This window comes from Pseudochaenichthys georgianus, chromosome 20, assembly GCF_902827115.2.
Source record: "Pseudochaenichthys georgianus chromosome 20, fPseGeo1.2, whole genome shotgun sequence".
NCBI classification, from domain to species: Eukaryota; Metazoa; Chordata; class Actinopteri; order Perciformes; family Channichthyidae; genus Pseudochaenichthys; species Pseudochaenichthys georgianus.
The window spans coordinates 1,682,997-1,754,886 of record NC_047522.1 but is presented as its reverse complement, the minus strand read 5'-3'; the positions used below and the strand labels follow the sequence as shown (position 1 = coordinate 1,754,886).

At 42.2% G+C, this 71,890-nt stretch overlaps 4 protein-coding genes and 2 long non-coding RNA genes across 6 annotated transcripts; 2 read left to right on the top strand and 4 right to left on the bottom strand.

The window, feature by feature from the left end:
- Positions 1-20,170: 20,170 nt before the first annotated feature.
- LOC139435906 (uncharacterized) lies at positions 20,171-21,898 on the bottom strand. The gene is made up of 3 exons (XR_011645118.1): positions 21,614-21,898; positions 21,338-21,431; positions 20,171-20,439 (listed from the first exon to the last, which is right to left on the bottom strand). It is a non-coding gene; the product is annotated as an uncharacterized lncRNA (long non-coding RNA).
- A 3,089-nt stretch (positions 21,899-24,987) lies between these two features.
- Positions 24,988-26,054, bottom strand: LOC117465830 (uncharacterized). The gene is made up of 3 exons (XR_004554217.2): positions 25,632-26,054; positions 25,159-25,223; positions 24,988-25,053 (listed from the first exon to the last, which is right to left on the bottom strand). It is a non-coding gene; the product is annotated as an uncharacterized lncRNA (long non-coding RNA).
- Positions 26,055-28,764: 2,710 nt separating this feature from the next.
- Positions 28,765-37,186, top strand: LOC117465845 (uncharacterized). The gene is made up of 6 exons (XM_034108894.2): positions 28,765-29,300; positions 31,157-31,204; positions 32,142-32,252; positions 33,329-33,424; positions 36,583-36,663; positions 36,741-37,186. The coding sequence occupies exons 1-6, from the start codon at positions 29,187-29,189 to the stop codon at positions 36,774-36,776; spliced, it is 486 nt and encodes a 161-aa protein (XP_033964785.1). The 5' UTR covers positions 28,765-29,186; the 3' UTR covers positions 36,777-37,186.
- A 7,958-nt stretch (positions 37,187-45,144) lies between these two features.
- Positions 45,145-45,916, bottom strand: LOC117465944 (sperm-associated antigen 16 protein-like). Its single transcript, XM_034109055.1, has one exon. The coding sequence runs from the start codon at positions 45,907-45,909 to the stop codon at positions 45,190-45,192; it is 720 nt and encodes a 239-aa protein (XP_033964946.1). The 5' UTR covers positions 45,910-45,916; the 3' UTR covers positions 45,145-45,189.
- A 520-nt stretch (positions 45,917-46,436) lies between these two features.
- On the top strand, positions 46,437-48,698 carry ndufb4 (NADH:ubiquinone oxidoreductase subunit B4). Its single transcript, XM_034108800.1, has 3 exons — positions 46,437-46,649; positions 47,439-47,582; positions 48,547-48,698. The coding sequence occupies exons 1-3, from the start codon at positions 46,473-46,475 to the stop codon at positions 48,607-48,609; spliced, it is 384 nt and encodes a 127-aa protein (XP_033964691.1). The 5' UTR covers positions 46,437-46,472; the 3' UTR covers positions 48,610-48,698.
- Positions 48,699-50,073: 1,375 nt separating this feature from the next.
- Positions 50,074-62,469, bottom strand: hgd (homogentisate 1,2-dioxygenase). The gene is made up of 14 exons (XM_034108771.2): positions 62,354-62,469; positions 61,371-61,442; positions 61,197-61,285; positions 59,216-59,321; positions 58,555-58,614; positions 58,388-58,479; positions 58,261-58,295; positions 58,072-58,151; positions 57,791-57,890; positions 56,651-56,775; positions 54,946-55,050; positions 54,681-54,807; positions 53,587-53,768; positions 50,074-50,403 (listed from the first exon to the last, which is right to left on the bottom strand). The coding sequence occupies exons 1-14, from the start codon at positions 62,366-62,368 to the stop codon at positions 50,260-50,262; spliced, it is 1,332 nt and encodes a 443-aa protein (XP_033964662.1). The 5' UTR covers positions 62,369-62,469; the 3' UTR covers positions 50,074-50,259.
- Positions 62,470-71,890: the final 9,421 nt, after the last annotated feature.

Below are 71,890 nucleotides of genomic sequence, written 5' to 3'. Positions count from 1 at the left end.
ATCATGGACCCACAGCTGCTAGTTTTAGATCATTCTGTAAAAATCCAAAAGAAGTGCAAAGTAGAGCGTCTCAGCCCGTTGTCCATCTGTCCAGAAACTAACATCAGCACTTCTCTCTCCTAATGTATAGCAGAGATTAATGCACCATTACTGAAGGACCATTATGGTATGGCCACAAGGGAAGGCAATTATTCAAGCCTTCTTTTTATAGTGAGTGGTGTCAAGGACGGGGATGGAGCATCATTTATGTGAGTGAGTGTCTGCCTCTGAAGCCTCCGTGACGCACACACAGCCCATCCATTTCCACACACACACACACACACACACACACACACACACACACACACACACACACACACACACACACACACACACACACACACACACACACACACACACACACACACACACACACACACACACACACACACACACACACACACACACACACACACACACACACACACACACACACACACACACACACACACACACACACACACACACACACACACACACACACACACACACACACACACACACACACACACACACACACACACACACACACACACACACACACACACACACACACACACAGCAGCATGTTGTCGGCTGTTGTCGAGCTGCACACATTCGTCTCTTTTACCAACAGCTATTAGACTTCAGAGAGCAGGTATCTTGCTCTGACCAGGATACATTCACTCTGGATTATTATATTCCTGTTGATCATAGACGTGTGTGTGCATGTGTCTGAAGCACAGACAATCTATCAAACAATATCAACAAAAAAGCAACATTATCCTCAGTTTAGAGCTGGAACTATTCATCTACTATTTCATTCGTCAAACAGATTTAAAAAAACTTTATTGATAATCAATTAACCATTAGAGCCAAGACACGAATGAAAACAGTCTATATAAAGTGCAATTAGCAAATGCACTGGCATGAGTCAACTATGAGGTGTAAACACACACAGGAAACATATTTAAAAATATGTATTCAGTTTAAATTAAAAACATGTTTCGACACATTAAAAAAATAGTTGAATAATCCATTTATCAAATCAACAGAAAGATGATCGGCCTGAAAGACAGTTCACAGCCTCTCAAATGACCTCTTGATACATGTTTAGATGTACTCTGTCATGTAGTGCTGATGACGTTAACACCTTTCTCGTGTTGAAACCGTCAAGGATAAATAACCCTATTCATAATCACAATATTCAGTGTTAGACTCGAGGTGACTCGGCTGCAACAACTTACTTTTCCCCACGAGGATCTGGTGTTTCAGATTAGGATATTTCCAGAGCTGCAGCAGGGAATTACGAGGATTTAAATGATTTTCTTCGCAGCTCATTATTCCATCAGCTGTAACCTTCGTTAACGAGTTGAAGCACGGCCAACAATTGAAAGACAATTCAAAGAAATGGGCGCAACAATGAAGTGTACTACTGTCACTGGATTACAAGAGAGGGGGCTTCAGTGGGACAATAGGTGGCACCGAGTCATCTCACAGGAACCCAAAGGCCATGTGTATCAATCTGAAACGCCACACTGGTATTAAATCACTCGAAGAACAACATCCCGTCCAACATGGTGCTGCAGCCGTCTGTCACCTCGGAGAGAGGATGGGGGGGCACTGAGAGGGGCAGCCAGGCGCTAAATGAACTGCTTGTTTTTAGACACGCTCCATTGGATCAGCGTTTCTTCACGGCCAGAGGGAAGGAGACTTCAATGAACGGACAGTTTGGACTCAAGGTGGTCTGACTTGTGAGGCATGCATGGGAAATATGAGCAGGAGATGTCCTCAACTGGGCTTGGAAATATCTCCTTTAAATCAGAGCTTTGTTTTTCTGTGTGATGGCCTTTCTTTGTCTCTCATCCACATGACAGCACAGACATTGGTGTTCAAGGTGTCTGTGCCCTCAGGATTCATCCAGTAGCTCTCAGATATATCACAAGAAGTCATAAAAGAGAAAGAGTAGTGGAATATAGGCTTATACTGCACTCCAAACTAATTTCCTTCAACTGCTCCACCGTCTGAATAGCTTTAAAGAAGCAGGGCACATAGTGTGCACTGGCCAGGCATGAATTGAAGAACACCAAATCAACATTCATACTGAGCATCCTGAAGGGAGAGCAGTGTACAGTAAGTGGGTACAAGAGCCATGAGTATCTTCAAATGAATAAGAACTACTTCGGAAAGACTTGCAGAGATTTGGACGAAATTGCCTTTAAAGAGAAATATTATAAAATACAAAAGATAATTCTGCATTGAAATCACTTTTTATATATGCGGTAAAACCTCCCCATCAGTTGCAGAGGCTGGAGGAAAACTACGAAATGTGGTCTATACTAAAGCTGCAACTAATAACGCTGCAGATTACAATCTTGATTCATTGTTTGGCCGATACAATGTCCAAATATTGTTAAAAAAAATGCTCATCCCAAATTGTTTAAAGGTGGGGTAGGTAAGTTTCAGAAAGCGGCTCGAGATACACTTTTTGTTATATTCCATGGAATGCTCTTAACATCCCGATAGCAATGAATATCTGAAGTGCTTTGACAAAAAACAAATTTCATCTGTAGAAGCCGTGATACTGTAAAAAGTACAACCAATCCGTTTAGCCGGGCCTTTGGATGGCCTACCTGCCTGTCAGCCTTCCATCGGGGCACAAACTTATCTCGTGCCCTCATTGGTCGTGTGCGTGTTCGTGTGTGTTGGAGGAGGGGCTCTGTAAGGAAGTGGCAGATTTTCTCCGGTTGTGTATTTTCAAATTCTAGCGATCTCGAGCCGGTTTCTCAAACTTACCTACCCCACCTCTAAGTCCAGTGATGCCTTTAAATATCTTGCTTTGCGAGTCAAAAAACCCAAAGATATTCACTTATAGGATATAAAGAAGGAATGATAGATTGGGCAAATTTAACAAGAAATGTATTAACTCTCTAAATAGTTCGTTAAACCACACAGACAGAGTTTAAAAAGGCAATAAAGGGTGATAAAAATACAATCCACGTGTCTCAACTCAACTACACACTGAAGTTTAGCACCAACTATTCCATTTAAAAATTACTCCAAACACTTTTCTAAGCCATGTGGATATGTACCGCCACTTTAAATACAACTTGGTCAATGTCAAAACAAACATGTGGGCTTTTTAACTTGCTATGACATATCTGGTGAGGACACACCAAATAAACACTCTCTGCTTGTGTACTTCACACACACACATTCAAATGTCTCTGGAGGCTCAGACAGAGGCAGAGCCCTCCATCATCTGCCAGAGTCTGACATCCACCTGCTGGGACACATCCATCACTACCTGCCCAATTACCACCTTATGCAGAGAGAGAGGAGACTGGCGACATGAGAGAAGCTGCCACTGAGCTGTGAAGACACACACACACACACACACATTCACACACATTCCCTGAGGTGTTACAATCTAAACAGATGTTAGTTGAAGCTTCGTCTGACTCACTGTGGATGTGACACCATGTGCAAAACGATCTAAGAATGGGCTGTAGTTCTGTTTTTCCTTCAATGAACAGCTGACTGATTCATCCAGTTTGTGGGTGAATACATGTCCTGGTGTCTCCCCAAAGACCTTCCGAAGAAAACTGTCAACAGGTGACAATCATGACAAAACACGGGTTCAGCTCTGCACACTCGGAAGGCTGCTTAATGAGGCTTTTCAGCTTGCATTCCTTCGGTTTAAAGCTTTGTTTCTGCAACCATGGCTCTGACTTTATGCTAAACAACCCCTGCTAATCAAAGCGATGTCCCTTTCCAAAAAGATGAGTCACTTCCTGCACCTGCTTTTAGTTTCTTCTCGCACTGTCGAGCTGTGAGGCTAATCTACCTGGTGATATCACATCCTGCAACAACAACAAACCTACTTTGATGCATTTCATTCACGTTGCATGACAACATGTGTGTGTGAGATCCTGCAGTGATACACGTCAGACACACAGGGACAGAGGAGCAGGCATCGAAAAGGTGATCAAGGAAATGTGAGAGAAATGTCCTATCTGAATCTGTCTCATGTTTCAATCATTAATCCACAGTATTCGCAGTGAGTTGATGTGCAGAATCACTTACACAGGATCAGTGGGTACCGGATGGCCGCCAGTTACAGTCTCTTTCGCGTTATCCCAGATAATGCCCAAAAGACGCGGAGGGATGCGCCGCAGCACGTGTAAACTTCCGCGGCACCTGTGCGTCTGTCTCCCGGATACTTTTTGTGCTGCCTGCCCCTCGGCTGCTCGGCTTATTGTTTTTCTTTTTTTCACCCACAGCAGCAGCAGCAGCAGCAGACGCAGGCACCGCTGAATGGGTGATCACGCGGTTTGTATTACACGGTGGAAGGAGGGAGGGCGCACGGAAAGCGAGGTGAGGGATTGGCACCCAGCTCCTCTTCCTGTGTTCATGGTGACACAGAGAGACGCAGGGGATGGCTGGACATCAGAGACAGTTGAGTGTGTCTTCGTGCGTGGCTGATTTGATATCAAATCCCTTTTTTTTTTGTCCTGGCACCTGTGCAGCCTGGGCTCCCAATTTGTCACCGAGGAGGAGGAGGAAGGGGGGCGGGACTGTGTTGGCTGGCTCCATTCACAAAGCCAGTCACTGTGCAATTAACCTCGAATAGAGATGAAAACATCCCAATTAATCTCTCTGATTCTCATTTCTCTGTCTGATATCAAACTGCTTAAATACATCACTATTTCAGGGCAGAAATATCACAAATACATTAAAGGGGACATAAAGTGCACATTTTAAGGCACATCATTATATGTTAGGCTTCTACTAGAACATGTTACATGCTTATAAATTGTAATACATTATTTTTCACATTCTGTCAGTCTGAATATACCGGTGTTCACCCTCAGTTTGAAACACTCTGTTTTGGCGCCTGTCTCTTTAAGACACCATCCTGGAAAGCTCTGCTCTGATTGGCTTTTGAGATGCGCCTTTGCAAAGGTAGTTCTCTGGGTGGAGATATTCAGATGGGGGCGGGATCTTGTTCTAATGAGCCTCCATTTTAATGGCTTGTTGAATAACATGTTTTCAAAATATACAGATAAGTGGAGTCCTGCCACTTCTCGTGCAGCACCATCTGACCTTATCCACTTGAGACAAATACTATTAGAATTTAACAGCTATTTCGCGGGTCAAAAAAGTTGCTGTGTTTCATCAAAATGTATCAACAAAAATGTCTTCAAAAGTTTGCTCATTATTTAGCATCTTGGCTAGCTGGATAAACGTGTAAAGTAGATCATCGCTACGTTAGCTAAATCACTCTGGCTAGCAGGCAGAGGAAACAAACTACAACTTCGTCTTAAGGCCCTGACACACCAAGCAGTCACCAGAGGACTAGCCGACACTGAAGTCGGCTGTTGCCTGGCCGTGTTCTCCTGCGTTTTGGCCATGTGTCGCACGGGAACACACCGCACCGACTTCAGTGCGTGAGTGGCAATAACTCTCCTTACCAGCAGGCGGCGGTAGTGTGTATTCGTCATTCAAAAGAGGCAACAACCGGAAGACAGAGAAGAAGAAGAGTATCTTTTCTCCGTAATATCATACAGAGCTGGCCTCTCCTGGATCAAGGTGATGAGCAGGTCTTCGTTTGCATCATTCCAGATCGCCATGATGAGATGAAAATGAATAGCAGTCTGTGTGTGCCTTCTTAAATCGTTTGTTTACGTCCCTCACTTCCGCTTCGCTTCTCATGCACTGATTCACTAGCTGAACAGCCAATCAGAGTGATTATTTGGTCCGACTGCCAGACCCGATGCATGGCCGATTCAACATGTTGAATCGGCCTCTGACGGCCTCTGACTCCCAAAATCGGGTTGGTGTGTCAGGGCCTTTACTTCAGTAAAGTCTGACTTACTTACAAATCAAACCAAATACAGAAATACTAATGCTTGTATTGCTTGTTGACTTTCGTAAAAAAATGTAACGTCCAATTGGGGATCTTCTACCCAGTTCTCTATCTATCGCCGTGATAGCATTCCCCTGCAGATCCACTCGAGAGCCCCCGGCCTTCCTGAGTTGTGTTCTCGCTGAGCTTCAGAGCTCACAGGAGCCCGGCTGTTTTCTTTATTAGTGCACAGTCTTCTGGAAATAATGCTGACAGTGGTGCATCGCAGGAACACCTTCTGGGCTGTGCTCAACAAGGTGCATTTTAACAAGATACATTGCAATAATACTTTATTGAGATTATAAATCAAGCTGCACTGATGCTTTCTTTGTCCTCAGTCTAATTAAGGCTGCACTTTACAACAGCGACCGCCAGGAAAACTTTTCCAACTCATGCATTCTAATTATTAGCCTCCCAAAAACACGTCCATGAGTCACTGTGTGCTGAAAACCTCAAGTCACACCCTTGATCTACATAGAGTCCAGAATAAGTCGCAAAGCTGCTGCAGTGCTGAGTGTGTAATCTCAGGTATTCAGTTGCAGTGCTCACAGAGAGAGTACACAGCCCAGAGAGCACACCGCTCAAATGCTGAGTACAAGTCGTGCACGACAAAGTTTGGCACAAAGATGAATTGCATCAATATTTCATTGTAACATTTGCCCTCCCTCCACAAACCCCTCTTCATCCCCGGTCTGAATAAAAGAACATATTTCTTATTTATGCTCAGACACACTGCTTGCATTATTAAAATTCTGCAAAAGCTACAAGGTTACTTCAGGATCCTTTGTCACTTTCTCACGTATCTTGTGTCTACCCCTCAATGCCCTTGCTTATAGACACGTTCACATTTGATCTGTATTATTTCATGGTATATGCTGCCTGGAGAAAGCCTCTTTAGTAACGTCTCCTTCCCAATCCTTAGGGCGGTGGTGGCGAAGGTCACCAGTTCAAGTCCCGGAAAGACCAAGTGCTACCGAGGTGTCCCTGAGCAAGGCACCGTTCCCCACACTGCTCCCCGGGCGCCGTTCAAAATGGCAGCCCACTGCTCCCAACACTAGGATGGGTTAAATGCAGAGAACAAATTTCCCCACGGGGATTATATCAAAATCAAAAAATCAAATCGTACACATCTGAGATAATGTCCATTACCGTTAGCCTATAAAGTGAACCTAGTGTAGAAATGTATGCTCTCGTTAAAAGGTTCCAGGCGGGGATTATTCAAATCTTTATCTTGAGCAAATATGACTGCGCAGCGGATGTTCAGCGGTGCACTTTAGAAGGAGTGTGCTTATTATGGTTCAGCGCTCATTGCTTGGAGATTTAAATAACACATGTCTGGCTGTTGTGCTTGCTTAGTCTGCTGGATGTAGTTAAAGTGGTGCAAACAAACCCGTTGAAATTGAAACCACACGGGCGGCAGCATGAACAAAGACAAGGTTTACAACACGTGAGAAGTGGACATGTCACAGAAACACTTAGGTCACTAAGTAGCCCCTGTGTGGAGTGGGGGGGGTCAGCAATCCTCTGGTCACAAGCACACTTCTGCAACCTTAAGACGACTGCTGGTCATAGATGTTTGAGTAAAGCTCATTAAAGGCTTCATGCTGCAGCGTGATGATGTTTGCGCTTGAAGCTGCTGAGTCACTTCTGGTCTGACAGTTCATCTGCAGATCTGAGGAGAATAACATTTCTGTCCCACGTTTCCCATTTCCGAACCAGAAGGCTTCATCCAATGTGAACACGTCAGCCTGGGGGATTGGGATTGTAACCTGAGAGCATGTGTATGTTCACTCTAATGATCCCACCCGGCTCCCAGGTGGAGGCAGAGGGAATTTCTTTTCATGCCGTTATCGGTGTGAAAATGCAATCAGCAGGTCACGCCTTATCACGCGTCGACAGTGTGCGATAGATTCTCCGAGCATGGGGACCCTCAAAGCCCGCCGGGGGAGTTATGATTGCTGAATTGAAATATTTAGAGTGACTAAGGAGAGCAAAGCATTGTGGTCCGTGTCAATGCTGGTGTTTCCGTAGTTAGCAGGTGGATTATAGCCACACAGCCTTTTCCCGGCACACGATATGATCTCGTCCCTCAATCTAATGTCAGCCTTTGAAATGAAAACCAATGAATCATAACCGCATGTGAGCAGCCATGAGAGATGATTGATGGATGTTTTGTCCGGGACGAGTGATTCCTGTAATCTCAAAGAGGCAGACAATACTACTGGACGAGGTAATGACAAGCATAAGCAACGCTCTGCCAGCAGGGGTCCTCCAAAAGGAGACGGTTTGCTCTGTGGAATATCGTCCTAACTGAAGCATTTATAGATACAAACCGTGGTTTCGTTATATTGACAAAAACATGCCAGATCCTGCTTGATATTAAAAATGTGCGACTGTATACCATCCACGTTATAACACGTACTAAATAAAATGATACTGATTTGGTGGTTATTTGTAGGATAATACCTAAATATTAGCTTCTTCTTCTTCCTCCTGTGTTGCCAGTGTATTTGAGACCCAGTGTGTTCCTGAGTTTGCACAGAGGTGATATTCCTGTAATAAAGTCACGCTGACGTTGCTGTGTTCGGGGAGCAGCAGGTGTGTCATGCACTGAGAAGAAAAGAGGCTTTTGCACCTGCAACACTCAGCATTCAGTCACCATCAGTGATCCATGAGACACACACACACACACACACACACACACACACACACACACACACACACACACTAAATAATCCGTTGCACACATAGGTCCATGTCAAAACAGCTGGAGCATTAGTTTACATTTTACATGACCTAGGTGTTAGGGGTTAGGGGTTAGGCGTTAGGGGTTAGGATTGATTGTGCGTAAATGAGTGTACCGTTATCTAAAAGTCTCTCAACACGGATGATAATATCCATCAGCAGGAAAAGACTCGAGTAGGATTATACGTACCCTGTAAACTCAACATGGCTATAAATCAGATGTGAACAAGCCCATAAAGCATATCCAGTTCTTTCTCAATCAATGGAAAACAATTAATAAAACACATGATTTGTGGTAATTACGATGGAATAATGAAAGGCCCGAGATGCACACGCCTCAGGGTCAGAGTATTGATTTGGAATCTCCTGCTTTTAAGCACAATAACGTGCCAGTTAAATCCTCTGCTGTCTGAATGAATGCCAACATGAGCTACAGATTCCTCCCCTCTGCTGATGCCAACATTTCCCATGTTTGTCAGTGATGAGGTGGAGGTGCCGCCTCTGCCCACTCAGCACGACTAATTGCCCATAAGTGGCCATCCCAGTGTCGGAAACAAACCATCACCAAAAACAAACAAACAAAACGAGTGACTTCACGCATCTGTTAACCACAGCGTGGAAGGAGTGCCGTTGAACAGGGAGAGAGTAACAAAAGCAGCTTTACATTTGACACATTTTCTCTCCGAAATCCCCGCGGGTGGAAAAGACTTCAGCAGAGGAAAGGAGTCATGAAGCCATTTCCCCTGTTCCAGCCAATAAAAAGAGCCGCTTGTCCTCTGGGTTGGGTGATGAGTGAAAGCAGGAGCTGCGGGAAATCGCACTCGTAATGGAAAGCAACCGCTTTAGCTCCTCGTTATGCTGCGCACGAACCCGAAGGTGGTTCTGGATGGAGCCAGTTTGCTCAGGTGCTGCAAAATGCCTTCAGAGCAGATGTTCATTAAGACTGAACGACAAAGCGATGCATGAACATGGCAGGTTGTGGAAAGTGGCAGGACAACAGGAGGTCACATATTCCTGAGGGAACGCTGGGCTGTGGCTTCAAAGCTTCTCAGAGTAGGAATGTGTTCAGTCCAGATCCCATTGACTGTGTTTTTATGCACCGTGGTAAGCTTTTCTAAATCGGCAGTCACACTTTAAGAAGTCCCTTGTAGTCCTCCAGTAGCCCATCACTAATTCCTTTCCCCTCCAGTGTTTAGAAACCACAACATATTGACAGTCTGGTCAATCTCCTTCCAGGCTATATTAGTCACACAGCACAGAAGCCCGCTAACCTCCCTCCCTCCTTCCCTGTGTGTATTTCACCACTGTGGATGAGTGAGAGTACATTTGCCAGGCAGCTGCTCCATTTCCCAGTTTGCTTGCCAAAGCTTTCTGCAGCCAAGTTTAGCCACAGCTGTTTACAGAAGAGGTGTTTTTGCTGCTAGCCACCCAGATTCAGCCGTTCTTGGAAACCCAAACAGTGATCCTCTCAGGAGCAGACGAGTGCACCGGGGTATCTGAGGATGAATAAATGATGTCTTCTACTCAGTTCAAAGACATCGTGTGCATAAATGCATTAGCTAGCACCAGTTTGATGATGCAGCAGATTAAAGCTGCACTCATCAATGTTTTTCTAATCAACAAATGACTATGCAATGTGAAAGTGTTTTGATAAGTCATTAGAGAATTATCAATTCTGCATTTTAGCATACAGTGGGGCAAAAAAGTATTTAGTCAGCCACCAATTGTGCAAGTTCTCCCACTTAAAAAGATGAGAGGGGCCTGTAATTGTCATCCTAGGTATACTTCAACGATGAGAGACAGATGAGAATACATTTTTTTTTAAAGAATTTATTTGCAAATGATGGTGGAAAATAAGTATTTGGTCAATAACAAAAGTTCATCTCAATACTTTGTTATATACCCTTTGTTGGCAATGACAGAGGTCAAACGTTTTCTGTAAGTCTTCACAAGGTTTTCACACACTGGTGTTTTGGCCCATTCCTCCATGCAGATCTCCTCTAGAGCAGTGATGTTTTGGGGCTGTCGCTGGGCAACACAGACTTTCAACTCCCTCCAAAGATTTTCTATGGGGTTGAGATCTGGAGACTGGCTAGGCCACTCCAGGACCTTGAAATGCTTCTTACAAAGCCACTCCTTCGTTGCCCGGGCGGTGTGTTTGGGATCATTGTCATGCTGAAAGACCCAGCCACGTTTCATCTTCAATGCCCTTGCTGATGGAAGGAGGTTGTCACTCAAAATCTCACGATACATGGCCCCATTCACTCTTTCCTTTACACGGATCAGTCGTCCTGGTCCCTTTGCAGAGAAACAGCCCCAAAGCATGATGGTTCCACCCCCATGTTTCACAGCAGGTGTTCTTTGGACTCAGCATTCTTTCTCCTCCAAACACGTCTAGTTGAGTTTTTACCAAAAAGTTCTATTTTGGTTTCATCTGACCATATGACATTCTCCCAATCCTCTTCTGGATCATCTAAATGCTCTCTAGCAAACTTCAGACGGGCCTGGACATGTACTGGCTTAAGCAGGGGGACACGTCTGGCACTGCAGGGTTTGAGTCCCTGGCGGCGTAGTGTGTTACTGATGGTAGCCTTTGTTGCTTTGGTCCCAGCTCTCTGCAGGTCATGGACTCGGTCCCCCCGTGTGGTTCTGGGATCTTTGCTCATCGTTCTTGTGATCACTTTGACCCCACGGGGTGAGATCTAGCGTGGAGCCCCAGATCGAGGGAGATTATCAGTGGTCTTGTATGTCTTCCATTTTCTAATAATTGCTCCCACAGTTGATTTCTTCACACCAAGCTGCTTACCTATTGCAGATTCAGTCTTCCCAGCCTGGTGCAGGTCTACCATTGTGTTTCTGGTGTCCTTTGACAGCTCTTTGGTCTTGGCCATAGTGGAGTTTGGAGTGTGACTGTTTGAGGTTGTGGACAGGTGTCTTTTATACTGATAACGAGTTCAAACAGGTGCCATTAATACAGTTAACGAGTGGAGGGCAGAGGAGGCTCTTAAAGAAGAAGTTACAGGTCTGTGAGAGCCAGACATCTTGTTTGTTTGGAGGAGACCAAATACTTATTTTACCAATTCATTCATTACAAATCCTACAATGTGATTTCCTGGATTCTTTCCCCCCATTCTGTCTCTCATAGTTGAAGTGTACCTAGGATGGAAATTACAGGCCTCTCTCATCCTTTTAAGTGGAAGAACTTGCACAATTGGTGGCTGACTAAATACTTTTTTGCCCCACTGTATATTAGAATGTTTTCATCAGATATATGAGTAGGAAGGGACCTGCTACACCTACTAGGTTCAGAAGGCTGTAATTGTCTATTTAGATGGCTGATCTCGCAGTGATTCTCAAATGGGGGTGCGCGGACCCCTAGGGGTACGTTGGGGTGCTGCAGGGGGTACGTGAGATTCAAAAGAAAAAAGTTAATTCAAAAAACACCATGCATGATTATAAAAATAATCTTAGTACAATAAGTTAAATAGAAAACACAACTATAAAATATTCCTAGAACCACCAAGGGGGTCCTCATATAAACATGTCAAATGTGTGTATTGTATATTATAGTTTTTGCATAATCAATTTATTCATTGGTTTGTCAAACATATATTACTTCAACTTTTTTCGTTCTCATGCATATTAGTTTGCTGTAATTCATGCATGAAGGAGTTAATACATCACACACTGATGGAACATCACTATATTATAATTATTTATAGGCTTTTTCTATCAAAAATGTTCGGGGTCAGTCAGGGGGTACTTGGCGGAGAAAATGTTTCAAAGGGGGTACATTACTGAAAAAGGTTTGAGAAGCACTGTCCTGCAGTATAGGGTGTCAAACTCAAGGCCCGGGGGCCAAATCCGGCCCGCGACTTCATTTTATGCGGCCCCACAAGAGCTTGCAAAGAACGGTTACAGGCTGATTTACAGAAGCACACAAACTACATGTCCCACAATGCATCTCTCATTTGACTTTTTTCTCAGAATTAGACTTTTTTATTTCAAGATTTCATTTTTTTTCTTTTTAAATCACTTTGTGACATGCTCACTGAAGAGACTTGCAATTATTTCCCCTAGACTTCTGCTTTCAGACGTAGTTAATTATGAAGTTATTACCCTGTCCGATAATAATCCAATGCAGAGGCAATAACATTATTTTATATATAACATATTTATATATGCATTTTTATATAGTCTTAAAGTTACAACCGGCCCTTTAAGTGCAACCATAATGCTGATGTGGCCCGTGGTGAAATTGAGTTTGACACCCCTGCACCAATACAAGACAACACCGACTTTAAGAGGCCGTAGTTGTTATTATTATGAAGGGAGCTAAAGAGTAAGTCAGGTGATTTAGTATCAGAATGGATGGGTCAAAAATACAGGATTTAAACCCAAGAGAAAGCCATATGTATCACCTGTGAAAGGATCTTTTCCTGAACCTGACCTGAACGTTTGGTTTCCTTAACTTGAAACAAGTTTTGTAACAATTCATAACGCCAGCGTTTCACAGAGCGTGATGTCTCAGTGTGTTGCCCCGTCTTATCATTATAAGAGTAGTCAAAACATTTAGGATGAGTTATCTCTCTCATTAGTCAGGCCCTCGAATTTACCATTTCAGTTCAGTCTCAAAGGTCTCGTCATTGTAAGCCACAGCACCAGAAGATCCAACAATGAGAGGCATACAAAAGAAATGACACCTTCTTTAGAGTCTTTCTCTAACTGTGTCCTTCTCTGACACAGATTTAGCTTTTGGATAACAAGAGACTTTTAATGATTTTTACCACTTTGAAATGCAGCTAATTTCGCTCTTCTTGGGAGAGAGTTGTTTCGGATTATCAAGGACTCTGAAGATTTTAGTATGCGGACAAAGTAGGCGAGAAAAGACAAAGTCCTCTCAATCAGCAGACAGACATCTCACATGTGATGCAGATCAAAAAGACCTCTAAAAAGGGCTTTTTTATCCGGTCAGATTATATCACTTTAGTTTGAATTCATCCCACAGATGTCAGGTGCTATCTGCAACACATCCAGAGAACAAAGTGCTTCTTTATGGATCTATATTAACCTAATATACATTACATGATATGTTACTTGTTAGACGCTTTTATCCAAAGCGACTTATATACATTCAGTACTGTGGACAATCCCCACAGGAGAACATTTGAGGTACAGTGTCTCGCCCAGGGACACAACGACATGCTGACTGCAGAGGGACTCGAACTTGCTATCCCCTGATTCGAAGTCCAGCACACACTCCACTGAGCCACAGCCTCCTACAAAGATATACTTCCCTATTATCATGCCTGTGTGTCAGCAGCGGCGTCAGATGCACTCGCTTCTCTCTCCTCTCGTCTGAAGCCTTCAACCCTCGGTGGCATTGTTTGAATCAGACTCCTTGCTGCCATGGTAACGGTGCAGAGAGAGAATGGGACGAATGGGAAATGGTGAGAGGGCACGACCCGAAGAGCATCTGACATGGACAACAGAAGAGAGCGCTGATCAGAACCAGACAAAGGTTCAATGAGCGCTTTAGCATTGCACAAATTGTAGTTTGATCATGCAGGTATCTTTTAAAAATAATCTTTCACAGCTTCGTAATCAACATCCCCCGACACCTGCGGAGAGCCATTGATTTACTTCCATTTACACATTTCCTTTTGCTCATTTTCTGTATGTTCTGTATGCTTTCATCCCTTCTGCAGAGCAGTAGAACCCAACATTCAGAGATAGGCAAAAAAAAAGTGCAAAAAAGTATCTATTTCTGTGTTTTACTACATTTTTGATAATTACAAGTTCAGTGTCATTAGTTTAGTTGTTCAATAAGGTCTTATAACTTGGGATCAGCAACTACATTATTTTTTCCAAGGGCCAAAATGAATCCAAGAGAGAAGAGACACATTCGGGGGCCAGCGATTTGTATATATATAGCCCAGAATGTTGAAGTTGTTGACGGGGGGTGCTAGTGGAGCACGCTCATGTAATGGCACATTTCCACTGCAGCGGGGTAGCCCCGTTAAGCGTCCTCGCTAGGCCTCGGGCTGCCTCGCTGGCCGCCCGAGGCCGTGGCGCATTTCCATCACAGTTTAGGACCTGGGGTAGCAACGCAGTGTACGTGGGGCGATCGGCTTTTTTTCCACATTTCGAGTTGTTCCGTCGAGCTCCCGCTGGATTGGACCAGCCACGGTGACAGATGAATCAATTGATTATCTACAGACTACATGTTCTCTTCCTGCAAGCTTTGATGTCTGAATTGATTAGTTATGGTAACAAGATTAATCTAAACGACAGCATTTAAAGCCATATTTCATGTTTTCTGGTGTGGGAAAATGGAGGCTCTGTGTTAGCCTCTAGAAATAAGATTAAAGGCAAACACTGTTAGTATCTGATGATATATTTAAGACTCACTTTGAGTGTGCTAACGCTCAAACACCCAAGGACACATTAACAGAAAGTGAAACGTAAGAGGCCAGACAATAATACCTCTGTGTTCAATGACAAGATCACAAAGTGCTGAGCCGTTTTCCTCTGCCTCGTCCTTGGCTCCCGCCGCTGTTTCCACATGAGAGGACTGAAAACATCGCTGCTTTTCTCACACCTTTCAGAGCTGGTAGCAAAGCATCCGCACGAAGAGGAAGAGAACAACGTGCTGGGGAGGAGTATTGATTTGTAATCTAAACTAACTATTTAACCAAGTCATTTCTTAGCTAGATTCATTATATGAAGTATACACACACACACACACACACACACACACACACACACACACACACACACACACACACACACACACACACACACACACACACACACACACACACACACACACACACACACACACACACACACACACACACACACACACACACACACACACACACACACACACACACACACACACACACACACACACACACACACACACACACACATTTGCATACAATAATAACCCAGAGGCATGATTGGGAGTGCTATTTGGAGCATGACTGAGTTCAGATGGATGTCTCAATATGACAAATTCCACCTTGATGCACAACGAGGCTAATTGACTGTCATTGGTTCATTTCATCTGAAAGCAATCCTCGCCGGAGGTCTGCGCTCTGCGATGCCCTTCTCAATTGTTTTAGAGTTCAGATGCAAAATACATATGTAGATCAGAGGTGGAACCAGTACTCAGATTGGATACTAAATTGTAAAAATACCCTGTTACAAGTATTCAAAATCTTACTGTAGTAAAAGTACACAAGTATTAGCATCAAACTCTATTTAAAGGCTCTCTCCCACACTCCCCCTGCCTGAAACGCCTCCACTGGACTCCTTTGTTTACTTGGAAAGAAATGAGCTTAATATGTCCTCTTTAAGTACCAAAAGTGAAATCACTCGTTAAACGTAATGGCCCATTTCATAATCAGATGTATACATTCCTGTATCAAGTTAATTGGTGCATTAGTGTGTAAATCACAGCTGGTTTTGCTTAAACTAATCTGAAAGACTTTATATACTGCTGCTGGATATTTCAACATATAAGTATGTCCATATGTTGTGTTATATTGTGTTTTAGCTAATGATGTGAGTCTGGAAAGTAACCAAAGCTGTCAGGTAGATCTAGTGGAGTACAATATCAGCTTCTAAAGTAGTAGAACAGGGGTGTCAAACTCAAGGCCCGGGGGCCAAATCCGGCCCGCGACTTCATTTGATGTGGCCCGCAAGAGCTTGCAAAGAATATAATACGTTATTATACGGTTACATGCCACTTTACTCACGGCATGTCCCACAATGCATCGCGCACGGTGACATGCGCACTGAAGAGAGAATTATTTGCCCTGGACTTCTGCTTTCAGACGTAGTTAATTACTAAGTTATTACCCTATCCGATAATATTCCAATTCAGAGGCAATAATGTAATATAATACATTATTTTGTATATGTTATATATTTATATAGTTACAACCATAATGCTAATGTGGCCCGCAATGAATTTGAGTTCGACACCCCAGTATAAAATGTTATAGTATAAAATAAAAAGTACCTCAAAACGTTACAATACAGTACAATGTTCTTCATTTTACTCCACCACTGATGTAGAGCTCTAAAAGGCTAGCTGCTGTTTTCTATGTACAGCACGAGTGTCTTTAAAGCCCTGCGCTGAGACCCAATGTAATCCTTTTTTATGGGTGAGAACACATGGCTTTCTCCAAATCAAAGATTGATTTTCTTGTTTTATTTTTAGATTGGTTTCTTACCGTGTGTTCAAACTGAATGCAAAACAGATTCTCAAGGCGGCATGACTAACAAAGTGAATAGAAAGACACAAATTCCCCCGTGGTTGCGCTAATTGACGAAAAACTCATATCTATGGCTCAATATTAAGCTAGAAACCAACTATCGTATTCGACATTTCCACTGCATGTGACTCAAACTATCTTCCCGCATGGATACCAGTCGTATGAGGAGGCCTCTCTGTAATTTGGGTGAACCAACCCTTTAAGAAATGGGGCTGGAAGAGAGTCAATGTTTCAATGACATAATCCAAAACATCCATTACTCTGCTAATCCAGATGCTGTCACAGTTCCTGTTTTCTCTCATGTGTCACGCATACACAAACACATTTCTACACAGCAAATTTGAAATCTAAAATTCAACACCCATGTAGTTAATTTTAACACTATGAAAGAGTTTATATTGAAACCACCAGCAAAGTGTTAAATTAACACTTTCCAAAGTGTTGACAATATAACACTATCACAGTGTTACTATACCAACACTAAGAGTGTAAGATGTGAACACCAACACTGAACACCAACGCCAATAACAACACTAACAGTGTTGGCTGCATCTTCAATTCAACACTGTCCTGGTGTAGAGTAACACTACAGTAGTGATACATCTTCTCCCATCTAACACCTTTAAGAGTTAAACATGTACACTGATAGTGTTGAATGCACATTATACTGGTGTTGCATTTTGCATTAGCCTCAACACCTCTGGGAGTTCAAAATGAACACTAATCTAGTGTCAATGTTGGGTATTGGTATTATGATGTACAACAAACTGGTGTTAAAAGTTACAATGACCAATAAATCATTCCAGATAACATATATGCCAAGTGCTTTATTTGAATGGTGGCATGTCTCTTAAGACTGACAAATGTTCACAATGCACAAATTCTCACAATATGCAATTCAACAAATAAAAAAATAACCCTCTTTGACAGGGGATGTCCGAAAAGGTTGTTTGTTGCCTGCCGTGCCAGGCAACAAACAACCTTTTTGGACCTCACACACCCATGGGGTGGGGGGATAAATACAAATTACAGCACATAGCTGTCTAAGACAATATAACAAAGGGTGTCATTGGTACTTGCAGACATTTGCAGATAAAAAGGCTTACCGCTTTGGGGCGGTGGTGGCGAAGTCGATAGGGACTTGGCTTGGCAATTGGAAGGTCACCAGTTCAAGTCCCGGCAAGACCAAGTGCTACCGAGGTGTCCCTGAGCAAGGCACCGTTCCCTACACTGCTCCCCGGGCGCTGTTCAAAATGGCTGCCCACTGCTCCTAACACTAGGATGGGTCAAATGCAGAGAAACAATTTCCCCACGGGGATTAATAAAGTATATCAAAAAAAAAAAAAAAAAGAAATTGCAGTGCATCAGGTTTGATGACTGAAAGTGTTCTCCTGCTTAACAACATTAAAGGCATGAAAACGCTCAACAAATAAACTTTCCATGTCTCTTAAGACTGACAAATTCTCACAATATGCAATTCAACCAACATTCAATATTGTTCAACAGCAAAAATGTATATGTACAAAAATAAAAAATAACCCTCTATGGCAGTGGAGGTCCGTGGAGGTCCGAAAAGGTCATTTGTTGCCTGCCGTGCCAGGCAACAAATGACCTTTTTGATCCATGTCAGAATCACCAACATGTAAAATGTCTTCCCTGAGAATAACAGCTTGTTGGACTGGTGATCAAGGATTATTGCTTGAAACGACCCCATCCTTATCATGGTATTTCTTCAAGTGTTTTTTAAAACCTAAAAAACTTTTGAACTGCAATGAGCAGCCATCCTGAGCGCATATCAAATAAAAATGTTTTCCTGGATACAAGCCATGAACAAGCTTAATGTGCCGAGTTAAGGATCCAGGCGTATCGAGCAATAATCTGCATATGTAACACTTATACATTACACACAAACTTAGTTCTCAGTTCCTTGACCTTGGGGCTCTCACTGGTGGTGTCAACGTCTATGTTATAGACAGTTGTTTGCAGAAATGTGTACATGCTTTTGAGTGCTGGATCATAGCTAGTGCCTAAGACAAAGTGAAGCTTAAAAAGTTCATCAATTGCTGCTAAGGAAGTGGTAGCCTCACAGGGGATGAGCTTCTTGTCAATCAGAATGAAGAAGTTGCCGACAGCCTCCTTGCTGGTCCCTGAAGCAAGAAGATATGGCTGGCTCGTGTCCATATGGCTCTGAAGGTGCTCATCCAGACTCCTACAGGACTGAAGGACAAGGCAAGCAACATTTTAATTTTACATGGCTAATTATGCGCATGTGTGTGTTTTTAGGAATAGTTTATATTTGCACTAGCCTAGTCCTACTTTATCATAGTGACAGCTCTCTGTAGTAGTTCTGGTGGCTAGATCTAACATTCTTAAACCTGCCACATACCTTGTGAAATACGACCAGATGGTCAATGGCCTGAGCTACACTGATCTTCTGGGTTTTCTTCCTTCCCGCAGGCTGGGGTGACAGGAGGTGCAGAAGGAGGAGGATGGATGCCATATCACTGTCCCACTCTGTAAGAAAAGAGAACAATGATCAACTTCTTTTTTTTTTTTTTTACCAATCTGTATAATGTCCAACAGTTCATAGTGCATGTACAAGCAAAATACAAGACATGAAGTCTCACAACACAATAAAGTATGGAAAAAGTGAAGTGGCCTGAATACTTTCCAAACCCACTGTACCCTGGCATTCTCCAACTGTGTGGTCATACACTCCCTCCAGCCTCACATAGACCATTTACAATAGGCAATATGACATGATATGACAATGCAGTTCCTAAAACCATACCTGGTGATTCCAGTGATGGTTCATCAGCCCTTTGGTTCTTGGCAGACAACAACAAGCGCTTCAGCAAGGGTGTGGAAGTCAGCATTTCTGCCTGTTGGATGACCTTTGCTTTGAAGGAGGTTGGCCACTTTTCCAGTAGTTTGGATGGAGTTTCTGACCCAAAGAGGAGACTGAAGTCTTGGAGAATCTAAAACACATATACAGCACAAACGCAAGAACCACCATCAGGTTTTCAATTTACTACCAATGCCAATTTCACAGATTTAGATCATCTCCATTTAACTGAAGGTTGCTTAAAACATCTATCAAAATAACATTCATAATAAGCAAAAGTAGGAGTAATAAAATATTACCAATCCTTTAGTGTCCAGCAGGCGCGGGAATACTGAAAGGATAGTGGAGGATCTCTCAGGATCGTGGACAAGGCGCCGTCTATATTCCAGTGTGTCTCTCATCTTCTTCATGATGACTTCTCTGTTGTTTGTATGATTCATCACAGATATGAGTTCTTGAAATCTCTGCTCATCTGGATGATCATCACAGTGGCCTATCTCTCTCCTTAGCATGGGGCCTCCATTCTCTTCTATTCTGGAATCCGTGGACCTCACAGGAAGTCGCGTTGCTCTCTGAACGGACTTCAGTCGCCACGCTAGAAACCCACCGCCTTTCTGCCCGTCATAAAAATGCTCCTGACCGAAAAAAACAAAATTGACAATTCACCCATTGACAAACATTCACATAACCAATGGCGGCAGCTGCCATGCAAGGTGCAGGCCTGCTCATTGGGAGCAATTTGGGGTTCAGTGTCTTGCCTAAGGACACTTTGACATGTGGACAGGAGGAGACGGGATTTGAACCACCAACCCTGCAGTCATTGGACTATGCGCTACCTCCTGAGCCACAGCCGCCCAAATGAATTAAACTACCCTACAGTATGTATACAACTACAGGAATTCTTAAATGCAGTAGCATGTTATAGAAATCCCACAGCATTCAAGGAACCATGTAAGCCAGGGGTGTCAATCTCAATTTCATCGCGGGCCACATCAGCATTATGGTTGCACTCAAAGGGCAGGTTGTAACTTTAAGACTATATAAAATGATGTATTATATATTACATTATTGCCTCTGCATTGGATTATTATCAGATAGGGTAATAACTTCAGAATTAACTACGTCTGAATGTAGAAGTTAAGGCAAATAATTGCAAATCTCTTCAATGAGAATGTCACAAAATAATTTTAAAAGAAAAACCAAATTCTGGAAAAAAAGTCAAAATCAAAAAAAGAAGTGACATTTAAAAAAAAGGGAGGTGAAATAAAAAAAGAAACATTTAAAAAAAAAGTCAAACTCTGAAAAAAAAAGTCAAATTTGAGATGCATTATGGGACATGTAGTTTATGGGCAACGTGCTTCTGTAAATAATCATGTAACCATATAATAAACATATCATTCTTTGCAAGCTCTTTGCTGGGGCCACAGAAAATGAAGTCACGGGCCGGATTTGGCCACCCGAGCCTTGAGTTTGATACCCCTGATGTAAGCCATCTAAAACAGTCTACTTTGATCATAATCAAGAATAACTCACATAGCCTGTCTTCCCATGTGGATCTTGGAGCGAGGGAAACAGGGTAACAATCCCCAGTGCATACTTCTCTTTGGTCAGTCGCTGAGGGATTCTCCTGTAGAGAAAAAACAGTGATTTTCAACATTTAATTCATTTAAGTCTAAGAGACTCAGTTTAAGAACATATAAACCTAATGAACTCAATTTATGTAGAAATACAATTGCACCAACTTCATCCACACTTAGCCTATACATACATGACACTTTCATGCAAAGCTATAACAAATTAGAATCTTACCCCTCACTCTGCACCATGTCTGCAACTAGAATGTTCACCATCACTTTTCTTGTGGCAGGACTAATTGTTCCTTTTTCCTCATACTCCTTCATCACATCACTTCCTCCTGGTTTGGTCAGCAGAACCTGTTTTATCAGCTTAAAACAAAACGCAACAAAAATGACACCCGTTAAGTAAGCAGTAGGGATGCTCCGATCGCCAATTTCGGGGCCGATCGCCGGAATCAGTATCGGCCGATACCGATCGCGTGGGCGGGGCCTAAATGGAAGATTTAAACATCACTTTAAATCTTCCATTTAAAGTGATGTTTAAAACTCAGTTAATGGGCTCATTCACTGGAGCTTCCACAAACAACAACCAACTTAATTATTACATTCAAATGATGTACATTATTCAAATTTACATTCACTTTGGAGAATATTGATAACACGGGAGAAATGAGCGGAATCTCTCTCTCTCTCCCTCTCCCTCTCTCTCCCTCTCTCCCTCTCTCTCTCTCCCTCTCTCCCTCTCTCTCTCCCTCTCTCTCTCTCTCTCTCTCCCTCCTGACAGCCTGTCAGTATCTCATGCAGCTCACTGATCTAGTAATGAGTGACCCGACAGTGAAGAATAAATATATTTATAATAACTAGTTTAGCTTGTTCCAGAAGTAGATAAAATAGCTAAGTGTGTTAGGTCTAACTCTTGTGTGTTTCGCTCCGCTTACCGGTCCGGCGGGCGGAGCTGCAGGATTTCTGCTTCACGTTGCATTCCGCTATTTTACTGTCTTTTTCAGACACCTTAAAATAATGCCAGACCGGTGAAGCCATGTTGGCGAGCTTGTTTTGCCGCACACAGAGAAAAGTGTCATGTATTTTACGTCATGCGATCGGCTCTCACGATCGGCATGTTTAGAGAGCACCGATCGATCGGTAGAGAGTGAGTATCGGCCGATATCGATCGGTGACCGATCGATGGGAGCATCCCTAGTAAGCAGTATAGGTTTATGAGCAATCTACTGGTACAGACACACGGATGGACAGACGTCACTAAAATGTAAAACAATGGTGTACATGACATATTGAATATGCACTCACATCTTTGGCTTGTGGACCCTGCAAAGCCTCCTCCTCTTTTCTGAAGCGTTTCAGAGTGCCACTGTAGAAATCGATTTCACTGCTGCTTTTCGAAGTGACTGAAATAGTATCTGTGCCTGAAGCGGGGGATGAGGATGGCTCTGGAAAATAATGTCATCACACAAGAGATATTAAATATGAATATTGAAATTATATGGTCTTCCTTTGTCATGTCTTTATGTAATCTACTGGTGAAGTGTTCTCAAAAATACAACAGACCCACTGAAAACCTCCATTGCAAGTATGAGTCCCAAAGTCCTTGTCCACAAGAGCGCACTCTACTTGGGACCAATACTTAAGACAGCAATGGTGTTTTTTAGTCTAGCAAAAGCTTAAGAACAAGGCTTTCAACAAGAACCCCAAGTAAGTACAAAATTATGTATTTTCACCAAATCAGTGGAGTACGCACATTTGATTCCTATAAACAATACTTTACCTTTTAAGATAGTATTGTTTATAGCAATGAAATGTGTGGTGTGCTTGACACTTGCATGGGGATAATTAGCATGCAATACAATTGAGAAATGTAAAATCGACCCTTTTCTCAGCAGCCATGTTGACATGCAGCGTAAACAGAGATGTAATTTAGGATGTAGGCAGGCCAGGGCCCTGCTAATATGCCGTCTCACTGGAATGGCCGTGACACACTAAATAGATCGGGCCAAAATTCATTTGATCTATTACACCTGTGTTTACCCTGCTATGACGTCAACATAGCTGCTGAGAAAAGCGTTTATTGTCGTCACTCACCACCACTGTCATTCAGTTCATCTTTGATGACAAAGCATATTCCACTGGTAGTGAGTAGATCTGGAAATGCGTAGTCGTCCACTTCTGTGCCAGTCTCATCCTCCACTGATGTCTCATCCTCCAGTCTCATCCTCCAACCTCTCTTTCACTAAAAGGATTGAAGACCAAATATAAGCAGAAGCTACACACACACACACACACACACACACACACACACACACACACACACACACACACACACACACACACACACACACACACACACACACACACACACACACACACACACACACACACACACACACACACACACACACACACACACACACACACACACCACACACACACACACACACACACACACACACACACACACACACACACACACACACACACACACACACACACACACACAAGGGGGGGGGGACTGCCTCAACAGTGCATCATGTCCATCTAATGTAACAGTAGGTTAATGAGGGTGGATCGCAAAATTCCCCTCTGTGGGACTAATAAAGGTATTCCGATTCTGAAGTGGTTTACTTGCCTTCAGTGATGAAGATGTCAAAACAAGCTTCTGGAATTTTGATGTACTTCTTTTGGTTTCGGTATTGCACTTTGACTATCATCTTCAGCTGAAGAGAAGAGCAAGAGCCCTATATGGGTCAAATGGAGAAACACAACATTTGTTATTCCACAAGTTATTATGATGCATCACAACTTCCGCTTCTTAAGCAAGCAAATACTCCAATTGTGTAAGGGTGGCATAATATAAATTGGAACTGTCTTTAGATAAAGAAATTCTACTTTATGCTCCGTTCTTTTATTTTTGTATCTTTAAGCTGAGGCTTCTATCTGTGCATGACAAACGTTTCGGGACCAAATTAAGCACAGTGTTGGTGTGTTGCAACCCAGTCTCACTGCATTTCGTGTTATAGTAAAAAAAGACACGATTTCCCCATTTTTTTCGTGTCACACAGAACGACTTTAAAAGCAATGTAAATAATAACAAATTAGAAGGAAAAAGAGATTTTAAAAACAAATACAGATTTCAGTATTCTGACACAGAACAATATTTAGAAGCAATGCATTTGTATTGGTAATATGTTTCGTGCCTGCGCCAAATTACAAGGAAAAAAAGATGACAACAAATACAGATTTCAGTATTCTGAGCCATTTCTTTTCCTCCGACATTATACCATTTAAAATAAAAGGGTTAGGCTAAGGGTAAGATATTGAGTAAGAACATGTTTTTATGAACCACACAGCTTCTGGTTTTCCAAGAAAATAAAAATCGTTCTGTGTGCCACAAAACAAATGCGAAAATCGTGTTTGTGAACACAAATCAATAGATTAAATGTATGCCGTGAGACTGGGTTGCAAATATTCTTAGAAATATAGTTAACATTATTAGCTACCACAAACAACTACAATTATTTTCAAGGGAAATTAACTAATGTTAGCTAACTGGGGAACAAATTCAATTAAATGTAACGTTATCTAGATAACTCACTGCATGCAGTCTGTTGTCGAGGCCACACAAGATGGCTGCTTCCGCACGGAGCAGAAGAACACGTGCTAGAAAGGAAAAGGAGCCAATTAGCCAACAACTGTATTACTGTACTACATACACTTAAATAATTTCACTTGGGGAACAAATTCAATGAAACGTAGATAACTTACAGTCACACGGTCTGTCGAGACCACACGGTCGAAACCCGCGGCGACTGATGGCTGCTTAGGTGACACTGAGATAGTGATAGAAAGGAAATTGGAAAAATAAAAGTTGTTAGCGAAGTCGGCTAACTATACCGATAAGGACCAACACCAGAACCTCTTAGCTAGCTAGCTGTCGAACTAACGTTAGACATGTGCAATACGTTGGTGTTTGTAATGACATAATAGTATGTAACATAGCTAATGTTATCTAAGTTGACATCTGTGTGTAATTCGACAGCTAGCCAGCTAGCTAACTGGCTAGCTAACTGGGTAGCATTTAGCAAGCAGGTGCACGGCCAGTACAGACAAATATTCTTAGCAAGCTAGTAAACATTATTAGCTACCACACACACAACTGTAACATTATTTTTAAATTAAGTAATGTTGGATAACTGGGGAACAAATTAAATGTAACGTTATTTATCTAGATAACTTACCGTCACTCACTGACTGCAGTCTGTCGAGGGCGAGGCCAAGCGATCACACTTGCTGCAAGACGGACTGATGCTAGAAAAGTAAAAGGCGGCAATTATCGAACAACATTTTTACGGACACTAGAGCTTGTTAGCTCGCTGTCGAACTAACGATAGACATGTGCAATACATTAGTATTCGTAATGATTACATATTATGTTACATATCTAACGTTAATTCGACATCCATATCTAATTCGACAGTTAGTTTAGCAAGCAAGCATTGACTGTATGGTCTGTGCACCTGCACCTGGTCATGACAGTCAAATAGTAATAGTTAGCAAGCTAGTAATGAAAACAATACATTTACAATTACGCTACCTACCACACACAACTGTATTTTCAAGCTAAATTAATGTAAGCTATCTGGGGAACAAATTATGAAACGTAGCGATAACTTACCGTCACGGACTGCAGTCTCTCGAGACTGAAGGTTGCATCAAAATGATGGCGGAGATCTAAATAATTTCACGCACATCACGTAAAAGTACCCGGATTGAGAGAACACACTATCCGTCGTTAAATATGTTTAACACCATGATCCAACCCTGTACTATATAGTGTGTTAACAACAGGCGGTGTTAATCATGTTAAATGTAACACCAAAACCACAACACTTTACCCCGAAAAGCTCTAACACCAGGATTTTCACACTGGCGAATTTGCTGTGTACAAGTATTCATGTGACACAAATGACCTGTCTTCTCCGCTCTGGTCAGAGCAGACAGTTGTTTGGTTTCTCCACAAGGTCAGATCCACCCTGCGACACATTGACGCGCGCTCAAAGCAGGGCCGCTGATGATTGGCACTTCCTGGTATGGAGAGAGGCACGAATACTGAGAGTGGCTCTGCATAGCAATTTGAAAACAGTGAACTCCCTGACATGCATTAAAAAAAGTGACTTGAAACTTGAAAGTGTGGATAGCAGGGGTTTTGGGGTATGAAATAACTCTGCCTCGCTGTGCCTCTTCACACGGCGGTTTGTGAGACTTTAATGCAAACTGTTAACCTTGGTTACAGGATTTCAACATGTCTTACAAGAAGTCATCTGATGTTTTCCTAAACCACAGCCTCCAGAGGACTGACACTAAAACATATAGCTTGGGCAGTAAATCCAGTGAAATGTCAGACATGTTTTTCCACTCGTAGAGTCAGGGGTTGGCTCGCAAGAATGATCAGATAACAAATTATAAGCAACTATAATTAAAGTAGATTACATTAGGAAAATGTGCAATTAGATTATGGCTATATTGTCAAGGGTTGATTAGACTTTGGATTTTGTCTTTAAAATATAGATAAAATTAGTTATTTCTTTCAAGTCACCAGATTTCTTAAAAGGGCCCTATTATGCTTTTTGGGGGTTTCCCTTTTCTGTAGTGCATGTCAATGGTCTGCAAAGGCTGCAATACCTGTTTCCTCCAGACACATTTTGGGAAGCGACGTGGAGCGTTGCTGGCGTTGCTCGCTTCAAAAGTTGAGCAATGTTCAACTTTCGGCGCCTCGGCAGAAGCGTCAGCCAATGAAATCCCGTTTATGCAAATCTGCCAGTACAAGCGCTAGCCAATCAAACCGCGTGTATGCTGGGAGAGACTACGCAGGTCATTTCCTCATATTAAAAAAAATAGAGGGAAAATTCATTATAGCGGTAGTGAATCACCCGGTGCTGAATGATCAGTCTCTGTTCATCTACCGGGATACAGACCGGAGGAGCGAGGCATGGAGGGAGGTGGCAGAGACAGTGGGTGAAACTGGTAGGTTTTCGCCTGTTTGGGGAGTTTATATCCAGTTGACTTCGTTTTAACATTGCTTTGTATGTCGGGGGCGGGAGATTCATGTGATTGGTTGTTGGTCGAGCTTCAGACACGCCCGCCGCCAAGCTTCAACGCACGCCGCCGTGTGGACGCTGCGTTAGACTACTTTATTTACTTCCGAAACATATAGTGACATCACTTTGTCACACCCACGCTTCTATTGGCAAGAGCTCAAACGCATTACGGCTAAGGGACGGGACATCTGTAAGCAGTTGACTCATCACAACAGAATAGAAAATTCAATATGGCCCCTTGAAGAATCCAAAAGTATTACCTTGTGTTTCAAATCTAACTCAACTCTGCTCGTAGACATTTCTGATTGTCGGCCAAGTACAGCAGCTGTTCTAAAGTCATTCTTCACTGTCTCCTCCTGACTAAACATCGCCTCCATGCTCCATCACTTCCCACCATGAGCTCGCTGCTGTCCAGTCAGAGGTCTAACTGAAGCTCCAGGGAGAAGATTTCAACAGCAGCTCCTACACGGCGTCTAGCATGCATCACAAGAAAAACAGGAGGTGAGATTGGGAGCTGCGTGGAGATGAATAACCATCCTTCATTGTCCACACTCACGCTGTGACTCACTGGGAAATTGTCAGAGACTTTTCCGGGGCTTTTACAAGATTTCTCAAGTGCTGTTGAGTAAGAAGCATCATCCTTCACGAGCTCGCTGCAGGACAGGGAAGTGGTGCAGGGGCTTGTCTTGGACAGGAAATTTAATTTCCACAATTTCCACCGCAGTGCATGTTTCCACCAGGAGACGATCCCCTGTGACCCGCAGCCTGAGGCCCGAAGACATTAGACTAGATTCTGTCCTCCCACTCACTGTTTCCACCCTGTAATACACCTTGAAACAGGGTGCCTATTCATCTGCAACATGCCCCATCAGGAGGTTCCTGCTTTATGGTGTGCTGTTTTAAAAGGCCATATAATCTCCCACTGAGGTACAGTAAACCAGCTCAACAGGAACTCCAGATAATGTGCGCAACTTAAAGAGAAAGTGAAGTTTACATTTCACGTGTTTTCCTTCTGAAATGATGAGTAGTTTCTCTAATAGAGTCATAAAGCTTTTTATCCACATCTGACATTCCCTTGCCAGCATTCCGTCAACAGAAACCTGCGAGATGGATTGCCAGTGTTGAAAGCGGCTGTGTGTCACTGAGAAAGCCTGCTGAGGGGTAATTACAGTCATTCAGAAAGCCTTATTGAAGTGTTTGGATCAGAGCACCACTGTATAAACAGCTGCTGTACGTATACATTCAGAAAGGAAAGAGACTCATCCGCAGCGAGGCAGCAGACTAATTCCCCGCATAATGCCGCATTTCTTCGAGACATTACAAGAACCTAACCACCAATTTTTCATTCGTCGTGTACAGAGGGTTTGACAACACAAGTATCCCCTCTCTGGAGTTTACACACACGTTGGCAGGAGCTACACTGCAAGCCTAAGTGGAAAATGTCCTCCTCTTTAAATTAGTTGGGTAGGGGAGAGTTTTTTAAAGGGGGAGGCCCCTGTACATGTCTGACATGTTTCTGCAGGACCGCAGGCCGCTGGCTGGCGTGGAGCGAAGGCTTGTGGTCGGCTGTTTGTCTGCGTGAAGCTGGCATGGCCTCCCGTTCCCCTGCATCTGTTCCCCATTAGCACAGCGACCGAGAGTATAAAGCAGGGAGCTGACAGGCGCTGCGAGCACTCGAGGACCGCTGCCTGGATCATGGGGTTTACTATCTGGCTGCTCTGCCTGCAGGCCAGTCTGCTGTCACACGCCCTCGAATGCTCAGCCGCTCAGGGAGAGCTGAGTGTGCGCGAACACACCGCAGACGCTCAGGTGAGAGGCTCAGGTGGATGTCATAGTTAATACAGAAGGGCAGTGGTAGCCAAAGGTGTTCATTAAGTGTCCGTCATTATGTGTGCTGCTGCTGTGACTCCGCAGGGGTAAGTGCAGCCTGTTGGATAAATGTTGTTTGTCGGACATAATAAGCAACCTTTGTCTCAAATGAAAGTGAACATAATCTGGATTATCAGCGTTTTGTCCAGCGGGGATCAGCAGAGCACTTTGTGGAACGTGGAGCTGCATCTGTAATGAAACGATAAGTCTGTTTGATTATCATTCAAAGAGAAGTGATTTTAAAAAGTGTAGTTCTAAAATAGTTTAGCATCTCTTTTGTCTCAGTTGATTTAAAGCTTTTAACCAACAATTCCTCCATGTGATTGCCTGTAATAAGGACAATTACTCAGGATACCTTAACAATCAGGAATTCATGAAATGAATATTACTTTTTTTTAGTTGACATTTTGTATACTTGTTTCCTCTAATGTCAAATATGCAGAATTGTTTACTGAAGAAGTAAAAAGACAAACTGGAAGAAAACTGAACTGAAAAGAAATGAAATTGAACAAAAAAAGTGGGATTTTGGATACTTTACTTTAGGTTTAAATGCCAAATAGTGTATTGGTTTATTAGTTTCCCCTCAGACACAGTGGGTCAGTGCTTGTACAATAGTTCAGGTCAGTATCAGCAGGAATGTGAGTCCAGTCTGTGACGTTAATCGTGGTGGTCAAGCATGTGTCAGGCTGGCAGTAGACGTGTACAGTCTAATCCTGACCTGTGCAGACGTATCATTTATTTTCTAACAAAACAAAGTCTCATTGTAATGGTTTTTACAGCCGTATTTCCACCACGACAGAAATATACCCCGCTGTGGAACAAAACCTCCCGCTCCACTCTTTGTCTTCTCATGTGGCTGCGGCTGTTATACTTTAAACCTGCGGTGAGCATTTTTCTGAGGACGGTACTCATGTTCTGTCCAAAGTAATCGCCCTCGTCTGGACAACGGCTTCGACAGCTGTGAGGAGGCGAGAGGAGGATTTGCACCCACACATGCGAGAGTTTTCATTCTTCCATGTGAGGGACTTTGTGCCACATATGTGTTTTTCTGCCGCGGTTATTTGTGTAATTACAGCATGAGCTTTACATGTGGTGGCATCTAACTAATACCCGATGCTGCATCTTTTTCAGACGCTTCATTTGGTTTATTTACACAAGTTTCCCACTAAGGTCCCTTACTTATAACAGAGTGGAAAACATTAAGTGAGTAATTTACGAGGCTCGACAACACAGAACAGCAGAAAGCCAGATGGATTGTGGCAGGATTTGATGGATGCTACATTTAGCTTCAAGGGGACATGTTATTCTCATTTTCAGTTTCATACTTTTATGTATTTTAGGTTTTTACTAGATCGTGTTTACATGCTTTAATGTTATAAAAACCCATTACTTTACCCCTACTGTCCATCAGAATATACCTGTATTCTCCTTCTGACTGAATCGCATTATTTTAGCGCCTGTCTCTTTAAGAACCCCCAAAAGCCCGGTCAGATCTGATTGGCTCGTGAGAAAAATGGCGCTCTTTTGGAAAGCTAGCGGCTCAAATGCTGAAGGATTGTTTGTGTTGCCAATTATGGACATAAATTGGGATATTTTCAGATGTATTTGTCTGGGTCAGTGGACTATTTACACACACTAAATAAACTTGTGCAGGATCTGAGTACTTAATGGTCACATATTCATACATTTTTAACATTGCAAAGGCCATCTTTTCAGTTAGCAGCTAGTGTCTGTATGCATTAATTACACTGCGATATCATCAGCATAAGTGTTGACTCTGATTCTCTTCTTTTCAGTATGAGGACCAGACGCAGCAAAGTGCGCTACCCTTACCTGAAGGACTGGTACGTATCACTCACTACTGTAGTACTCGGTTATCAATTTAGTTTGAATACTTTAGTCTCGCTGTAAAGGGATCCCGTTTAGAGCAGGTTGTACTCTAAAGGAGTCTAGTGGACGACACAGCAGATATAAGAGGATACATCACATCATGGTGCTCGAAATTGAAACATAACAGAGGGGAATTGAAAAAGGGTGTTGGTTGTGTTGGGTTTTGAATAAATAAAGCCATCATTACAGCACATTTAAACAAAATTATGTTTCCTGGTTAGAAACTAATACAAAAACGTACTGTACAATATAGAAACCAATCCTTCCAGAAAAAACTGCAGCTATCTGGCAGAGAGACCATAGAAGCGTTGCCTACAAAAACAGCCAATTAAAGTTACTGAAGTCCCTTGCAAACACTAGCAATGTGTGCATATTACCCCTCAACTCCAAACTGTACAGCTATTGCGCTGCAGTGAGTTCTCCAAACAAAACAAAATAAGAATTAATCATCACAAAGTAGGTCAACAGCAATCACTGTGAGCACTTTAAATGGCAGCACAAGTCCTTGCCGTGCAAATATTTGAAGCAGTTATTAACTGAATGGAAAAAGAGTAAGTTATTATCCAGTACTTGAAACAAACGTTTTATTTTATATGCTTTGGAGGGGGAATAAGCATCGATAGAGCCCAGAGGTAACATTATTATATACCAAAAAGTTCTAATAGGCAAACTGAAACTTTTTCGAAAAAGTGACGGTCCATTTATTTGGAAAACAAGTGGATCGATAGCAGATCAATGAGAAATGCAGCAGCCACTGACCATAACGACTTACAGTTTCCTCCCCTTGAAGTTAGACTCTCAGTAAAGAGGCACGGGTGAGAGGAGCACTCGGTGGAGAGAGTGATTTGCTCCGTGGTCGTGTATGTGGTTGTGACTGTCTCACCCCTGCAGGTTTTGTTCAGGCGTAGGAGACAGTTGGAGAGGAGGGGTCCCGGCCACATGAGCCACAACAGCCTGCCGGGGGCCGTCACCGCCAAAGGCTTCCCGAACACTCTCATCCAGGTAAACCACGGCCCGTTGGTCACAGAGGAGTCACGGTGCGGGGGGCGGTTTACAGGTTGCTGGTGAAGTTTTAGTCATACTGAATCATCTGAATCTGCTGGAAGACTTGATCCACAGACACCGCGCGATTTGTTCACTGAATCGTAAAAAAATGACCATATAAGGCAGGGACGTGCGGGGGCATATTCAGCGTCACTGCTCTTGCCAGAACAAACCTTTTCGAAGGAAATAAATACAAAAACTGCCCGGTGTTAACAAACAGCCCGTATCCAAAGAGAAATTAGTTGATTTGAATATGCAAAATATGCCATTTGAGGGCATAGGGATCCTGCAGAGGCACGCCCCCCCTGCGCGTATGTACCATAGACTGTAGCGTCTACCGGAGGGCAGAAGAGCAAACCCTGGACACTTCCTGTTTGCTCTTCTGCCCTCAGGTAGACGCTACAGGTCAATTCAATCAAGGACAAACCGACTGAAAAACAGTTTTTACCCCAGAGCCATACGAGAACTGAACACCGTCAAACGCTGAACTGAACAGTTACAACTTCCAACTGCACTACTTTTTAATAGTTGTATTAACTTATGAACTGATCGACATCAGAGATGCAAAAGATCATCCCTGTGTTGTTTTTTTATATTGTAAACTGTATTTAAATAATGTGCGGGCATGTATGGATGTGTGAGCATGTTTAATGTGTATATGTTTATATAGATAATATATGTATTCGTTTTATGTGGAAATGCACTGCGAGGATTGCTTTTTTAAATTTCGTTGTACCTGGTGCGATGACAATAAAGGAATTATATTCTATTCTATGTACACAATCACATCAACAATCTAAAACTACCATTTTATTTTAGAGAGTAAGATCAGCCCAAGACAGAACAACTGCATTTCTCTCTGCCTTGTGCTTGAAATAAGAGTATCTGAGGGGCATAGTGACAATAGGCTCAACTAAATGTTCTGGGAATCCTGTGTTCTCCTAATTCTCCTCGACTCGAGTGTGTTCAGAGAGACAGCACACCGTGTACAGGAAGTATCCGCGCACACTAATCCCTGTGTCTGTGCTCCTCAGGCTGATAGGTCCAGGCGGCACTTGAAGAAGAAACCGCGTAAATCTCGCGCCGGCACCTACTCTCTCCTTAGCAACGACAAGAGAGTCCCCCTACAGGTGAGTCTCCATGGCAACACCCCGAGCAGAGCAACAGCTGGGCAGCGAGGCCTGATGTGAGGACGACTTCCTCCCTTCAATTGATCACTTCGCTTTACTCTACGGTCTACGCTATAAACTGCTCATTGAAACGGCTCTTTGGTGCCATTCAGACATTAGGCCTCAAACATCCCTTAAAAGAGCACTTATTAATCTGCTGATGTTCAGGTGTATGTCAGTATGTAGTGTCTCTACTTTAAAGAGTCCTCTCCTGCTGATGTTCAGGTGTATATCAGTATGTAGTGTCTCTACTTTAAAGAGTCCTCTCCTGCTGATGTTCAGGTGTATATCAGTATGTAGTGTCTCTACTTTAAAGAGTCCTCTCCTGCTGATGTCCAGGTGTATATCAGTATGTAGTGTCTCTACTTTAAAGAGTCCTCTCCTGCTGATGTCCAGGTGTATATCAGTATGTGGTGTCTCTACTTTAAAGAGTCCTCTCCTGCTGATGTCCAGGTGTATGTCAGTATGTAGTGCCTCTACTTTAAAGAGTCCTCTCCTGCTGATGTCCAGGTGTATATCAGTATGTAGTGTCTCTACTTTAAAGAGTCCTCTCCTGCTGATGTCCAGGTGTATATCAGTATGTGGTGTCTCTACTTTAAAGAGTCCTCTCCTGCTGATGTCCAGGTGTATATCAGTATGTGGTGTCTCTACTTTAAAGAGTCCTCTCCTGCTGATGTTCAGGTGTATGTCAGTATGTAGTGCCTCTACTTTAAAGAGTCCTCTCCTGCTGATGTTCAGGTGTATATCAGTATGTAGTGTCTCTACTTTAAAGAGTCCTCTCCTGCTGATGTTCAGGTGTATATCAGTATGTAGTGTCTCTACTTTAAAGAGTCCTCTCCTGCTGATGTCCAGGTGTATATCAGTATGTAGTGTCTCTACTTTAAAGAGTCCTCTCCTGCTGATGTCCAGGTGTATATCAGTATGTGGTGTCTCTACTTTAAAGAGTCCTCTCCTGCTGATGTCCAGGTGTATATCAGTATGTGGTGTCTCTACTTTAAAGAGTCCTCTCCTGCTGATGTTCAGGTGTATATCAGTATGTAGTGTCTCTACTTTAAAGAGTCCTCTCCTGCTGATGTCCAGGTGTATATCAGTATGTAGTGTCTCTACTTTAAAGAGTCCTCTCCTGCTGATGTTCAGGTGTATGTCAGTATGTAGTGCCTCTACTTTAAAGAGTCCTCTCCTGCTGATGTTCAGGTGTATATCAGTATGTAGTGTCTCTACTTTAAAGAGTCCTCTCCTGCTGATGTTCAGGTGTATATCAGTATGTAGTGTCTCTACTTTAAAGAGTCCTCTCCTGCTGATGTCCAGGTGTATATCAGTATGTAGTGTCTCTACTTTAAAGAGTCCTCTCCTGCTGATGTCCAGGTGTATATCAGTATGTGGTGTCTCTACTTTAAAGAGTCCTCTCCTGCTGATGTCCAGGTGTATATCAGTATGTGGTGTCTCTACTTTAAAGAGTCCTCTCCTGCTGATGTTCAGGTGTATATCAGTATGTAGTGTCTCTACTTTAAAGAGTCCTCTCCTGCTGATGTTCAGGTGTATATCAGTATGTAGTGTCTCTACTTTAAAGAGTCCTCTCCTGCTGATGTTCAGGTGTATATAAGTATGTAGTGTCTCTACTTTAAAGAGTCCTCTCCTGCTGATGTTCAGGTGTATATCAGTATGTTGTGCCTCTACTTTAAAGAGTCCTCTCCTGCTGATGTCCAGGTGTATATCAGTATGTGGTGTCTCTACTTTAAAGAGTCCTCTCCTGCTGATGTCCAGGTGTATATCAGTATGTGGTGTCTCTACTTTAAAGAGTCCTCTCCTGCTGATGTTCAGGTGTATATCAGTATGTGGTGTCTCTACTTTAAAGAGTCCTCTCCTGCTGATGTTCAGGTGTATATCAGTATGTAGTGTCTCTACTTTAAAGAGTCCTCTCCTGCTGATGTTCAGGTGTATATAAGTATGTAGTGTCTCTACTTTAAAGAGTCCTCTCCTGCTGATGTTCAGGTGTATATCAGTATGTTGTGCCTCTACTTTAAAGAGTCCTCTCCTGCTGATGTTCAGGTGCATATCAGTATGTAGTGCCTCTACTTTAAAGAGTCCTCTCCTGCTGATGTTCAGGTGTATATCAGTATGTAGTGTCTCTACTTTAAAGAGTCCTCTCCTGCTGATGTTCAGGTGTATATCAGTATGTAGTGTCTCTACTTTAAAGAGTCCTCTCCTGCTGATGTTCAGGTGTATATCAGTATGGAGTGTCTCTACTTTAAAGAGTCCTCTCCTGCTGATGTTCAGGTGTATATCAGTATGTAGTGTCTCTACTTTAAAGAGTCCTCTCCTGCTGATGTTCAGGTGTATATCAGTATGTAGTGTCTCTACTTTAAAGAGTCCTCTCCTGCTGGTGTTCAGGTGTATATCAGTATGTAGTGTCTCTACTTTAAAGAGTCCTCTCCTGCTGATGTTCAGGTGTATATCAGTATGTAGTGTCTCTACTTTAAAGAGTCCTCTCCTGCTGATGTTCAGATGTATATCAGTATGTGGTGTCTCTACTTTAAAGAGTCCTCTCCTGCTGATGTTCAGATGTATATCAGTATGTGGTGTCTCTACTTTAAAGAGTCCTCTCCTGCTGATGTTCAGGTGTATATCAGTATGAAGTGTCTCTACTTTAAAGAGTCCTCTGCTGCTGATGTTCAGGTGTATATCAGTATGTAGTGTCTCTACATGTCTCCATGCTTTAATGTTCAAAAAGCTCTTTATTCTTCTCATACTGCCTGTGCTGCAGCACCTCTTTTCACCCTCTGTCTGAAACCAGAGCCTAGTCTGCTCTGATTGGTTAGCTGGCCGGCTCTGTTGTGATTGGTCAACCACTTAAAGATGCCCCGCCCCTTAGCCTATCACGTACAATGTTGCGCTAGCCAATGGGAGCGCAACTGGTAAATACTAAATAGTGATGTCACTATGTTATGCAAGTAAACAAAGGAGTCCAATTGAGGCGTTTCAGGCAGTGAGATTGTAGCCGTTGGATACCATTCACATGCACTTCCTGCTTTGCGCTTGAAATGGTTCATTATCCTTTCTTTCAGGTTGCCAATATAAGTGAGTTTTTAGAAGCATCACTCTTGTGGTTTCTCTTCCAGGTGATCAGAGTGAGGCGACAGGAGAAGCTCGATCCACCGAAGACGGTGAACTCGGGACGCTCCGGTGCCTTCTCCGTCCTGGTGAGTGTGGGCTGTATTCTTTAACACACAAACTGATATCTGATGAATATTTACACGACGTTCTGTGTGCTCTGCAGGGAGATCCACAGGCTGACGTGCAGGCCGACCAATAGGAAGAGGACTGCTGGGAAATAAAAAGCTCTTTTTGATTGTGGCCTGACGAGGGGTGTGCACACTACGAAGGTCTCTGAAAAACACGAGTCCAAATCTGAAGACTGGTGTGAAAATCTGACATTCGGATAAGATCTTCCGTGCTAACTTGCTTTGATTAATTGTGATATGTGCATCCATCATTACTGTTTCACCTGAACGCTTATCAGCCACTAATGGATACTTTATTTACCATTATAAGTTTCTAATATATTCCTGCATGTTTTAAAATGAATCCACAAATGATCCATATTAATATTATAGTGTGCCGTGTTGTTGTATTTAATCACAGATTCCTTATGAATATTGGGGGTATATTTTTGCAGAAATATTTCTTGTGTTGTATCAAATTTCAATAAAAGTTTAGTAGACACATATGGTGTTTGAGTCTTTAAACATTAGGCACTCCACTGGAGCCTTCTCTATACAGTTGGTTAATAGTTCTTTTTTTTTTTTATTGAGTCAGGCACAATGAGTTTACATTTATACAGTCAATATTTTTATTTATTTTTCCCCTTTCCCTCCCTCCCGGTCCTAGCTAGTAAAATAAATAACTAAATAAATAAGATAGATACCTGTATAGGTAAAAGTAAAGTAATATAGAAGATAATATTAAAAGAAAATGTATAGATAAGGGAATAAAGAATAGTAACAGTAATACTTGTACCCATATACTCATATGTATACCCACATGTACACATGCACTACATACACGTACCTACATGTATACAAAGACAGAACAAATAAATAAAAAAATTAATAAAGAGATACAAGAAAAAAAAATAAACTGATAAACTAGCAGGAACTTATTTTCAGTAGAAGTCCCTTAACCCATTTACATTACCATGTGAGAGAGGGAAGGCAATCTAAATGTAGTCCAGACCATCTGTTCCAGGAGTCAACTTTGTCTATTTTAATATCTTGTTTCATTTTTTATTCATTTGGAATGGAAACGCAATTTGGTCTGGAGCAGAAGTGAGTATTTCTGCAGGGCGGGCGCTGACGTAAATGTGAAGAAAATTAAATCTTTGTGGGCTGCACATCTGTCTGCCTGTTTACAGCAGGGCAGATGTTTTCAAAAACACCTCTCAGAGAAACTGTGATGATTGTATGCTGGGTTAAAAATAAAAGCAGCTATAAATTACACCCCCCCCCCCCCCCCCAAAGTGATGCCATCAGAAAACCCTGCATGATGAAAAAGCCAGAGTATAAATGTAAGCTAATCTAAATGAATGGGGATGAGTCATCTTCCGCTCGTTTACCGATCAAAGCCCACAGCTCGTGACGTCGGTCCCGTTTTTATGGTTTTACGGAGACAAACCGAGCAGAGGGACGACATAACCCAACACGATGTTATTTATAACCTGACATTTTCCCTGAAGCATAATAATTGATGCTGAACACGCTTCGGCAGCTCGCTCTGGGAGAATATGGACGGGTCGTGCCAGCCATCAGATACAGGAAACTGTATCGGTGACAAACAACCACAGGATGCCGTTCTGATTTCTCCGAAAAAGAGCTCTGTTGAGGACCAATTATTCCTATTTAGAGGCAACAAGAGAGACAGCACTCGCCCCCTGTCATCATCTCACACACACCCATCCTTAGAGGCAATCTCACTTACACCGACTTGTTTTAAATAGAAATCCACCCTTTAAACCCAGTCCTGGTGATGCAAATGTTAAATTAAAGTCCACTCTGATGTGTGTCACGGTGTGTGGTCGACACAAAGGGGATCCTCTCAGTCTGTGCGGTGGCGTAATGGTGTGTGGCATTGTTTCCGCTGTGCTTTGGGTTTAGTCATCCCCTCCAGAACAAAGCCGATGGTAATCACTATGAACGGAATCACTGGGAGGCCTTCAATCTATAGGACTGTGGCGGGAGAGATACGTCACCGTTTCCCCACACTCAGGTTCATGTGCAGTTAGTGGGTAACAGTCCTTTTGAAGCAGAGGACACCACCACGTAAGTATTAGTTTCTGTTGACAGGAGCATCTCATCCCAGACAACATGCAATGTGGGGGAAAAGTCACAAACACGTCCTTCGGTAACGGGGGCGGTTACCCCCGAGGCCGAAACAATACTATTATGATGCAGAGCGACCCAGCGACGACACACCTTTCCGTCTTCCACGTTCATCACAATTTGAATAACAGTGTTTGGTGATTCCAATCCATCAGAAACCAGTTCTCTGTTTCTTTGGTGATACGATGGACCAAAGCTAGTTGCTGAAACCATGAGAGAATGCAACATAGCTAAAGAGAAGTCTGGTTGAATCACAAGCCACCTTACAAACCTCGAGTCCAACTTCAACTGGTTCCACACCGTCAAATATTCAGAAACATGTCGGATTTGTTTCAATCAACAATTCAGAAAGGGACAAGTCTTGTCAATGGAGAAATGCTTTCTTCAAAGTATAATCCTCCTACCGGCACACCCAAAGCTCTCGAAATAAAACACTGTCTTATATTTTTTTTTAAAAGGGACGTGTGGCGCAGTGGTCTGTGCATCTGATCATCAGATCGAGGGGAGTGCTGGGGAACTCCAGTTCGAAACCGCCGCCACTGCGTCAGGCCGTTGTGTCCTTGGGCAAGACACTTCACCCGGATTTGCTCCTGTGGGTATTGTCCACAGTACATGTATACTACCAATGTATACTTGTAAAAGCGCCTCGATGACCTCGAGGCGTGAAGATGGACGGTGTGGCGCAGTGCGCTGTGCAATGATCATCAGATCAAGGAGTGAAACCCGCCGCTGCTGCGTCTGTAAAGCCGGTGTGTCCTTGGGCAAGACCCTTCACCTGAACTTGCTCCTGTGGGTATTGTCCACAGTACATGACCATTGCATGATATGTGTAATGTGTATTTCTAAAGCGCTTTGAGCATCTGGAAAAGCGCTATAATAAATGTAAGGAATTATATTTGTGATCTGTAGGCTTTACAATCCTTACGTCTGCGAGTGGTCGCTTCATATTCAGTGTATAGACCAGGGGTGTCAAACTCAAGGCCCGGGGGACAAATTCGGCCCGCGACTTCATTTCATGCGGCCCCTCAAGAGCTTGCAAAGAATATAATATGTTTATTATACGGTTACATGCCGATTTACAGAAGCACGTTGCCCATAAACTACATGTCCCACAATGCATCTCAAATTTGACTTTTTTCTCAGAATTTGACTTTTTTTCTCAGAACAAGTTTTTTTCTCCGAATTTGACTTATTTTCTTCAAAATATTAATTTTTTCTTAGAATTTGCCATTTTCTCAGAATTAGATTTTTTTTTTTAAATCATTTTGTAACATTCTCAGTGAAGAGACTTGCAATGATTTGCCCTAGACTTCTGCTTTTAGACGTAGTTAATTATGAAGTCATTACCCTATCTGATAATAATCCAATGCAGAGGCAATAATGTCATATAATACATTATTTTATAGATATTAAATATTTATATATGTATTTTGATATAGTCTTAAAGTTACAACCGGCCCTTTGAGTGCAACCATAATGCTGATGTGGCCCGCGAAGAAATTGAGTTTGACACCCCTGGTATAGACTGTTCTTAACTCTCTCTTAACCTCACCACTGCCCAACATGAACACAATGTGAGTCTACAGATAAAAACCAACCAACTGGAATATGATCAGATCAGTCCGTGAGGTAAAGATAGTCCCGTAGCATCTGAACCCTTTTTGGTAAAGAGTGATTGATTTGAGTCAGGGTGAGGTATTCCTGCTGGCCTTTCCTCTACTCTGACCTCAGACCGTGACCCTGCTTTGAGGCTGAATCTGCCTCTCACTTCTCATCAGATCAGATTCAGGGTGTTGGCTGTCTCACCTCGTGTCACTCCGGCTTGACATCCCCTCCCCCAATCACCAGCCTCCCTTCCTCTCTCCGTCACATCACTGCGGGCTAGCGAAGGCCAGGCAAACAGAGATGCATGTGTGATATGTGTAAGTCCTCAGTAACAGCGTAGTGATGTCAGCTCGATATATCAGCCTGCTGACCTTTCAGCGTGTAAGGCGGCGGCAAGGGGGGGGGGGGGGGGGGGGTTATTTATGGGCCAATGCAGAATTCATTGACTTTTCCCAGAATCTGTCAGCTTCTCGTGATAAACAAAGCCTCGGTCTGCATCCAGAGGCAGAACGACACCTGCAATCCCTTCATCCTGTCACCGAAAGCTAAGCTCAAAATATTTCAGACGCTAGCAAAAATCTATTTTAGATCAAAGTTGTTTTCATAGCATCCATAACGGCAGCGTGCTGATGCTAAACACAGAGATATCAAGAGTACTGTGGCATTTACACATGCTTTCTTTTGTGTTCCAGCCCTCTCAACCTTTACTTGCCAAAAAGCCGTTTTATTAAAGTGTTGTTCATCATTATTTCCAGGTGAAAAGTAAGTACAGTACAATCCCCAATTTGTGATGAATTTATCATAAATAGATAACTCATATTTGGGAACTCAAAGTGTTTTGAGCTGTGGTCTTGCTAATGGTTTCCATTGGGATACACATGACTCATTATATGCCAGGAACTAAGAAACACAAATGTTGCTTTAAACTTGGCCACAACGCCATTTTGAGTTAACTTAATGCATTTTAAATGGTTTCTTAAGACTCTCCTTAACCTTAGAGAAGCAAAGCAATTAGCATCTCGACCAAAGTTGGTTTTACAAGAACGACGACATGCTGGATACTCATCTTGACAGACACCACATCCACCACCATTAGTGATTCACAGGAGATAAATCCCTGCAGCGAATATCGCCATAAATATCTGAACATTTACGTTAAAGCCGAGAGCTGAGATGAACAAAGCTGAAAGAAAAATGCCAGATTTTCTCAGTTCTGTCTCTGAGCAATTCATCTGCGTAGCTCTGCTTGAAGATGATGGATGCCTGCTGAGTCAATGCCACAATATCTGCCCTGCTCAGTACATTAAAGCAGAGAATATTGCTGAGTACGACCGGATAGCCACTATATAGGTCCGTGGAAAGCTGATTTATTAAGGAAGGAATACTCTCCGACAGGGTGAATACATTTCATAGGTGTATATTAGAAATGGAAGGCAGAGAGAATTGAGGATGAATTGAGAAAAGCAGCATTTCTTCAAAAAGATATCCGGGGGAATACGGAGCCAACACGTCCAGGCAACGAGGCTAAGGCGATTCATCTCCATTACAAAACAAAGCCCGCTGGGATTCAGTTGTATAAACAGGGCAGAGTTCAGTAAAAATAGGCTCAGAGGCAGAGCGATAAAGGGAGGCGAGGCAGGTTCGGTTCCGCTCGAGCCAGGAGGCTTTTCACCCTCATTCCTATTTCTCTTTGGTATGACACGAAGGTCGTGCGGGCTGTGAAGTGGGCAGAGCTGACAGGAGCCGAGGGAGAGGCTTGGGAGGAATCACAAGCAGTCCCAGGCATTAAAGATGGAGACGCAACGTTGAACACTTCTTATAAAAAGGCAGGGGAAGACAACTTTGTGTCCTCAGACCTGAGAAGTGAAGCCAATATGCCTGAACTCGCACTCTTTCTGATATCAAGCAGACGGTGACTCTACTGGTTGCATAAAGAAGTGTGATAGTATAGAAGTCTATAGCTCAGTAAACATTGTATACATGAGTTTATAGTCTCAATTTGTAGTTTAAAGTCTTCCTCAATACAGCAGGAGGATCATTTAGAAAAAGATGTTTCCATTTAGGTTCAAATAAACCATAAAGCAAGGAATGCTTAAGGCCTTAGGACGGCTACGTGGTCCAAATGTCTGACTGTTGGCCAGTATTTTCTCTTCCCGAAAGTTAATTGGAACATTTTGGTTTGCCTAAAAAGCATTTGTTTTAGCATATGGCTGTACTTAGCTCCGACCCCTCGCGTGACTTCTGGCTCCAAAAAGCATGGTGACGGCCAAAATGCCAAACTATAAGTCCTAAATAATGGTTTACAAACCAATGGACGACCTCACGGTGACCTCGTCTGTGGGAGGGAGGGGTGGGCCGGCTGGAGAAAGGTAATATGGGCCTTGGAGGTATAAAAAGTTGGCTGGAAATAGCAAGCCTGCCTCCAGCCACCACCTCATCGACTGTAACTATCTGTGACATTTAGAAAAGGGTCCAAAGTGGCCTAATTACACACTGTAGATGAAAACAAGTCTGGACAGGAAATGCATTCCTCAGTTGCATTCCTATGGGGCAGCAGAGTAATGGAGTCTGGAAATATCATGGAGCAAAGAGCAGCATAACACATTAGGTCATTGTCTGTGAGTCTACTGACCGCATCACGGACCTCTGGTGAGGAATAAGGAGAAAAGTGCTTTTAGTTTGTGGTCGGAAAAGAAACATGCTTCCACTTTCCGAGCCAGAAGAAGCCATTTAAAGAAGACCAAAGCAGCACAAAATCACTTCTGATTAAATCTCGCAAAGGTAGCAGAGGCAGCTGATAGAAATCCTTTGCCTTTTCATTCCCATCTTTCAGTCTGTCACTGTCTCCATATTTATCACATCTTAATATCTGACAAAAGCTTTGCACAGTGAGTGCATCCAAATAAGCGTCAGTCAGCATCACTGATGTACGATAAAGAAAGCCATCAAAAGGATGTGGCAGGATGTAAGGAAAGGACTACTTTTTGTTCCCATTGTGCTCACATTTCAGAAACTTCTCAAAGTTCATTTCCAAGTTCACGAGGTCTGCCGGTTGACAGCTAGGGCCGAATTTTTTTTATATTTCATATGGAGCTAAATCTCTCTCTGAACATTAAGTAGAGGGAGCTTTTTGGCCCGGGAGTGTGGTCTCATATTGAATTTTGAAGTCATAAATGGATGTTTCAAGCTGCAGAGCGGAGGGCGGGTTAGAGGTCCGGAGAGGACAATAAATCACTTGGTCACACGTTCTGTAGCCTCTCCGGATCAAAGAGCTCCCTCAGCATCTCCACACTCAAGTATCAAGGGACAGAAGGGGGAGAAAGAAAACATCTGTGTGAGAAACAATATCTTTATATTGCATAATCCGATTGCAAAGCCACTGAGATGAAGGCTATGTGACACTTCAGCTTCACTTAAATGCATCATGGTGTAATGAAAACAACAGCACCACATGAAATATAGCTGCAAGAATATAACTGATGTTGCACTGTGACAATAACAGGACTTCTTGACATCCTATATGGTATCTGAAAATAAAAACAAGTCATGCAAAAATGGGATTGCTGTAAAAATGGTTCCAGAGCAATGTCAGAGCAGAACACACTGCTTATTTTTACAATGTTTTGCTACCTTATTTTATATAGCCAATGTTTTTCATCCATTAATGTGGCTTTTCTGAAGGCTTTCGGTCTACCCGGACCTAAAGTTGAAATTGCAATATTAGCTGTAAAATGTTACTGCCTGCGTGACTTTGTTCCCATGCTGGCAGGCATTGCTGTGGTTGTAAAAAGGGGGAAATGAGCACTCGTATGAGCAGAAGTGACACGGCTACTTTTCTGGTTTATCTTCGAGTGCAGCTCAGCAGATTCCTGCCTCCTGCTGTTACACAGTATTTCTTTGCTGGTGAAGTTGTATTTCATAGTCACTCTGTGGAAGTCGAGCAAAGCTTGCTAAAGACTGCTCTCTTGTGGATATTTACAAGAATGAAAAGCTTCTAAACTTCAGTAAAATAAATGGATATATCTTCATCACATGAAAAATATGGATGTATGGTAGAGGCAGTGGCGGTTCTAGACCAATTTCACTGGGGGGGCCACTGGGGGGGCCAGTTATTTTCTGAGGGGGGCACAATAAATGCAGGACGAAAAAGAGAACTAGACAGTATGAAGTAATTGCGCATAAGAAAACAATGCAATACAGTTATTGGTATTTGTTTCAGTACACTTATTTATTTCAGATTTATCTTATAGTTATTACTGTTAGCTTCAGCTTAAGTTATAGTGCAATGTTTGCACTAACACCATATTTATATAAAAATAAAAGGCAATGAACAGTTACATCTCTACTTTACATAAGGGTGTCTGCACAATCTCACATTACAGCAACAACATCCTGAGTACCAGAAAATATACATTTAAAAAAAAAAAACTTTTCATTGTTAGGGGGCCACAGGGGTGTCAGAGGTCAGTGTTAGGGGGCACTGGGCCCCCCTGCCCCCCCCCTAGAACCGCCCCTGTGTAGAGGTCCTGTATTTTGGAGGTTAAATATATATATTGTTATGAACATTATGATGACTTTCTATAATTTAAACTATTGTTATACTTTAACCTTTAGACTTTACTGTACGTGTGTTTTTGGAATAGAAGCATGTTTTTTCATATTACATGAACTGTGTTGTATAGGAATAAAAGGCTTCATGAGGAAAGTTATGAGACTGTTTATTTCAACCATTCTCCTGCAGGGACTTCACCTAGTCTGAGTCCTTGCACTCTTTGCAGGTGATGGAGGTTTTTCATGGGTCATGTTCCCTGATCCTTCCTCCCCCAAAGCCTTGTCCTTCTCCAAAGCCACCAGCATGGTCTGCTTTAACACAGTCTGGTATTTCTCATTCATCCGCTTAACTTCCGGCTCGTAATTGTTGCACTGCACGGTGAGCTTCTTCATCTCCTCTATGAGCTTGTTTTTCTCCTGCACCACGCGCTTATACTGCAGGCTGTGGAAGTCTCTGTTCCTCTGCACCCTCTCCAGGGTCAGTGCTCCTGCAGCCGCTGCCCGCCTGTACTCCTCCATCTCCCGCTGCGCAGTCTCCAGTTCGCCGGTCAGACTCTGGTTCTCGGTGTACACCTGTGGCACTAAACCGATTTTCTCTGTATCCAAGCCCCCTCTCTGCACCATCTCGGTCCACTCAGTCTGGAAGCAGTCAAGTGTTTCTGTCATGTTCATGTGGACGAGGAAGGTGCGTAAAAAGTCATCCGCGGCCTCCTGTTTCTGCGGGGTGGAGGGAGCTGTTTTCCGGAGAGCAGCAGCTGCCTCTGCCCGCTCCTGGATCGCTTTCACCGTCGCCTCCAAATCCTCCTCTCCTTCCGTCAGACTCCAGTCATCCCCCAGAGAAACCTCTTCATACTGAAAGCCATCCTCACTTTCAGACAGAGAGACCTTCTCTTTGACTTTCTTATCTGCGCTCATTGTTCCGTTTGAGACTGTTTGGAGTTGCTATGGTGACGATCCTGGCATTATTTCTAACGCAGCACAACATGGTCTTAATAAGTCCATATATTCACTTGCATTGTCTCGTTTTTCCCGTATTGTGAGCATATTTGCTTCTTCTTTTTTAAGTAAATGTATACAAGTTAATAATTTGTATAATAATATAATAATTCATTTTTTGGGTGACCATGAAAAATAACATATTTGCCCCATGTGCATCTGTTACATAAACAAAATATATATATATATATTAAAGGTATAAACGTGGTTTCTGATCCTGATTTCACACATTTCATTATAGATTTTTCCCCTGTGAGTAAATTAAGTTATTATCTTCCAACAAATTCCTTGTAATTTGTTTAATAATCGCAATAGGCTACTTATCACTAGAAATAAGTAGGAATCTTTATTTCAATCCCTGGTGTATTCCCCTGAGGTTAGTGGGTTCCTGTTAAGAGAAATGCCCCACACATGTCCTTTCTTTTATAGCTGTTGTAACCGCGAGATTTCACGAGATCCCGTTTGCTCCATCGTCCACAATCATGGCGGACTACAAGGAGGCGCCCTTGGCTTCTCGACCAAAAACACTGGACCCAAACGAGTATTTTAACCTCTCTCTGGAGTACCGCCGGGCCGAAGAGGAAAGGTCGGCTATACGGTCCAACCTGAAGCTCCAGTACCAGACTCAGCTGAACAACCCGCACAGAAAGGCCCTCATTGTGAGTGTTACCCTTCAAAGTGGCTACATGCTAACGTTAGCATCAGAACCAGGTTTATTGTTAACACATACAAGCAATTCGCCTTGGTGTGTTTTGAGGCAGACATAGACACAGTCAAAGAAGATGCATTGTAAGAAAATTACCATGAAATAAAACAATGACAAGACGGGACTTAATGTGTGTAGAGTTGAAGCTAACCTACAGCAATGTTTTACTTTGCAGTGTCCTTGTTTTCTTTCTGTTGTGTTTTTCTTATATTATGTGAAGTGCCACAGTGTTGCAATGTGTTAGAGAAAGAGGTAAAGCAGTTAAGCACATGATTTAACATACATTTGTACTTGCCTTTGACAGTTGCATGGTCGAGATATCTCCTATTTATCAACAGACGAACATGAAACTACTACACTCACAACACTTAATATTGACTTACTCAGTTTGTCTTACTACTGCTACTTCTGTCCTTTACTTATCATGGACTGTATATATAAAGGACATAGTAGGAAAAGCACAACTGACACTGTTACATTAACAATGGCTATTTACTTAATGAAGTGTCCTAGTAGTCCATGGCAATGTTACAGTGAGCCAGTATGCCCATTGCCCAACACCAGAACCACGTGTCATAATGCACTCACACAAAAGTCCTTATCTTTTATACTTGTGTTTAAAGAGAAAACGTATTTGCTGTAGTAATACAATATGTAAATACACGTTGCCATGTCATTTTTCTCCAATGCAAAGACTTACTAATACATTGAAATGGATTTGCTTACCTGTGTGTGTTTACAGGAAGACCCGGCCCTGAATCGCTGGATGTATGCCCGGTCCCACACCTACCCTCACTTCAAGGCCACATTCAAGACCTCTCTGACTGGGCTCCTGTTTGGAGTGGTGCCTATCGTTGCCCTTTACTACCTCTTCAAGACAGACCGGGTATAAGACAACATGCATCTACTTACTTACTTACTTCCTTCATCACTTACTTACTTACTTACTTCCTTCCTTCCTTCCTTCCTTCCTTCATCACTTTCTTCCTTCATCACTTCCTTCCTTCCTTTCTTTCTTTTCTTTCTTTCTTTCTTTCTTTCTTTCTTCTTTCTTCCTTCCTTCCTTCCTTCCTTCCTTCCTTCCTTCCTTCCCTCCTTCCCATCATGTTTAATAACTACACCATCATTTAGTATTCACCTTAAGTCCGTTTACTATTGATTGAGTGGCATGTATTTGTCTGTGCGCAAAACTACAAATACATCAAACATGGGCACATATATTGATCACTTGGAAAACCATTTAATCGCAGATTTCGGTCTCTTTGGAATTTTTAAGACTTAAAAACCAAAATTAGAACAGACAAATAATTTATTCCCAAATATTCTTGCAGTTATTAAGAGTACTAAGATGCCAAGCTGGAGGTCAAAACACAAGTGATTTCACTTTATATAATCCAGTGAACAACACAGTACACACAGTAGTAGTACCATGCAGCACTAGCTAATTTAAAACACTGAAAATACCTTTTACAAAAGTTAGCCTTAAATAATCCTTCAATTTTTATATTAATGAATGGCATCATGGATCTGAAAGCTATTCAGCTGAGGATTGGAGCTCAGCATCTGAATCCCTTTTTTTGTCAGTGCCATTCATATTTGAATCAAATGCTTTATTGTCATGGAGATTCAGCGTCTAAATCCTCACCGATATGAATTCAAGGGAGAATTGTGTGCAATTGTCAGACTGCTGAGCCTCAAATTCGCTTCCTCTTTCCGCTGGGAGGACAAAAGGCTGCTTGACAATCACAAAAAGCTCACCCATAAAACAATCTTTTGAGAACATGTCTGGAAGGTGACATGACTTTGTTGCCATGGAATCAGCGTTAACCCATCGTGTGTGTGTTTTACAGGACAAGAAGGAGGCGGATATTAAAGCTGGAAAGTACGATCGCCGGTTCTCGCTGACATCATGAGCTGCGCTGAGACCTTCATGTTCTAGTGATGCCAGTGTCTGTAATATTATTATTATTATTAACTGAATAAAATTATATTGTCAAAAACAGTCTTGTGGTTTTAATTGGTGAGTTAAAGGTGTGAGAAATACAGTAGACACCGGGGCAGTGAGGCTTACAACACACATTAAAATCTGCACAGGTAAAGGGAGACGATCACTTACGCATAGGGATGGGTACCGATCCCCGGGGCTGAATTATTAAAGGCTGTGGTACCGTTAACCCTTTCATGCATGAACTATGAAAGCCTCAGTCAGGATCTTTTTACCAAGTGTTTTTACTGCTCTTGGTGCATGAAAAACTATTTGAACTCTTTTTTTTTTTAAATCTAGTTTTTTCAAAGAGATTTTTATTTGTCCACTCAGGCGGACAATATGCGTTCAGGGTTTGAACTGAAGAGATGTACACATAAGCGCATAGGTGCGCCTCAGATGAGGCCCCCCTCCACAAGGTGTGGCCCCCTCCACAAGGTGAGGCCCCACACAGTCTGCATGATCTGCCTGTAGGGAGGGACGGCCCTGGGAACAACAGCAGCAGTACCAGTATGAATTGTAGTTGACATATAGCCAGTGATGCATGACGTCCACTGTAGTGGACAGGTGGTTAACCATGATTTCCTGAAAACATAACATCAATACTTTGATAATTTATAAATTATGATTCCTTAGTTGTTACTTGATGTCACCACATGTTTTATACCTGCAGGGAGCGCTTTCCATAAAAGGATTGGCAGGATATAGATGGGTGACTTGGTCCATGTGGCTTTCTGTCGTCCATCTTGGTTTAGAGACATGTATCATGCACTTACACTGACTCTCCACTGAGGGGCAGTGTATGGGATGATGCAATAGGGTCCTATGTAGTGGCTGATGGTGCAACTATGCAAAAAACAACAATGCATATACAAAAAAACACCTTTTGAAAAGCTGTAGTAGTGACCTCGATGCATGAAAGGGTTAAGCTCCAACGTTATCGGTCTTTTTATCGGTACTGGAGACATCTAAAAAAATGAGATCTTATGCTACACAAACATTATATTGCAGTTTTAGTGTCGCCAACTCTAATACGCAAAAAGACTGCAAAATGCGTCTTATGATTATTTGTAGTATTAGTGTGAAATATTATGCATTTCATTTAAATAAGCAATGTTAATTTTGTTCACACTTTGTGTAGTTAGTTTACCTTCTTTTTTTCTCCGAAAGAACCGATAAGAGTACCGTTAAAAGACCGGATCGATAAAAGTAGTAGTACCGTTAAAACCTTAACGATACCCATCCCTACTTACGCACGCACCATGTTAGTTCTGACCAGTCCAAGGTCCTGAAATCAGGTACAGACATACAATATTCTAAAAGACTAGTAAAGCAGGAGACACAGAAACTAGGCAGCCTCGTTTTGATTTTGAGGTTTGACAAACACCAACGCTTTGCTTTAATCTTTATTGTGCTACTCCAATCTTGTCTGCTTGGAAGCAATGACTGAATTTCTTCAGAAACAGACAAAGAAATCCACGTTTCAGAAACATTAGATGTATTATATTAAGGTCAAATTACTTGTTTTTGTCTATGTATAACATATACTAAACACTACTATATTTGGTTTGGGTTTCTTCTACTGTTTGCTGGGCTTCCAGTTGGGGTTGAAGTGGCTGCGCAGAGATTCCCAGCAGTGGTAGTAGCTCTTATCGAGTCTCTGGCATGTTTCTAGACCCCACTTTGTGACGGCCATGCTGAAGGAGGACTCAAACATGAACGCCTGCAGAACAGAAAATACAGGAAACAGATATAATACATGAACGCACTGCTTTTATATCTAACTTCTTTAATGATGCTTCTCTAGTTTACCTTAAAACTTCATATGCAGAGGTGGGAAGTAGTAAAATACTTTGTTACTGTACTTAAGTACAGGTTTCTGGTATCAGTACTTTACTCCACTACTTATTTTTCTGACGACTTTTTACTTTGACATCTTACATGTTGAACACAAATACCTGTACTTTCTACTTCTTATATGTTGAACACAAATACCTGTACTTTCTACTTCTTATATGTTGAACACAAATACCTGTACTTTCTACTTCTTACATGTTGAACTCAAATACCTGTACTTTCTACTTCTTACATGTTGAACTCAAATACCTGTACTTTCTACTTCTTACATGTTGAACTCAAATACCTGTACTTTCTACTTCTTACATGTTGAACACAAATACCTGTACTTTCTACTTCTCTCATGTTGAACTCAAATACCTGTACTTTCTACTTCTTACATGTTGAACCCAAATACCTGTACTTTCTACTTCTTACATGTTGAACTCAAATACCTGTACTTTCTACTTCTTACATGTTGAACTCAAATACCTGTACTTTCTACTTCTTACATTTTGAACACAAATACCTGTACTTTCTACTTCTTACATGTTGAACTCAAATACCTGTACTTTCTACTTCTTACATGTTGAACTCAAATACCTGTACTTTCTACTTCTCACATGTTGAACTCAAATACCTGTACTTTCTACTTCTTACATGTTGAAGACAAATACCTGTACTTTCTACTTCATACATGTTGAACCTAAATACCTGTACTTTCTACTTCTTACATGTTGAACACAAATACCTGTACTTTCTACTTCTTACATGTTGAACACAAATACCTGTACTTTCTACTTCTCACCTGTTGACCTGTACTTTCTACTTCTTACATGTTGAACCCAAATACCTGTACTTTCTACTTCTTACATGTTGAACACAAATACCTGTACTTTCTACTTCTCACATGTTGAACTCAAATACCTGTACTTTCTACTTTCTACATGTTGAACCCAAATACCTGTACTTTCTACTTCTTACATGTTGAACACAAATACCTGTACTTTCTACTTCTTACATGTTGAACACAAATACCTGTACTTTCTACTTCTTACATGTTGAACACAAATACCTGTACTTTCTACTTCTTACATGTTGAACACAAATACCTGTACTTTCTACTTCTTACATGTTGAAGACAAATACCTGTACTTTCTACTTCATACATGTTGAACCTAAATACCTGTACTTTCTACTTCTTACATGTTGAACACAAATACCTGTACTTTCTACTTCTTACATGTTGAACACAAATACCTGTACTTTCTACTTCTCCACATGTTGAACTCAAATACCTGTACTTTCTACTTCTTACATGTTGAACTCAAATACCTGTACTTTCTACTTCTTACATGTTGAAGACAAATACCTGTACTTTCTACTTCATACATGTTGAACCTAAATACCTGTACTTTCTACTTCTTACATGTTGAACACAAATACCTGTACTTTCTACTTCTTACATGTTGAACTCAAATACCTGTACTTTCTACTTCTTACATGTTGAACACAAATACCTGTACTTTCTACTTCTTACATGTTGAACACAAATACCTGTACTTTCTACTTCTCACATGTTGAACTCAAATACCTGTACTTTCTACTTCTTACATGTTGAACCCAAATACCTGTACTTTCTACTTCTTACATGTTGAACACAAATACCTGTACTTTCTACTTCTCTCATGTTGAACTCAAATACCTGTACTTTCTACTTCTTACATGTTGAACCCAAATACCTGTACTTTCTACTTCTTACATGTTGAACACAAATACCTGTACTTTCTACTTCTTACATGTTGAACTCAAATACCTGTACTTTCTACTTCTTACATTTTGAACACAAATACCTGTACTTTCTACTTCTTACATTTTGAACACAAATACCTGTACTTTCTACTTCTTACATGTTGAACTCAAATACCTGTACTTTCTACTTCTCACATGTTGAACTCAAATACCTGTACTTTCTACTTCTTACATGTTGAACACAAATACCTGTACTTTCTACTTCATACATGTTGAACCTAAATACCTGTACTTTCTACTTCTTACATGTTGAACACAAATACCTGTACTTTCTACTTCTTACATGTTGAACTCAAATACCTGTACTTTCTACTTCTTACATGTTGAACACAAATACCTGTACTTTCTACTTCTTACATGTTGAACACAAATACCTGTACTTTCTACTTCTCACATGTTGAACTCAAATACCTGTACTTTCTACTTCTTACATGTTGAACCCAAATACCTGTACTTTCTACTTCTTACATGTTGAACACAAATACCTGTACTTTCTACTTCTCACATGTTGAACTCAAATACCTGTACTTTCTACTTCTTACATGTTGAACTCAAATACCTGTACTTTCTACTTCTTACATGTTGAACACAAATACCTGTACTTTCTACTTCTTACATTTTGAACACAAATACCTGTACTTTCTACTTCTTACATGTTGAACTCAAATACCTGTACTTTCTACTTCTCACATGTTGAACTCAAATACCTGTACTTTCTACTTCTTACATGTTGAACACAAATACCTGTACTTTCTACTTCATACATGTTGAACCTAAATACCTGTACTTTCTACTTCTTACATGTTGAACACAAATACCTGTACTTTCTACTTCTTACATGTTGAACACAAATACCTGTACTTTCTACTTCTTACATGTTGAACCCAAATACCTGTACTTTCTACTTCTTACATGTTGAACTCAAATACCTGTACTTTCTACTTCTTACATGTTGAACCCAAATAGAAGAGGGACCAATGGAGACGTTGTCATGTTGCCGTTGTTCAGCATGGAAACATTCATTAGCTAACAATGACATTATTGTTCTATTAATATAAAGGGAGGTCAGGTACTCTTTAAAACAGCTGCTAGTTATGGGTACTTTTTACTGAAGTACATTTCAAAGCCTCTTTACTTTTACTTGAGTAAAGAAGTTTAGTTTAGTCAGTACTTCTACCTTTACCAGAGTATTTTTAAACACGAGTATCTGTACTTCTACTTGAGTAAAGGATGTGTGGACTTGTGCCATCTTTCTTACCATGGTGCCTTCGGCCACCCTCTCAGGTCTGAGCTCGGAGCTGCTGTTCTTCTCGAAGCACTCTCCATCGGGGCCGTGGGGGGTCATCATGCTGTGCAGGCTGCCCCCCCCAGGCTGGAAACCCTCTGCTTTGGCTTCATAGTGGCCTTTGATCAGGCCCATGAACTCGCTCATGCAGTTACCTAAAGAAACAGACAGGAGGCGCTGTAACACAGGTTGAGGTTCCAGTATAAAAGGCACTGATGTCCACTAGATGGCCTTATAGATCTGTGGTGGAAGCAGGCAAAAGGGGCTGTGGAGGGGCCTGAAAAGACCCGTACAGCAGGTGGCTTTTATCACCTGCTGACTTGACACTGGTTGGGTGAAAAGGACATGTTCGTTTCCTTTCATGATAGAGTCAACATAAAACCAATTGACTTAATTTTAGCCACATCTAAACTCCTTTTCGACCCTTCCACACATGCACTGCAACCCTAGACGTTACCCAGACGAGCTTTACGTGGGAACGCCAATGTCTGAATCATTTGCACCACATGTTAAACAGACTTTACAATGCCAAGCACAAAGTCTCACAACATCCGACCCATGAGTGAATTGTTGATTTCTTTGTTGGTTTTGTATTTCTCCTGGCTCGAGGCAGAAAGAAAACCAATATTAGAGGGTTAAGAAGACGTCATTTAGACGGCAATTAAATTGTCTAACTGGAGAGATGATGAGATCTGGTAACTCCTTTTCATAGAGGCGGACGATAAACAGACGAATAAACGAAAATACAAAATAATTGGTAGTTTGTGACCAAGTTACCAAACCGTGTTGTGACCGCGGTGCAATCCGGGTCATGTTGGGCCTCCTGCACGCTCTGCCAACACGTCAACAGAATCTTTTCATGAAGCAAGATTGTCCCTCTAACACGGGCAATCTCCCGTCGTGTGCTACATGCGTTCAAGGAAATCTACGGATAAAGTGCGGACCTGATTCTCGGGACATTCTCCAGAGCTTTTATTAGAAAACAGAGCTATTTCTCAGAAGTCTTGTTCTCCTCTCGTGCAAAAGGCAAGAGATGAATCCATGTGAGTGTGTTATTGGGGTCTTACGGTGATAGTATGGAGGACGGAAGGTGTTGTCAGCCACGCCCCAGCGAGGGGGGAAGATGACAAAGTCAGCGATGGCCACACCTGGACGCGTGGATTTGGCGGTCAGCACGGTGAAGATGGATGGATCCTAGAAGAAGATCAGTAGATGACGAGGGCGTGGTAGAGTAGTGAGACTTACATGTACTTCCAGGGCTTCAAGTAAAGAGGAATGAACTGATTTGTGTTCTGTATATTAAAAAGTAGCATGTCTGAATATGTCTCTCACCGCATGGTCGAAGGCCACAGCGTTGATAACCATGAAGTTCTTCAGGTTGTATTTGTACGGTGTGTAGTTGCCGTGCCAAGCCACCACATTGAACGGAGAGAAATCCTACATGCAGAGCACAGAGGCAAACAAATAAGACGAGTCTGCCCAAGCAACAAACACAAAGGACTTTCAATTGAGCTTCTCACGGGGAAAAGGGAATAATGAATAATGTCTTTGTAATCTTAAATTCTCAGAGAGAGCACTTCTTGACATAAAGAGAAAAAACGGGTCGTAATGAAAAGGGTTGATTGTGAAAGAGGGTGTGCTTCTTTCTTCTCTTCCATCCCCCTGTTCTTTGTGAAACCAGGCTCCGGGTATTATGGGGTAATTGGCTTCACAATCAAACTTTCCCAAACTTTGGGCATTTTGACGCTCGTGGCGGCGCAGCTCGGGGGGAGAAGAGCAGTTACAGTGGGTGCAGAGATATATTTATTTCATCTTGATTGTTAAAACCACGGCAATTTCATATAGTTTCTCTGTTCTGATAATGCCACCGCGAAAAAGACATTGACCAGCAGCTCTAAAAATCAATATAGTTCATTACGACTCAAGCTGCCTCCTCAGTGACCTGCATGCTCCTCACACACATCAACAGCTAGCACACACACACAGAATAAAAAACACATATGCATACTCTAACATGTGTGCATATGTGAATGATTTAACCAAAACATAAAAGGAAAGAAGGAAACAAAATCACAATTTACAGTCCCTGCCATACAAAAACCCAATCTCTTGGACGGTAATCCGTGGTAACTCTCCTACATTCGATTAAAATGAGGGGGGAAATGTAGGAGAGTACACACATGCACACAACACACAAACATATTGGCCCAGTCAAGCAAATAATAAGTTAATTTGAGCAATTTCAGCACTCTGCAGGGGAACAAAACAGCAGGATCAGACGGGAGCAGCAGCATCTCCCCCCAGATGAGGCCGACGCTCCCTCCCCACCTTATTCTCTCACCCCTGCATCCCCCCCCCCCCCCCTGCTCGGGACCCCAGGAACAGTTTCAGGTGCAGCCGTGACCTCTGACCCCCAGCACCGAACAGGGGGCGGACACTCCAGGCGAGGCAGCGAGAGATGGCATTTTTTTGTTTTGCTACAAAAAACGGCATCTCGCCCTTGTGTAATTCATACAATGAATAATAACAGAGTAGTTTGACATGGTTTCCACGGTTACAACCCCCCCCCGAACCTCTCCCCCCTGTCTCTGTATAAAAAAAAAACCTCCTGTCACACATTATGTGTCGATCCAATTATACGCCCAACAGGACATTCGGGGAGGGGCGGGATCATTCACTGAGGGAAATGCGGGGAAATTAATGCTTAACTTGGGAAAGGTTTTTCCGACAAAGCACAGCCTCACAGGCACACCGTCAGTAACTCCTGAATGCCTTAACTAATTACGAGTGATTAAGGCTCATAAGGGAGTCGAGGCGGAAACCCGCTGAAGGGATAACAGCACACACTTCGATATTAAACCATCAGGCATGGCAGCAGCCCCTAATGGATCATATGCTTCACTTGGACAGCTTCCTGTTAGTCATTGTTGCGGTTCGATGGTGTTTACTGAAGCAAACGCAAACCTAAATAGGCCAAGTATGCCAAATGTGTCAATGTACTGACTCGCACACACTGCAAGGGGACACATGCACACACCTGTTGGCATGCAAAGAGCTTTCCTTGGTACTTGTTGATGACGGTGTAACCTGTGGCCACCTCGCGGTCCTCGTACCAAGCAACTGGACACAGGAAGTCTCGAGGGTTGGCCAGACCATTGGCTCCTGCAAGACAAACATGGCAGTCATACATACGCACCGTCATGTCTATTGAACTACTTTTCATTTTATGTGAAGTATGTTGCGTATTCCATTGCTGGAACAGCCTGGGACTTCAGATTTTAATTCCCAAAGCTATGTTTAGGCTATTGTTCATATGACAACAACGCCTTTGAATCTTTGAAACACACACTCCAAAAACTTGAAATCTATATTAACAATACACCCTAGCAATTATGTGAGGCTGTCATAGTAGTAGTAAGAGAGCTAAATGCTAACGTCAGGATGCTACCATGCTCACAATGACAATGCTAACATGCACTTAATCATAATGTATTTTACAATGTTTACGCGCTAATATTTGACTAAACACAAATACAGCTATGGCTTGTGGGAAACTTTATGAATCAACTACCGTACTTTTCGGACTATAAAGCGCACCTGCATATAAGCCGCAGCAGCTAAATTGTCCGTCTGTCTTGCTCTCGTTCTGTCTTTCGGTTCCACTTTTACTTTGGCGCGCTACCTGTCTCACTCTTTTCCGGCCTCCAGCTTTTCCTGCTGGAGCCCGCCGCTTAGAGGTGGCGGGCGCGGACTGGTCCTAGAGCCCATAGAGTTAAAGGTGGTTAATTTTACCTGTAAAATCCATAGATTTAGGAGGTTCCCTAGTGGCCGTTAGCTGTACAAAAAAAATGGGGGAAAAAGTCGCGGCTTATCGTCCGAAAAGTACGGTACTTTGACACATTAAGGCTTTCCAGCAACATTGTCTCTGACCTCAAATAAGGCAATATGAATTGTTTCCATCAAATCTCAAATAAAGGGTTTAATAAGCTTAGACTGAAGTCGATCCTAAAAACGATATGTTGAGTTTAACCCAAGATCAAATGTACGTCAAAGCCTCTTGAACCCATTTCTGTTTTCCTGTCTTAAATATGTATCCTTGTTGATGTTGCAAATGGAGCTGCTGTGATTGAATTCAGACTCGATTTGACGGTCAAGTACTTTCTTATCTCGCACACACCTATAGGCCCCAGGTCAGGGAGTTCATAATGGGCTCCGTACACCTCCAGTATGTATCCTCTGGTTTCCCCAAACACATCCACACTGAAGCGCATCCCTTGCTGGACAAAACACAGAAGAAGTGAAAGGATATTTAGTACTGTTTTTAATGTACTGAAGCTTATGGGTTATTTATTTTGAAGGCTTTTGTTGAAAAAGACCAAAATATGCTAATTGGGCTGTGAAGACACGGAGGCACATTTCTGTGTGAAAACTTGTGGAGATGAAAAACATAGATCTCACCTGGATGACACAGATCTCGTTCGGCTCGACCATTATCTTCCCAAACTCTGTGGTGATCAAAATCTCACCCTGCTGCGGGACTACAGACACAAACAGAACATTTGAAGAAAGAGAAAAGCTGAGAATTGGGCTATCGTTGTTCTTCTTGTGATAGATGACAGTGAAAACATCAACAAGCCTTTTCCTCACCAATCAGAAAGTCTCCGTCTGAGTTGTTGAAGCACCTGCAACAAGAACATATCAAAAGAGAGGGCTTAGAAAGGATCTGCTTAGGAGGATTTGATATAATGCATATTATACACTAATATGTCCTCACCTGTCAACCATGGAGGTGTTGCAGGTGAACATGTGGATGCCGATGCCGTTGCGGGATTTGGCATCTCCCGCTCCACAGAGAGTGTGCAGACCCTGCAACATGAAGAAATAACTATGAGTTAACTCAAGATCTTTAATTGTAAAGTAATATGTGGAAATTGAACTCACAGCCACAAAGTCCACTTCCTTCTCCGTAGATTTGGGGATGGTGAACGGCAGCCATCGCATCTGTGAGAGGAACCAGAGTTACTTATTCAGTATTTAAAGTATTAAATGCTCTCAAGACAACATTTCTCAAATAGCTTCTTACTATGAATAGTGAAATCCTACATGAGGAATTTCTGATTTGCTGTTGTTGCCATGCGAAATGTATGTACATCTGCCTCCTATTAGCCTTCTATCTGGTTCAAGATAGGTAAGTAACCCTAACAACCATTGGATATAAATGTGTGGCTTTCCTCGCTAAAATTGGCAGAAATGTCCATCAAATCTAATCAAACAACACCCACACAGACAACAAAGGAAATTAAATTGAAGTAAAACACTTTGATGCAACAATAGATTACTAGCTTGACATTTTCTGAAACACTCTAATTCACTTTCTTGCAGACACTTAAAATACCTTTCTCATAATATATGCAGCTAGCAGCCTAGCGAATTAGCTTAGCGTAAATAATGGAAACATTGTGTTATCTCAATTGGCACTAGTTAGTGTTTTCAGATATTTTATGAAATACATTTTCTAAACATAATACATGTATTGACTTGTGAATGTGTTATTCTATTGAGTATACTAAAAATGTTTCGGTTTTCTCTGACATTTTTATACCTGGTTGGGGTCAGGCTCCACCTCGTTCCAGTTCTCTGTCAGATTCCCACAAGGCACGGCGGTAAAAGGCTTATGTTTGACAGATGGCAAGATACGGTAAAACCAGCTGGAGGAAGAAGAACAACATGTTGAGTTATTCCTCTGTCTCACCTTCATTTGGATTTAAAGGTCACCTATTGTGCAAAATCCACTTCTTCATGTCTTTTCTACATCAACATGTGTCCCCTCTTCTTCATGTCTCTTCTACATCAACATGTGTCCCCTCTTCTTCATGTCTCTTCTACATCAACATGTGTCCCCTCTTCTTCATGTCTCTTCTACATCAACATGTGTCCCCTCTTCTTCATGTCTCTTCTACATCAACATGTGTCCCCTCTTCTCCATGTCTCTTCTACATCAACATGTGTCCCCTCTTCTCCATGTCTCTTCTACATCAACATGTGTCCCCTCTTCTTCATGTCTCTTCTACATCAACATGTGTCCCCTCTTCTTCAGGTCTCCTCTACATCAACATGTGTCCCCTCTTCTCCATGTCTCTTATACATCAACATGTGTCCCCTCTTCTTCATGTCTCTTCTACATCAACATGTGTCCCCTCTTCTTCATGTCTCTTATACATCAACATGTGTCCCCTCTTCTTCATGTCTCTTCTACATCAACATGTGTCCCCTCTTCTTCATGTCTCTTCTACATCAACATGTGTCCCCTCTACATCAACATGTGTCCCCTCTTCTTCATGTCTCTTCTACATCAACATGTGTCCCCTCTTCTCCATGTCTCTTCTACATCAACATGTGTCCCCTCTTCTCCATGTCTCTTCTACATCAACATGTGTCCCCTCTTCTTCATGTCTCTTCTACATCAACATGTGTCCCCTCTTCTTCAGGTCTCCTCTACATCAACATGTGTCCCCTCTTCTCCATGTCTCTTCTACATCAACATGTGTCCCCTCTTCTTCACGTCTCTTCTACATCAACATGTGTCCCCTCTTCTTCACGTCTCTTCTACATCAACATGTGTCCCCTCTTCTTCATGTCTCTTCTACATCAACATGTGTCCCCTCTTCTCCATGTCTCTTCTACATCAACATGTGTCCCCTCTTCTCCATGTCTCTTCTACATCAACATGTGTCCCCTCTTCTCCATGTCTCTTCTACATCAACATGTGTCACCTCTTCTTCACGTCTCTTCTACATCAACATGTGTCCCCTCTTCTCCATGTCTCTTCTACATCAACATGTGTCCCCTCTTCTCCATGTCTCTTCTACATCAACATGTGTCCCCTCTTCTCCATGTCTCTTCTACATCAACATGTGTCCCCTCTTCTTCATGTCTCTTCTACATCAACATGTGTCCCCTCTTCTCCATGTCTCTTCTACATCAACATGTGTCCCCTCTTCTTCACGTCTCTTCTACATCAACATGTGTCCCCTCTTCTTCATGTCTCTTCTACATCAACATGTGTCCCCTCTTCTCCATGTCTCTTCTACATCAACATGTGTCCCCTCTTCTTCACGTCTCTTCTACATCAACATGTGTCCCCTCTTCTTCATGTCTCTCCTACATCAACATGTGTCCCCTCTTCTTCATGTCTCTTCTACATCAACATGTGTCCCCTCTTCTTCATGTCTCTTCTACATCAACATGTGTCCCCTCTACATCAACATGTGTCCCCTCTTCTTCATGTCTCTTCTACATCAACATGTGTCCCCTCTTCTTCATGTCTCTTCTACATCAACATGTGTCCCCTCTGTGTAAAGAGACTCTGAATGTTTCAGGAAAAAATATTCTCTCTTTTTGTCCTGATCCATTTCTATAAAAACCTGTCTGAAAATGAGCTGATCAGATTTTGGCTACTGTATGATGTCATAACGATTTTTTTAGGCTTGTGTAACCATTAGCCAATCAGCAACCAGGTATAAAATAGGGGACATTTAAAGTGGTTAGTCTGATCATTTCAATGTCAGAAAATAGGTGAACACCTCCTCTTATTGGCCGGCCGGGGGCAGGTGAAGGCTGAGCCGGAGAGCTGCTCCGAGTAGAGGCCGTACGGACACACCTGGGGGTTATTCTGTAGAGATAATACAATCGTCAATGGCTATTTAATCACCTCTTATGACTGCCACATAGTGTGTGTTTGTAGATGTGTGTGTTACCTGTCCCTCAGGTAGAGATCCGGGACAGCGAGGGTCTTCAGAAGACAAATCGTTCCCGAAGCCGCTCATGTACTGCGAGAGATATTCAAGTTGAGAGAAAAAAGAGAAGAATCCCATGAAAACACCATGCGGCTTCATTGTAATGCAGGATAAATGTGTTCATGCTGGTTATAATTAAATGTGAAGGCTTGTCATTAAGACGTGTCTTTTTCTTAATTGTTGTCATATTGATTCACATTAGATCTATGATAAAACAAACTGCAGTTATGCCACATTTCCCCCCTTGCAGTCATCCATTATGTTTGTGTTATTGTGATACAGAGACAGACTAATTACACTGATATCCGCCACAGTACTCTATGATCAATATTGCAATTATGACAGGATTATTACTCCGTCTGCACCACCGAAGTCTTCTTTTAAACACGAAGAACTTAAAGAAAGACTACAGAAATCTTGCTGAGTCATTGTTAGTCTGCAGAAAACACACAGCAGGCACGGATGGGTTGCATATGTGCGCGTTCACGTGCCGTGCTTTTGCTCCAATAAAGGTTAATCAAATTGAATTGAATTTAACTTAAAGTGACACAACTGGCAAAAACATCAAGTTAGGTTGAGTTAGGTTAGGTATCAAAAGGTTAAAATGTGTGAACTGTCAGTCATAAAAACTTCATTTTTAAATTATCTTTGGGAGAAAACGGGTCAAAAAGAGACAATGTCCTCGGTTTAAATGCCTAATACTTAAAACATGCATGCAGAAAGACATTTCGTATATTCTATTGAGTGTTTCTCACTGAAACAGTGTTGCTCTGTGAAGCTGACACCACATCTGGGCAGCTGCTGAATGCAGTGCTCTGATTGGCTGGAGGCACCGCCGCCCTTCAGCCAGCCGCTCTGCTTCTGTTGTTAATGATGACTGCTAAACTTTGCAGGTAATTATCTAGTTTTAAACATTATGTACAATAGAAAGAATGCGTCCTTACCTTGAGTCCGGCCATGCTGCCGTCTGGTGAAGCTGATAAAGTCTCTCAGCGGTTACAGATTAACTTGCAGAACGTTTTCCCTTGGACCAAAATCCACTGCAGGGCGCGCGCATGCCGGTAAAGGAACACAGAGGGGGGAAAGGGGGCTGGGTTTATGCTGTTTCTCAATATGGCTTCAATTAACCCCGGACCGTATCTGTGACGCTCCCGCAGAGGGTCGGATGGTCGAAATGTGCAAACAGTGACCAGAGACACCGCCAAGACAAACACTGGCACTGGTTTAAAGCTTGGAGAGCAGCAGTTCAGGTTATAGTTTCTGTTCTGCTGTCATGGTAACATGACCTATTGGCCTCATGTTGATAAAGGGATAAGAAATCTGACTGCGAGATACCATAAACCTTTAATCAGTATTGGACATTCACTAAAGGACTTAAAGTGCTATTGTGAGCGACTCAAGATGTATACTTCTACTCCACTACATTTCAGAGGCAAGTACTGTTGTTGTTACTCCACTCGGTGAAGTATGTGTACACAATATCAGTGTCAAACTGTGGTGACCTCATATGGTACTGCTATACCTCACGTCCTGCAAAAACAACCACAACAAATAGATTAGTACATTCTTCTTTATTGGGTTTGAAATATGCTATATGTGGGTATTGGGATTAGGCTTCAACCTGTTTGCCAGTAGAAAAAATAGCCCACGAACATCTGGCTTTTGTCTTCAGGTGGAAAGGTTACAGTCTGCATTCAAGTACCCCTGCAGTAAGGTATACATCGACAGTAAAGGAGACACGACACCCTGACAGACACTGATGTTAAACCCTTTCCAGTGTTTTCAAACCGGGCTCTGAACCTCCTCAAGTGTTAACACTGAAATGGCTTACGAGCCACTCACCTGAAAGCTGTGGCATCATCCAACCATCACATGTCATGCTCTGGTGGTTCATCAAGTTGCCCTTAATTAGGCCATCTTAACACATGTTGAGTTATCATTCCTGGACAGCTGCATCAATTAGTTGTCTTCCCTTAAAACCAGCATAATGCACGGGTTAACGTAGGCCTCCGGAAAGTCTACAGAAGAGACTTTACGCTAAATATATTCGCCTCATTTCTTGGAATAGATGGTCAAACGAGGGGAACCTAATGTCCCCCGTGCCGCATGTATCAAAAAGAATCAATTTCGCCTCTCTCAATCTTGCCTCGCTTCCCCTCTTGTCTATTTCTTTTCTTTTTGGGAGGTGTTGGGGAAGGGTAAATGATGGCAATTCTCATAGCGAGGCGCAAATAAACTCGCCGCGGCAGAAGTAACCGTTCTCCGGCGAGGCGTGCAGTCGGGCGCGGACCCCCCGCCGGCAGCCAGTCAGGGTGCTGTGCCGGAGACGAGAAAGCCCAATGGCAGGAAAATACCACGTCCCAGTCTCCGGAAATTGATCTGCTCCTTGTATGGAGAAAGAAAATGAGCAATTTTAATTTCATCCCCGAGTCTGATGATAGAATTCTAGAGTATTTGGGCACAATCGGGATGGTGTTGTGTGTTTTAAGAGAGGCCGGAATAGCTGGAGACGGCGGAGAGGAGACAAGTCGCCTACTGGCGGTTATATCTATGCATAAGTGGGCCATAAATGCTTTGTTATTAGGTGCCTGCTGAACTCAATGGCGTGATGGTAAATGGCACACTCACCTGGCACAGTCTATCCCCTTATGCATAAACAAGTAATCCCACACACACACACCCAAACACAGATAGCTACAAGCCCATTCTGGGATATGATGACATCTGTTATATCCAAGGTAAGTGCACAAACTTGCTTACCTACTTACAATATATATGCTATTTTTACCCTCTGACCTTTATGATAGGGCCTACAACCCAGAAACAGATCATCACACCTTGTTTCATCTGGCCATGGAGATCGGTTATCCGCTTTCAAGACTTCTGCCACCAACACCCAATACAAAGCATACAAAAGGAATTGTGTCTGATCAAATAGAAAACTGGAAACAGTCAAAGCAACGTGTCTACCAGAATCTCTCTCCTATGTTTGGATATCGCACAGAAATCTCAAACACAGGAAACCTTGTGGAACTAAATCCATCTGCATCGCTATTAAGGAAATGTGAGAAAACATGGATTTCCTTATGATGTAATTAGCGTGAATTGATCCTTTAATGACCCTGCACACACAATGTGCTGATGACAATAGAGCCTCGAAACACACACGGGTAACCTCAACTGCAGTTTGAGAGAATTAGCTATTCTAATATCCGCTGTCTGTCTCTCCGTCAGTATGCTATCCGTCAGAAGGCTCTGAAGCTAACGGCTAATTAGCATGTACGGCTGCCTGGGCTTCAGCTTCAGCCGCTTCTCCGCCAAACCCCTCGCTGCCCTCGTCACACACAAGGGGAGAGAGGTGAGTCTCACACACACACACACACGCGCACGCACACACACACACACACACACACACACACATACACACACACACACACACACACACACACACACACACACACACACACACACACACACACACACACACACACACACACACACACACAGCTGTTGGCAGTTATTCTGGCTCATTAGAGTTGGGGGAATCTATGCTGGGAATTATATGAAGTCACTAAATGTCAATGCACCAGTAAGAATTACAAAGGTGTCCTTTTTCCAACAAAGCCAACAGGAGAGCCCGGGAAATGTCGATCCATCCAGCTCATGATTATTGAACCAATGAATAGTAAAGAAAAGGCAACAATAGGCTGTGTTTATAGAGGTTTCAGAACAGCTAGATTGAAGAATGTAATAACTTTAGGCACATTTTGTAGTTTAATAACATATTGTTACGGCACATGTTTCATCTATTCATCTATTTGGTCCAGAAGACATTCAGGGACTGCCAAGTGAAATGATATATAGCCAGAATGTTAAACCTGCTTTGCCTGAGCGGTGCATTGTACTGTGTACTTTTGATTAAATTAATCAGGCAGTAGCAAGAAGCAACAACTAATTAGTGTGCTTACACACTCGCCTGCTTCTCTCCAGTGATGAGAATCTTCTCTGTATTCTTCATTGAGATGCTGTCAGATCAGACACAAAGCAAAGCAGAACTCCACTTCATATGGATAGGTGTTGAATTTACACAACATCAAATTGAGTCTTTTGTTAGCCTGCTGATATCACACGGAATTCAACATTTCTTTTTAAATAGGTAGCGATGTGATTCGTTCTAATTTGCGACTTCTTTGTATTGTGTAGAGCTGCTCAAGCGACGTCAAAATAGGTCGATAAAGGCAGCAACAAATATATTTAAACTTTGTGAAGGACACAAGTGTGTGTAAGGTGTCCCCGCCTGGCCTCGCCTTGTGTATCAGTGCTAGTTAACTGCTGCATTTGGATGTCACATCGAACAAGAAATAGCTTGGATTCTTGTGTTTCGTAATTGCAGCCCTGTTACAGCCTAATGTTAAATGACTCCTGACATGAGCCACCACACACACACATCTGACAGCTCCATTTAACGCTGATTAGATTTGCAAGGACATGTAGTATACCCTCTCTGTCTCTCCCTGAGTAGGTGGAGTATCTCCTGAATCCTATCTGTGGTGGTAATGTTATGCAAATGGTTTAATATGAAGATAAAAGAGTGTTGCAGCGTGTGGCGCTCTCCTGGTTCACAGCCTCGTGTTTCCAGGACGATAGCTCTAACGAGGAGGGCACTATTTGGGAGTCATTAAATGATGGCCTTCCTGACATGCACCCGCTCACCGCCGCCGCCACCCGCTCCGCGTTGGCCATTAAAGCGACTCACACCCACACCGAGACACACGCCGCAGACGCCTTTTAGCGCCAGCTCCCAGTTTCTTACACATCACAGTGTCACAGAATAGAAAATTACACTCTCCTCCCACAGAGAAAATTGCTTTGGAATTGCTTGGTTATAAAGATGTGCTTTAAAGAGAGGGGGGTGCATGCAATAAAAGAAACAGGACACACACAAACACAATTACTTAAGCACTCTAAGGACAAGTCTTACAAGTTAATCAGAGGATTTACCAATTATTGATGTCAAAAGGATTTAGTTGTGTATCTGTTTAAATGTGTAGGTATTTAGTATGCATTATGGTAGAGTATAATGTACGAAGCTATCCCCAAATGAGTCACTGGCTTCTACACGGCCACAGATGAGGTAGTAAACAAAACAAGAAGTGGAAATAGCCACAAACCGTAGGGCTGATGCAAGGAAAATATCATGTAAAGCACCCCATGCAGCGGAGACACAATGAAGACAACAAGGTGAAAGGTGCATCAGCGTCAAGAGACAAGAGAAGCATGACGGAGATGAAAGGGAGAAAACACAAAGTGGAAAATGGTAGAGAAGACGGAAAGAAGGGGAGAAAAGATGCAAGATGGTACAGCGAAGATAAGTCGAGTGGACGTAGGAGTATGGAGGACATGTTGTTACCATTTGTCAGCGTACAGTGGGTCTTCTCCCTATGATGGAGACATTACACCTGCAGGAAAGGAGAAAATCAAAACATGTTCAGATCTATGTGCATCTCTACAACGCCAAAAAAGTGTAACTAAATGTTTGAATTGACGTTTGATCCTCACAGAATCTTCAAATGAATGTGAAAATATGATTACAGCAAAGCTTAAAACCAAGAAAATACACAGAAGCTGCACTCTGGTTTGTTTAATATATGGGGTCTGACCAGGGCCATTCACTGCAGAAGAGACAGCCAACAACAACACAGCTAAAGCGTTGTCAAATGTGAGTTAGCTAGAGGGCTAACTATGGCTAGCTCAATCTAAGACTAAATGTACTTATTTATTTCCCCCTTTCTGTTGTCTGTAGTCAAAATATGTCAACTATGGTGAACCATTATCTAAATTGTAAGTATTCATCAACACATCCTCACTCCCAGGTCGGCCTATGTTGACGTTATGTCAAGTCCCCTGCCGGCTTTTTCCAACGCAAGGGGGGGGGGCCTTAGCGTCCATTTTCAACGCAAGGGGGGGGGCCTTAGCGTCCATTTTCAGCTTTCCGGGATGTCCATGTGCTTCTATGGACGCTCATGGAAGCACGGCATTCATTTGTGTCGACTGCCCTTAAAGGCAATGTGAGCGTCCATTCTCATTGGATAGCGGAGAATTGTACACCCGGAAGTAAATATTCCCCTTACTGACGATTGATTTTACAGTGATATCTGCACTACTCATCGACTAAAAAACACCAGATTATCCTTGTTAATTACACAACATTGATTGGTTTAAATTGTGTGCAATGCTTTTGTATTTTTCCCCTTCGATTCGGAGAAACAAATCTTTTTTCGGAGTAAATGATGGCAGAAGACACTACACTACCCAGAATCCCCAGCTATCATTTCTCCCTGCAGAAAAAGAAAACATGGCCGAACTTCGTTTTATTCTGGGTGTAAAATGCCTATTTTAAAGTTAGTTTGGCTATTAAAATGCGTTTTGATGTCATTTGATGCGAGAAATATGAGTTGTTATTTCAGATTATGTGTGCAGTGGATGTACATGATCTTTAGTTTGCTAGTTATTACGAAGATTACTTCAGGAAATTGCGTCCAACGTTTTCATTGTTACCAAGGTGGTTGCTAGGGACGCTGCTATCGATATTATTTCTGTTATGTTGTGTAACTGTTTAATGGTGTTATCTTTATTGCTACCCCCTTCCCCGTCAATGTATAGTGTTGGTCCACAGCGCAAACATATTAGTTAACAAAATCCGCATCTAAAGATAGGCTACGTTATTTCCCCCTGTGCAATTCCAGTCTCACATCTCACAGCACATCGTCATTAACAAATACCGGAAACAGACCGAAAACGTTTAAAGAAAATAAAATAATACCTTATTCCGAGTGTGCTTGCTTTTCTCTTTGAAATTCATCACATAACGGCATTGTAATACACGGTTCGGCTGCATTAAATATTACATATCTGCCGTAGTTCTGTATTTATAGAGCCCTGACGAGAAGACAAACATGAGGAACTGAAAACGTGACGTGGATCATAAATATATCAGCCATTAAACAACATCTTACATTTCTTTTCACACAATACGTCTCTTTGCCGTATCAACACTAATTCGGCTCACTTTTATATTTGATCCAATTGGTAGATAGGCTGTATTTACACCATAAAGGTGCACAGATGATATAAAGAGACACCTGGTGGTTAAAGCATGTTATTGAATTTCATTATTTTTATTATTAGATATTAATAGGATCCCTATAAAGTATATTCATTACTCGTTATTCTCTACTAATAGTTAATTAAAGACTGTATATAATGACTATTTTGCACATCCCGTTCAAGATTTCAAGATTTTCTAAGGTTTATTGACAGATCATATAGGCCTACACAACTATGGTGTAGTTCTGCACTGAATGAAAAACTTGGGTCGCAGGTTCCTCAATAGTGCATTACAAGACATCTATCAATATTTGTGCATACCTCCAGCAATGTTAACTATGTTGAAGCACTTATTTTAACTGATATTATACATAATGTATTATGCTCTTATAAGATGTATGCAGATATTTCATCTCCGGCCTTGTCAGGTATTGAACAATCAATAAATAAAGAACACAGAATTGTTAAATATAAAACACAGAATTTGTGTGATTATACTAAATGATTTTCAAATAAACACCACTGCAGATTTAACTGTTACACATGCTGATGTAACGCAAATGTTCCAACTTGGGATCAATAAAGTATATCTTATCTTAAGCTGATCGATGGCTACTGCCATATTTGCAAAATGTGCCTATGAACCTTGACAAGTGCATGTTTCAGGCTTATCAATTAATGTAATGTAATGTAATGTTATCAATTAACAACAGGAGGGGTCACAAACATAAGTCCAGCTGTTAAATAAAGCTCTTCTGACCTTAGCTGGCATGTGGGTATATATATTAATACTGCCCATTATGGGCACCAGCAATTTTCACCCATTTATTAATTATATGTTTTAAATGTGAGTGTTTCCTGTCCCCTAAACCTCCAGGGATGTACACAGTTTAATACTGGCAACTTCTTATTATGGGAAATACGAAAACGTCTTTTAAAACTACAACTCCCAGTAGAGACGTGCCATAGAGAACATGTTGCGAAACAGAATAGCCAGCATGTGTAGTTCTGGGGAGGGGGGGGGACGCGGTGGACCCGTTCAAATCCAGTTTTGAACAGTCTGCCGTGGTTCCATCCCATTTCAAGTGCTGTTCGAGGCTCGGTAACCCTCGGAGCACACTCTCCAATCACAGAGCTTGAGGACTATCACGGGGTTTGTCAAACAGAGCACATGGTGTAGTCCAAACGATAGCTGGGGATTCTGGGTAGTGTAGTGTCTTCATTGCCTTTAAGGGCAGTTGACACAAACGAATGCCGTGCTTCCATGAGCGTCCATAGAAGCACATGGACATCCCGGAAAGCTGAAAATGGACGCTAAGGGCCCCCCCCTTGCGTTGAAAATGGACGCTAAGGCCCCCCCCCCCTCGCGTTGAAAATGGACGCTGAGGCCCCCCCCCTTGCGTTGGAAAAAGCCGGCAGGGGACTTGACATAACGTCAACATAGGCCGACCTGGGAGTGAGGATGTGTTGTATTCATTCACTCATTCCACGTTGAGGTATTATATTCTGCTGGAGAATGAAAACGTAGCTAAACTAGCTGTGATCTCTGTGTAACCTTACATGAATCCAACACTAGCTAATTATGCAATTACCGGATTATTCATATAGGTGACTTTGTATATCTGATGTTAAAAGATATTGTAGATTCATTTATCGCAGTGTTTCTCAAACTTTTTCATACCAAGGACCACTTAACCAATAAAAAAACACTCGCGGACCACCTAACTCCACAAATATCCCAAAACACATAGTTTTTTACAAATCGCCTGAAAATGGGACAAACGAGTGGCAACATGTGTGATGAAGGTGTTTATCTGGGCTATATCATGCAATCAGAAGTGAAACTTAAGCTCGCTCCATTGCGGAGATATTCCCGCGAGAGTGCGGAAAACTTAAATGTATTTCTTTATTTCAAATGTGAAATGTTTCCAATATACTCACGGACCACTAGGGGGCGTTCACGGACCACCAGTGGTCCGCGGACCACACTTTGAGAAGCACATCATAATGATTTCCAACTTGACTCACACTCGTAGTTTGTACATTAATATCTCACCTTGTTAGCTTGAATTTTTGAAGAAAACTATTTTCCTCGCATCCGTCAACTGCAAACTAAAAACTAAAATGTATTAATTGAATATCCTTATTATTTAAAGAGTATACTTCTGAGACTATACGTTGAATTAAATGAAAATAAGGATTAAGTGAAAAAAAGACTATTTTTGCATGTGTTCTCTGTAAACTGGTGTTTTTACATCCATTTACTTCATAGATTCTTTGTTTACTGCGGGCATGCTTGAAAAACAGCTTATTAAGCATTTTAAAACATAGGTGGTAAGTTGCCAAAGTGCTTTGTTCTGAACGTTCATCAGTATTATAATCAAAGAGAGAAATATGAACGTTAGTTTTTACTGAAATGATCAAATAAAGTCAACATTTCAGTCTTTACTGAGCTGTGTGGGGTTTGTTCAACTTTTAAAAGATGTTTGAATGGTGATATACACAGTGATATATGGTAAGGACTAACGTTTATAATAAATACATCTGTATTGATTTTTAGATCTTTAGTTCATACAATCATACGTATTGGGATCATTGGTATTAATGTGGACCGGAGGGAGAGGGTGACGAGCAGTTTCACTTTCCTTTTTTATTTCAATTCCAACTTTGGTCCTGAAGAATATGTTTCTCTGTTGTCCACGTTCATAAAGCAAAGCAGCAGCATCAGAGCACGGTGCAGAGTCTCTTGATGAGTCCCTCCTTCTTATTGAACATCCATGTTGTCGTCCGCTGTATAGAAAACTGTAGTTTCCATAGTTTCCCCACAGCAGCAGACGCACATTCAGGACGTCGGATAGTGAAAGTGCAGTCGGATTCTCTAAAGTACCGCAGTCTCTTTCCTAAATCCTTTTGAAATACAGTACATTGCATTTAGCTGACGCTTTTATCCAAAGCGACTTACAATAAGTGCATTCGACCAGGAAGACACAACCTTGAAGAAAACAGAATCATATAAGTACATCGGGTTTCATAGAGCCAAGTGCTCTGTTAGTAATTCTATCGCTCGAGGTGGAGTCGAAAGAGAAGAGTTTTCAGTCTGGAAGGTGTGTGAGCTTTCTGCTGTCCTGATGTCAATGGGGAGCTCATTCCACCATCTTGGAGCCAGGATAGCAAACCCACGTGTTTCTGCTGATGGGAACTTGGGTCCCCCTCGCAGCGAGGGTGCAGCGAGTCGTTTGGCTGATGCAGAGCGGAGTGCACGTGCTGGGGTGCACGGTTTAACCATGTCCTGGATGTAGGAAGGGCCAGATCCATTCGCAGCATGGTACGCAAGTACCAGTGTCTTGAAGTGGATTCTAGCAGTTACCGGAAGC

What these genes read in the sequence shown, in the direction of transcription:
- LOC117465845 (XM_034108894.2), top strand. Translation starts at nt 29,187, where the DNA reads ATGGGGTTTACTATCTGGCTGCTCTGCCTGCAGGCCAGTCTGCTGTCA. An exon ending in AACACACCGCAGACGCTCAG is followed by an intron (nt 29,301 to 31,156) that starts GTGAGAGGCTCA and finishes TCTTCTTTTCAG; the next exon opens with TATGAGGACCAGACGCAGCA. An exon ending in CCGGTGCCTTCTCCGTCCTG is followed by an intron (nt 36,664 to 36,740) that starts GTGAGTGTGGGC and finishes TGTGCTCTGCAG; the next exon opens with GGAGATCCACAGGCTGACGT.
- LOC117465944 (XM_034109055.1), bottom strand. Translation starts at nt 45,909, where the DNA reads ATGAGCGCAGATAAGAAAGTCAAAGAGAAGGTCTCTCTGTCTGAAAGT.
- ndufb4 (XM_034108800.1), top strand. Translation starts at nt 46,473, where the DNA reads ATGGCGGACTACAAGGAGGCGCCCTTGGCTTCTCGACCAAAAACACTG. An exon ending in CGCACAGAAAGGCCCTCATT is followed by an intron (nt 46,650 to 47,438) that starts GTGAGTGTTACC and finishes GTGTGTTTACAG; the next exon opens with GAAGACCCGGCCCTGAATCG. An exon ending in ACCTCTTCAAGACAGACCGG is followed by an intron (nt 47,583 to 48,546) that starts GTATAAGACAAC and finishes TGTGTTTTACAG; the next exon opens with GACAAGAAGGAGGCGGATAT.
- hgd (XM_034108771.2), bottom strand. An exon ending in AGGAAGTGGACTTTGTGGCT is followed by an intron (nt 58,480 to 58,554) that starts GTGAGTTCAATT and finishes TTCATGTTGCAG; the next exon opens with GGTCTGCACACTCTCTGTGG. An exon ending in CTGTGGCCTTCGACCATGCG is followed by an intron (nt 54,808 to 54,945) that starts GTGAGAGACATA and finishes ATCTTCTTCTAG; the next exon opens with GATCCATCCATCTTCACCGT.